The sequence below is a fragment of the Camellia sinensis genome, chromosome 1 (assembly GCF_055761805.1).
Source record: "Camellia sinensis isolate YWXY chromosome 1, ASM5576180v1, whole genome shotgun sequence".
Lineage (NCBI taxonomy): Eukaryota > Viridiplantae > Streptophyta > Magnoliopsida > Ericales > Theaceae > Camellia > Camellia sinensis.
Genome location: NC_138961.1, coordinates 244,736,076 through 244,797,023, shown reverse-complemented (window position 1 = coordinate 244,797,023; position 60,948 = coordinate 244,736,076). Strand labels below are relative to the sequence as shown.

General features: G+C 34.9%; 2 pseudogenes across 1 annotated transcript; both read right to left on the bottom strand.

Annotated features, from left to right (window-relative positions):
- Positions 1 to 5,049: 5,049 nt before the first annotated feature.
- Positions 5,050 to 5,451, bottom strand: LOC145823023 (secreted RxLR effector protein 161 pseudogene; annotated as a pseudogene).
- Positions 5,452 to 16,307: 10,856 nt separating this feature from the next.
- LOC114282701 (uncharacterized) lies at positions 16,308 to 38,480 on the bottom strand (annotated as a pseudogene). The gene is made up of 15 exons (XR_014365072.1): positions 38,383 to 38,480; positions 36,875 to 37,058; positions 36,689 to 36,756; positions 36,521 to 36,575; positions 36,324 to 36,407; positions 36,140 to 36,225; positions 29,924 to 30,004; positions 29,079 to 29,209; positions 28,561 to 28,603; positions 23,408 to 23,412; positions 17,703 to 17,773; positions 17,552 to 17,628; positions 17,391 to 17,472; positions 16,810 to 16,882; positions 16,308 to 16,575 (listed from the first exon to the last, which is right to left on the bottom strand). The product of XR_014365072.1 is annotated as an uncharacterized LOC114282701 (transcript).
- Between the last annotated feature and the right edge of the window lie 22,468 nt (positions 38,481 to 60,948).

The following is a 60,948-nucleotide window of genomic DNA, read 5'->3' as shown; positions in this document are numbered from 1 at the left end:
AGCACTAATTCTTGAGGGGATCTACTAGGCCTACAATGCATAAACTTTTTGGTTTAATGGCTGCAATATGGTAATGTTGTTCTCCTTTATTGGTGAAGTTGTAGTATATAATTTTTCTATGTAGTTCAAAGTCATAGATTCATCCCTAGTGTATAAAAGGCAAGACAAAATCATATGAAGGAAAGGCTTCCTAGCCACCAAAATGTGGTGGAATTGAACTAAATTACCATCACAGCATGTCATCTTTGTGATGCAGTCCACAAGGAGCTTGGTACAGCACAAGAAATAAACAGGAAACTTTGTCCAATCATTATTCTAGCAGGACTTCTAATATTTTCTTGTCACACTTGCCTACTGGGAAAAAAATAAAATAAAAAAAAGAAACGCAATACCAAAGAATCAACAAGAGGAAACAAGTTATACTAAATCCAAAAGCCTTATCCCAACCAAAGTAAATAATATATAATAAAATAGAGGATAACATACCAAGAAGAAGACAATTCTTCCAGGAAGATAGCCACTGATATTGTTTACCTGAAGAAAAAGGGACCATAAAAAATAAAGAAAGATCAAACTTCACTTTATAAACCTATGGATGGCGTCTAAAATTGGAGCTATAACAAGATATAGAAACATCTAGGAAAATGTTTTAGTAAAGAACAAAATTGTGTGAAACTGAAGTATTTCATTCAATTTACATAAAAATCCATGGGAAAAGGGCCACTTTTCTCTACCCAAATATACCCAAGTGCACCATCCAACATGTGCCAAGAGAAGCTAATCAAAGTGCTGATACATCGGCCAAAAGATTTCTGCACTACTAAAAGATTTCTGCACTACTTAAAGAGTGATCTTAGCTAAAAGATTTCTGCACTACTAACACCGTCAATCAAAAACTAACTCAAACTACAAGAAGTCACTCACCCATCACACTAGCTTGCACTAGTAATTAGTATTACCTTGATGATATTTCCAATCAAGTGGTCCACAAATCAAAAAAAAAAAAAATTGCTTCAAGAATGTAAGTTAAGGAAAAATAATCTATTTGGAATATCAATTTTATGCATATGTTCTTGACAACAACCATACAATCTACAATTACAAACTAAATCTTCACAAAATAGAGAGAGGATCATACTCCTACTTATAACAAAAAAAATAAAAAGTGATCAGGGTACTTCCAAATCAAAAGGTGTTCCATTTCTCACAATTGACATGTTCAGGGTGTCCATTGTAATTTATTTTTGCAATTCCCCTGAAATTGTGTACAGAAACAGAAGATAGCATTTGACATCTTTCAAGTAATAAAGATTCAAAATCAAAAGGAGAACAATAATAAAAAATAAAAATAAAAAATGAGCTCAACTTACTTGTATTTGTCCACCTTGACCACTGACCATATCAATCATTTTGATGTATGATCCTTCTTCTACCAGCTCATAAACCTATAACATGCATAGAATTTGTTATCTTGTAATCATATACTCCATTTCTCAATGCTATATTTCAAAAGAATAAGTATCAAAAACACAAGTTCAAAAAACTACCCTTTCATAATTTTCTACTCGCTTTTTGAAGTCTTGGTATCCAGCTTCAAAATCTGTCCTGAAGGGAAACAAAATTTACTAAGTATAGAAGTGTAGACTAAGATAATAATTTGCTCATTTTAGTAAGCAACCATACTCCTCTGCATAGTTAGGGCTTTGTAGAATTTTGAGACTTATGTTTCTTTCAATAATGCGCTCATCATTGCATATTGTCTCCAAAAAAATAATCTATATGGCAAAGCATATAGCGTGCATAAGACATTAACGAGTTTAAGATGAGATCGACAACATATCAATAAAATTTCCAACTATGCTAATTTAGCCACAAACAACCATATTTGTTTAGCTTGTTACTGTGAAATGTAGATGAGATATGATCTTAAGTTTTAAAGATGAAACATTTCACATAGGAAAGCTCAAGAAATAATTGGTCTTCTTGGCCTGCTATGCAGCAACATGATACTCTTCACTTTTGTATCAATTTCGTCTTTGAAGAATTCTTAGTTATCCTGCCGCAAACATGCAATGAGCATGCGCCTTGCATTTTCCTTCAGCCATTTTCATAAGCATATTCATTTTTTTCCTCATATTGTTTGTGGCATCAAATATTCCCACCTACAACAAAAAACAATAGCCAATTGTAACTTGCAAAACATAATGGAAATACCTAAAAATAAAAATAAAAAAAAACAACGATAAGCAAAGTTAAAAAATGAGCAATATAAGTCAAACCTATTGTCCATGTAAACATATTATTCACTCTATCAAAATTTCAGTTGCTTTTAGATGGGCTTCAAGCCATGGCCTTTCTTTTGTTCAATTGAAGGGGTTGGATTTTATTGTAGCTGATGACAATAGGTATGGAATTAAGTTTGTGTTGAGTTTAGTGAGTAACAATGATAGGTTTGGAGTAAAGAAACAATAGGTGAACTGCTAAGAAATCAAGGTTAGTACCTAACACGTGATAACACGTGCCTACAAGTTTGCAAATCTTCATTCTCTTTTGGCACTTTTGATCTGCCAATTAGAACCATCAAATTGTAAGTTATATTGATTTTATTCATGCTAAAATGAAGATTTTTTTTTAAACTGAACATATTTTTTTTTTAGAAAAAACATTTAAATTGTTATTAAAATATTAAAAAATATATTCACTGAAAAATAAAAATGATATATAACGGTTAAGTGTTTCTGAACTTGAGTGTACATGGTTAAATGGGGGGTGTAAAGAATTGTTTTTCGGGTATAAATAGAGCACCCCACACATAATAAAAATAGAGAAGATAATAAAAACTCCAAAGTGATGAGAATAGTGAGGTCCGGTCTCAGTGTACCTGCACAATTTTGTTTGACTTGGCCTAGGCATTTAAAGCAGGCCCATCTCTACAAGAAACACTAAACGTAGTCATTGTATTGATTAGATTAAGTAATTAATAAAGGTTTTTTTTGAACCAAAAGGGAAAATCTAATGAAATCATATTGTTGATTAAGAGTGGTACGAAATATTGCAGGAAAGGAAAACAAACTAATAAAAAATAAGTTGTTTTTCCTAATCAATAACAGTAAGTGATCAATGAAAGTATGTTATTATTGGTTTTGGCATATTATCAAACACATGGTGAGCAAAAGATAAAATTGTAGCAAAACAACAAAACAAAGACAATACATAGGCTGAACCAAATATTAAATAGAATTGGGGCAATAACAAGCATCAATCTAATACAGAAGCATAGAAATCAAGTAATGACATCTCCATAGAAGACAAAGAAACAGGAAACCAAACAATTACATACCAGATTGTTTGGATTTGCAGTTGGTTTGTGAAAGAAAAATGCGTATAGAGTTCAGCCCAATGCAAATTGTAGAATAAAGAAAGATACAACACTCAAACGAACATTCATTGTAAGAAATTTAACAATTTCTTTGATAAACTAGAGAGTAATTTGCAGCAAAGAAATTGAACAATTTACACCTCTTAATATCTCACGACTTGAGGAACAAGCTTGGGTGAAAAGCATACTGCCTAATCTGTTGCAGCACACTGCCTAATTTGTTGTTTAAGCTCATTTAAAGTTCAATCAAACTAGACCCTCCAAAACCAATAAACAAAACCCATCTAGTCAATGATAACTGATGCATTAACAGTTCCCAATTTGGCAAAGCAAATGCACAAAGATCACAATTTTCACATCTTAAATTTATCCCTCCTAAGCACCATCTTCTTAATCTTTAAGAGCACAACAACAACTTAAGCAACTAAATACATACTTTAGCATAGGCTTTATTGTAAGATTTAACAATACATGTAACCATAATAATAATGCGGAATTAAACTTTACAGGATCTTGAATTCAATACAACTCAAGAATAAAACGAATATACCTTTGTCAGCCATTGAATTAGAGAAGTTGAGAAAATACCCCTTAGAGTTGAACCTTTAATTCTTGGCTCACCTTCTTCTCTCTGTCTCTCACTTTATTAGGATGACTATAAAACTTAAAGTGATGGAAAAATACTCATGATATGAAAGAGGAGTCACCCATCCTTATATAGAGGAGAGAAGAGGGCCAGATAAACTCTATCAGAAGAATTCCTAATCCATCAAGGTTTCCTTCTTATCTTAGAAGAGTGATTATATTAAAATTCTATTTACTGAACTTGATCTCAAATATTGGCTTTATCTATTTGTGGAGTCCAAATAAATTAAAACATGTGGAAAATATGTAGGCTATTGGGCCACACTAGAAAAATAAATCCAACATTCTCCCACTTGGCCCATTAAGCCGATTATGATGCAATTATGAGTTTTTTCAAAAATATGCAACTTTAAAAATTTTGACTCATTGGATTCCACACTAAAAACTTTGACACGTGATCACGAATTTTTTAAAAATAGCCAATAAGTTCAAATATATTAGAAACTATAATACTGTGATTACTTCAGATCACCAATGTGAGTCATAGCGGTTATATAACATTTATGTCATATTTCCTTCTATGTACTACACCATCGATAACCTTCACCAACCCAGTCCTTTATTGGGATATATAATTATTTTCCTGAAAGGCCCCTGTAATTTGTCTTGTTAAGACATTTCCTGTTTATCAATATTCAAAATAATGTGTACACACACTTTTAGAAACAGGAAAAACAGAAAAAAAATTATTATTGCGCAAATAGTGTCAAAAAATAAGCACTCATGATTAACCATACACATCAAGGGTTGCTTAAAAGACCCATCCTGATAACATGCTCTTTGTATGTCTTTGGTGGCAATCCCTTTGTGAATGGATCAGCAATCATAAGAGAGGTGCTTAAGTTTTCAATTAACACTTGTTGTTTCTAGACTCTCTCTCTAACAACCAAGTACTTTACTTCCATGTGTTTGGAACCACTGGAGTACTTTCCATTCTTAGAGAAGAAAACTGCTGCGGTATTGTCACAATACATCTTCAGCGGCCTGGCAATTGAGTCAACAACACCAAGTCCTGAGATGAAATTTCACAACCACAAAGCATGATTTGTAGCCTCAAAGCATGCCACAAACTCAGCCACCATAGTAGATGAAGCAATAGTGGACTGCTTCACACTCTTCCATAAAATTGCTCCACTAGCTAGTAGAAAAACAAAACCCGATGTAGATTTTCTACTATCAAGGCAACCAGCAAAATCTGAGTCTGAGTATCCGATAACTTCCAACTGTTCTGATCTCCTATAGGTGAGCATATAATCCTTTGTTCCCTGAAGATATCTCATAACTTTCTTTACTGCTTTCCAATGTTCCATTCCAGGATTACTTTGGAATCTTCCCAACATTCCAACTGCAAAACTAATATCTGGCCTGGTACATGTATGGGCATACATCAAGCTCCCTACAGCTGATGCATATGGAATGTCCTTCATTTGTTTTCTTTCCAAGTCATTCCTTAGACATTGTTTTTCACTTAATTTATCACTCTTCATGATGGGTGCATCACCGGCTGAACAAAACTGCATATTGAATCTCTCCAAAACACGATCAATATATCCTTTTTGAGATAGTCCTAGCAATCCTCGAGATCGATCCCTAAAGATCTCTATGCCAATAACATAGTTTGCCTCACCCATATCGACCATTTTAAAGTTCTTGGAGAGATATTCCTTGGTTTCATGCAATAAGCCAAGGTCATTACTAGCTAACAAAATGTCATCCACATATAGCACCAACATAATGAACTTGCTCCCACTAACCTTCAGATATATGCACTGATCAACTGCATTTTCCTTAAATCCGAAAGAGGTAATGGTATCATTAAACCTTAAATACCATTGCCTAGAAGCTTGTTTAAGGCCATATATGGATTTTTTTAATTTGCAAGCTAAATGTTCTTTACCTTTCTTTGCAAATCCTTCGGGCTGCTCCATATAAATTTCTTCATCCAAATTCCCATTTAAAAAAGCAGTTTTCACATCCATTTGATGCAACTCTAAGTCATAATGAGCTACCAATGCTAGGATGATTCTAAGCGAGTCCTTCTTAGATACTGGAGAGAAGGTCTCTGTATAGTCTATGCCTTCTTTTTGAGTAAAACCTTTGGCAACAAGTCTGGCTTTAAATCGTTCGATATTGCCTTTTGCGTCACGCTTGGTCTTGAAGACCCATTTACACCCGACCTTTTTTGCAGTTATTAGGCAATTCGACGAGATCCCAAACACTATTCTGTTCCATGGATTTTAACTCTTCATTTATAGCATTGACCCATTTAGAAGAATCATCACTATTCATGGCTTGTGAAAATGAGACTGGATCTTTGTTAATCCCAATATCAAAATCAGATTCCTGTAGATACACCATGTAATCATCTGGAATGGCAGGCTTTCTTTTCGTCTGAGATCTTCTCAGAACTGCCGGTTGTGGTGGTTCTACAATATTTTCAATGGTGGTATCTTCATGAAGTGGTGAAACATGAGGTGGTGAAGGATTTTCATCATGTTGTTCGTTTTCCTCAGCCTGTGGAATAGTCTGAGGAACAACAACTTTTCGATAAGGGTCAAATGTTGGCACATCTACCCTAATTTCCTCGAAATTCACCACTCGTGTTTTCTCACTCCCACCGATTTCACCATTCTCTAGGAATCTAGCATTACTAGTTTCCACTATCCTCGTACTGTGATTAGGACAATAAAATTTGTACCCTTTAGACTTGTCTGGATAACCAATGAAATATCCAGATATTGTTCTTGAGTCCAACTTTTTCTCTTGTGGGTTGAAGATTCTTGCCTCTGCCCCAAATGTGTAAGTGTCTCAAACTAGGTTTCCTACCAGTCCACAACTCAAAAGGAGTTGTTGGGACCGCCTTACTAGGAACCCTATTTAAGATATACATTGCAGTTTTTAAAGCTTCACCCCACATTGAAATAGGTACAATTGAGTAAATTAACATACTCCTAACCATATCTTTAAGTATACGATTACGCCTTTCAGCAACTCCATTCTGCTGTGGCGTACCAGGCATTGTATATTGAGCACAAATGCCTTTCTTTTCTAAGAATTTGGCAAATGGGCCAGGATTTTGGCCTGACTCATCATATTTACCATAATATTCACCACCCCTGTTTGATCTAACTATTTTAACCTTTCTATCTAATTGTCTCTCGACTTCAGTTATGTACACCTCAAGGATGTCAACAGCCTGAGACTTTTCATGAATTAGATACACATATCCATAACGTGAGAAGTCATCTATAAATGTGATAAAATATTTTTCACCACTAAGACATGGGATGTTGAGTGGCCCGCAAATATCTGTATGAATTATCTCAAGAAGCTCATTACTTCTTGTGTCACCTTTCTTGGTGTGTTTGGTTTGCTTTCCTTTAATGCAATCCACACATATCTGAAAATCAGTGAAGTCTAGGTTTTCCAAAATCCCATTCTTCACCAATTTTTCAATTCTATTTCTGGAGATATGCCCCAACTGTCTATGCCACAAGATCGATGATTTTTCATTAATTAGACCACGTTTTAAACCAATATTCGAATGCAGAGTTACTAATGATTGTGCAAACTCATGATTTAAGGTAATTTTATATAAACCATCACATAAATTACCAGAACCAATCACTTTTGAATTAAACATTAAATTGAGTTTTCCACAATTAAATAAAACTGAATATCCAACACGATCTAATTTGGATAACGAAACTAAATTCCTAGAAATTGAAGGAACATAAAAAGTGTCTTCTAGATCCATCTGATGACCCGTCTCTAAGATCAGTCGATAGGTTCCTACAGCTACGACTTCAGCTTTGAGACGGTTCCCCATATAGACAAATCTTTCACTTTCCTTCGGTTTCCTGGTTGAGAGGTATCCCTGCATGTCATTTGTAATGTGGGTCGTGGCCCCAGAGTCAATCCACCACGTATTAGAAGGTACTTCAGCAAGATTTGATTCATAACAAACAAAAGAAAATTTCTTACCTTTCTTTTCGAACCAAGCCTTTCGCTTGCTGCCGTCTTTCTTCACATGTCCCTTCTTGCCACAAAAGTAGCACTTGATAGTGAAACCATTCTTAGCCTGATTTTCTTCCCCAGGTTCATTCTTTTTCTTTGGTGGATTTTTCTTTGATTTTACAAGCTTACCCTTCTTTTTCTTTATAGCTCCATGAGTTACAGCCAATGCAGTTTGACGCCCTTCCTCCCTCAACCTCACTTCCTCCTGAACACACATATTAGTCAGCTCATTCAAATTCCACTTATCTTTATTGGTGTTGTAGTGAATTTTGAATGCGCTGTATTGTGATGGAAGTGAGTTGAGAATAAACTGCACGAGGAAAGTTTCATCAACTTGCATTCCTAAAGTTTTAAGCTTTGCAGCTTTGTCAGCCATATTGAGGATGTGATCCTGAACTCCTCGGTTGCCATCATATTTCATTGTTGTCAATTCAGCCATAATAGTGCCAGCAAGTGACTTGTCAGCAGATCTAAATCGATCTTCAACAGCCTTTAAGTATTCCAATGCATTAACAGTTTGAGGTAAGGAGGTCTTGATGTTATTTGCAATGGTCATCTTCATGAACATCAAACTGAGTCTATTGGACTTTTTCCAGGATTCAGGAAGGGCAACTTGTTCTGCAGTACTATATTCATTAATGTCTGCAGGTTTATCTTCAAGCAATGCCATATCGAGGTCCAACACACCCAGTGTAAACTGAACATGTTCATACCATTCCGAAAAATTCGAGCCAGTAAGTAGAGGGACGCCCGATGCAAGAGAGTGCAATGAGGTGGGAACTTTTACTGAAATAAGATAGAACAATATACATATTAAAGCTTTGAGAATTGTGATGAACTATTGATATCACATAAGTTTTTCCTTTGGGCAAAACTTAGGTATATCTATTGTCCATTCGTCAAGAATCATTTATGTAGGTCTAAAGTAATTTATGCAATTTTTCAGCTAGTCATGTTACCTTTGGGTATTCAATTCTAATCTTTCAAATTACATAAGTTACATTATCCTACCCAGTTCATAATTATTTGAAAGTGACTCTCCTTTGGGCTAGTCTCAATCTCCTAATTATAACTGCAATTGAGAATATTATCGACCTTAATGTTACCCTTTTTAACAATTCTTTTATGTAGTTCTATATTCATAAGTTTTACAAATTTAGGCCACTTTGGCAGGTACTAAATTAGTAAACCCTATGAATACGGAACTAACTAACAATATTCTCTATTCATTAATTTTGAGTTATTTAATTCAATCACAATTTTAATGAGATCACTATTTTTATGATTTCTAAAATTTCTTTTATGTGATTGCTATTACCAATATAATAATAATAACTCTGGATGAACAGGAATATTTATATATGTATTATAACAATCATGAATATCTAAAATAATGGTTAATAAGAATTACACCTAATATGAATTAACCACTTTAATTTTTAATATTCAATGTCATAAAATTATATCATGATATCAATTTTAAATCATGAAAATATATAAATATTTAACAATAATAGACAATAAGTGTGCATAATTTAAACAAAGCAAAAACATAATCCTCTAATGTGATACAATCAAATAAATATATTTATTTAATAGTCCAAACGATTCAGCAAAATTCTAAAATTGCTTTTAATCTATGCACTTTATCATAACGGCAAGCAATACACTCAATTCAATAACATATTATGATGATTATAAAAATTATTATCACTAAAATTGATAATAAATCAAAACATGCATATGAACAACATATAGAATTACATAAAAGTTTGCACCTAACATATCACAAAACAAAGTGAGTGAGGGAGTCCATGATGTGCATACTTAGTTACGATTTAGAAATCATGAATGAAATCTTCTTTCACACAACCTTTGACTTTTAACAACACAAAAAGAGTTTCTTTGATGCACAATGAATATGAAAGAGATTAGATGTACCATTCAGATACTGCCTAATAAATATGGCATGCAGCTTACAAGGTTGAACATACAGCGTATATTCAAGATAACCAACATATACCGAGAGTTCAAACCTTATGAACAAAAAATATGTTGTTATGAATAATTATAATTATAATATAATAACAATATTTATAAATATATTATTATTCCAAGGTGTATTGATTCACAAACTAAAGCTCTGATACCACATGTAAGATTTAATAATACATGTAACCATAATAATAATGCGGAATTAAACTTTACAGGATCTTGAATTCAATACAACTCAAGAATAAAATGAATATACCTTTGTCAGCCATTGAATTAGAGAAGTTGAGAAAATACCCCTTAGAGTTGAACCTTTAATTCTTGGCTCACCTTCTTCTCTCTGTCTCTCACTTTATTAGGATGACTATAAAACTTAAAGTGATGGAAAAATACTCATGATATGAAAGGGGAGTCACCCATCCTTATATAGAGGAGAGAAGAGGGCCAGATAAACTCTATCAGAAGAATTCCTAATCCATCAAGGTTTCCTTCTTATCTTAGAAGAGTGATTATATTAAAATTCTATTTACTGAACTTGATCTCAAATATTGGCTTTATCTATTTGTGGAGTCCAAATAAATTAAAACATGTGGAAAATACGTAGGCTATTGGGCCACACTAGAAAAATAAATCCAACATTTATATGCTAGATACACATTTCTATTTCCTTACAATTACCAGACCTCAAACTCAAAGGGCCTGAAACATGGAGGAAAGATTTTTGCACCTAAAGTATACCAACACAAGAACATGGCATAAACTCGGTCAGTGGCCAGCAATCAACCATCTCATTATTATGAAGTCACACAAGGCATCAAGCATATCATCTCACATCAATCATTCTTTCAATAATAAATTGCAAATGGTTGCTAATCAGGGTCATCAAGCATATCATCGCGCATCAATCATTCTTTTCAATAATAAATTGCAAATGGTTGCTAATCAGGGTCCATCAAATGCCATACTTGATAGGAAAATGGCTTTGAGATTTAGCTCTATCAAGTATAATGAGTAGAATGCCCACAAAATTAAGATCCTATCAATCAGTTATTTGACTTGATGGTGTATGCTCAAAAAATTAAGATAAACTCACAAATGTAATGAAGAAACAATCAGTGTGTTTAGTTTCAGTTTTCTGAATTCAGTTTTTTGGAAACTAAGTTTTTTGTTTTTCGTGTTTTTTTGTTTTAGTGAATATTTTTTAAATTTTAAGTAATTTTTTTACTTTTTTAGATGCACTTTACTTAGATGTATCTAAATAGTAAAATATTTATAAAAAAAATATTTTAAAAAATTAATAAATACACAAAAATACGAAAATGTACTAAATTTTCATATTTGTTTTTATATTTTTTGGTATTTAGTGTATTTTTTAAAGATTTTTTCACAAATATTATACTTTTTAAGTGTATTTATGTTAGGTGTGTCTAAAAATTAAAAAAAAAAAATTACTTAAAATATTAAAAAAATTCATTGAAAACATTAAAATACGAAAAATAAAAAAGTAGAATTTTTTGAAAACTGTTTTTTTGAAAACTGGAACTAAACAAGCTGAATATTTCTAACTTTTGATGCATTACTGATTTAGTCCTAAGAATTCTTGCTACTGCTATTTTCATATTCTTCGAAATATAATTCCTAATCCCTAAACATTTCAATCCCAATTAATTTCTAGGTCACAAAAAAATAAAGAATGACACAAAGATGAAGATGAATATGGTCTCACCGATGAAAATAATGAACTCCTCAAATGTACTGAAGCAAACAAGAGAAAATTATTTCACATCTTAACCATCTGAAACAATATAGGAAAAGAAAACCAAGAACAAAAACACAAAAGAGACAAAATAATAACAATTTACATCATATGAAAAGTAAAGCAATTAAAAAAGAACAATGTTTATCAAGCTATTATTTTGACTTGAAAATAAGAAACAAAAAAAAACTTCCCTGTAACTAACAGAGTTTCCAAAAATACAAGTTAAGCGGGAAGAGCCATTTCCTTTATTCAAATAACTACCCATGAAAACTTGACATATATATGCTTTCACCCAATTCTCCTTCACTCCAATTCAACATACTTTTGCTGCATTCCTAAATCTTAAAATTTATAATTAATCAAAATTCTAAAACAAAATTAATATATTAAAATTAAAATCAAAGCATAAAGAATAAATCGTTTATACGAACACATCCATAAATACATAGATATCAAGCATTGGGACAAAGACTTGGATTTTTTGAAGAAGAGAATGAACCTTACCCGGGAGTTGATTGACTGAATCTACAGCAACCTTACCATCTTCAACCAATTTGGTCTCTGAACTACTCGTCTTAGTATGCCTTCACCTCTTGAAATTCTGTTAATTAATTTGGTCCCAGTTTCATTTTGTTAATTGGCATGAAATTCTGTTTGAAAGAGCTTTGATTGATGGGAATTTATCTATGTTTTGTAGGCGGTCTATCTGCCATATTAATTTGTCAAAATAAGGCCCTACACTACACAAGGTATTGGAATCTACCAGTAGAATGAGTGTTTTACATTTTTTCTAATTAAATCCATTTGAGGAAGTGAAATATCTTATGGTAGATGTGGTATTACTTCCAGCTATATAATTAAATAATCCTTTCTTCAATGAACCACATCATGGAATAATACAAAATTTGTTTTCACTTGTCTGTTTTGAACATAAAAATCATTGAATTATGCAACTTGTTCCAAGGAAGATGATTTGCTGTTAATTTTGGTGGCTGGTAGTTAGAATGCCCCTTTTATTCATGGTTGAGACACCAATTGATTTTCTATTTTCTATGTTCGGGGACATATTAGCAAACAGGTGGTGTGCATAATTTACACATAAATTAAATTAAAGAAAAAGAACAACATAGAAACCACACACCGACACAACTTGTAAGGCATGGAAGCAACTATTTACTTACCAGATTGTCCGGCCATCTCAAATTAAAATACGAAGATGAACATAGTAAGGAATTTGGAACACCTGGCTGTCTGGTTGTGCACACATGGTGAGATAGAAAATCATGAGTCTATATATTTTTGTTTGAAACGACTTGCCCATTGCTTCTCAACAACGAAAGGAACTATTGCAGAGGCAGATCAAATAGCAAACATGGAGCACTATTTACAGAAACGATTAGTTGCAGTGGAACACCAATTAGCTTATATTATTTTACTATAAATTTTCTTTACACATTACTCAGTTAAAATAAGTGTTTGTTTTATTTGTCTAGACTTTTAACTTTACATGTATCAAATAAAAAATTAGATATGCCAAACTTTAAAAAATATATATATTAATAAAAACTTAACAAAGTAATTTTGTAACTTACAAGCAAAGAAACTTTTTTTTATATAAAAATTTACAATGTCAAAATAAAAATAAAAACCTCGTTTAGATTTTTTTTGGGTACAAAAATAAGAAAAAAAATAGTGGATATACAATACCAGAGCAAAGTGAAAGCAATTAAAGGAATGTGAATATGACTGAGAACCGATGTTAATTTTGAATGAGAACAAATATCAGATATTCATTATTTACGGTTACGGTTTTGAAATCAAGGCCCCAATGGCATAACTATCTTGGGTGGCTATAGATGTTAATTTTGACTGAGAAAAAAAATTAATAACAGATATTCAATAAGGGTTAGGGTTTTGAAATCAAAGCACCAATGGCACATTTAGATGAAGCTTAGAGTTAGCAGCAAACCTGAACTACAGAAAAGAGTTCTCGGAAAAATTCGATTCGACTAGAAGGGAAGGGAAAAGACGATGACTAGGTCTTTGCTCACAAACCCATGGTGGAGACGTCCAGAGAGTGAGAGCTTGTAAAGAAGATGTCGATATGGCTGAAGCCCGGATCGCCGATGAGGCTAGTGGTCCTCGGAAGCTTCAGCTATGGCGGAAGAGAAGAGGGAGGAGAAGAGCCAACAAGAGGGCCAAACACGACTGATTCAATTTTGTTCCCCGTTGTAATCGGCTACACCGGTTGCCTATTTGAGAGTTAAATTATTTAAATAATTTAGTTATGACCTAGTTATGAGGTAGTATAGTATAAATAAATAACTAAATATAATTAAGTTATGAGGTAATATGATAGTGGTTATGACTAATATGGTATTAGTTATGACATAAAATCATACAAGTTCATAACTAAATGTATGGTACATCTAAATGTACCATAGCATCACCATTTTTTGCGTAGCTATTTCCTTTGTTTTTCATTGAATCTTTTTCTCTATGTGGCTTTTTGGCCTTTACACTTTGTTTTATGGCAGTCAACAGTTTCTATTATTTGTTTTACATTTTGTGCTGATTTTAGCCTCTTATTGTTTATTCATTTTTTGTAGATGGATAATTATGCCACTAAGAAAGGAAGAAAGGACCTGATAGAGGAATTTGTAGCCCTGCAACATGTTGTTTCATCCATTAATTATGCATGTGCTATGTATATAGTGATTTTACATGCTGCATTCAAGAAGAAAGAAATTAGGTTGCAACCACCTAGATCACCTCGCCCCTATGGAAAACAAATTGACCATTTGAATAGATTGGCCAACGATAGTGACATAAATTGTTATGACCAACTTCGGATGATTAGACGTACTTTTATGCTTTTATGTGGGTTGGTGCCAAGTGTCGGATTGTCTGATTCAAAGTATGTCATCTTAGAGGAGCAAGTAGCAATGTTTTTAATGTGCTTGCACATCAGACTAAGAACCGTAAAATTAAATTTAATTTCATGAGGAGTGGTCAAACAATTAGTAAGCACTTCAATAATGTTTTCAAGGTTGTATTGCGCCTCCATGGTCTCCTCCTTAAGAAGCTTGAAACACTAACTGCTAATTGTATAGATGATAGGTGGAGTTGTTTTCAGATACAATATATTTACAACTTCGTTTAATTAACATATTATATTTTTGTATTGCCTATATTAATTTTATAATATTATTTTATTTTTGGAATTGTCTTGGTGTTTTAGCTTTGAGTTGAAGCTTTCAGATAAAGGACCCAATCTAACAATGGACAACTAAAACTGTATTATCATTTACCTGTCATTTTATGTATGAGACTATTACACTTCATATTGACATATCTCATGTGATTGCTGGTGGTGACACTCTTTCAAAGTTGTCATCATACACAATTGTCTGTTGAATCTTTGAGGTTTGACCTTGTCATTGAACAATTCAATGTCCACAACTTCTATTATCTGCATTGGGCTTTGAACTTCTTGGAGAAATGTTTATTGAGTTTGCATGTGCCTACCACTTTAGGCTAGGAGTTGTTAAGGGACCTTTTCAGGAATTATACTCAAGCATACAGTTTAGTGGACATTTGAACTACATGTCTTGCCCATTTAAGTTTTCTCTAAATAAATTATATTGATATTTTTTTGAAATAGGTAGGCATGTGTGTGCTTTTTTGTGTGCGTGGTGGTAAGATTTAAACTTATGCTGCAGGGTAACAGGAGGGAGACACGATTGTTGGGCATTTTGTCTTTCGTACTCAGCACAGTATGGAAGGTGTTGTTTGAGTACAAGTTTATTAATAGTTGGATTATTTAATATTTATAAAAAATAATAAAAAAATAAAAAAAGAAGAGAGAATAACATTGACTACAAATTTATTGATAGTTGGATTCATTAATATTAATAAATAAATAAATAACATTGACTAAATTTTTTTTGACAATTAGATTCTTTAATAATTAAAAAAAAAAGAAGAGAATAACATTGAGTAAAAATTTATTTATTCTTTAGTTGGTATAAGTCTAAATTTGATAATAATGCAAAAAGGGTATTTGTGGAATTTCACATGGTTAATCCTATCCCTATCTCTCAAAACAAACATGAACTATTACTAGTCCATTGGTTATCAAACAAACACAATTTTCTTAATCCCCTTATTAGTAGTCCCTTCACTAACAGTCCTTTCCGTTCTACCTCTGAAAATAAACTGGGCCTTAAATTCAAGAAACATTAGTGAGAATTGAATCCCAATTTTTTTTTTTATACCAACTTGTCCCCACTTCAGTTCCTTAATCACAGGGCTACGGTTACCTTTGTGGCTTAGAGCATTTTCATGTCGATTTTTTCTTTCCCTGTGCATCTACTAGTGAAAAAAAAAGAAAAAGAAAAAAAAAAAGAGTGAATAAAATTTTCTGATCATGGGTCATGGTCAAACATTTATCAACACAACAACTCAGATTAGGCAATACAGACAGTCTCATCTAAATTTATGAAATTAGAGGATTTAGTTAAGCTGTAGTACTAGCCTACTGGCTACTTCACAAAAGACAAAACAAAATATATAAAAATAAATAAAATAAAGAAAGAAATTATAACAATAGAGCTACAAAATTCTTCCCAAGGGTCTCAATTCCCTAGGTATGCCGTCAAAATTCCCAGAATTTATATCTAATTGAAGGACGGGTCTATTCCCAATTTTCCACTGAATTCCATCAGCTAAATGCTCCTTGTTTGGTGTCAGCATTACAAAATTTGGATCGGCTCTCTGATAACTGCATTATATAGTAGAAAAAAACAATCATATAAGCAATCAGTTAAAGAAAAGCTGGCAATTAATCCTATGATCCTGTGAACTTGAGAACAGGGCAGGATAGGATGGGTTTGAATCAGAAGCACCAATTATCAGGCTCTGAACCAACAAAGTTAACCTCCATTCTCAAACTTGATAAGCTTGCACTCCAATGGGAATGCCATTTTTGAATGAACAAAATGAAAATAAAACTAACCTTGCTTCTCTAACATTGTCAACACTGATGCCAAATCCAAAAGCTGTCTTCCCAACTGTATGACCACTTGTAGCTGTGGCCCAGTGGAAATATTTGCTCAGACCATGTTTTATCTATTGTCCATCTACAAAGAGATGTTACGTCTTTTGTTTCATCTGAAGTTGTGAAACAAGGACTCAATTGTTGAATAGTACAATTATGTTTTTTAAACAAATTTCAAAACCGATCAATCCAGAAGCATGGGCTTAACAGATTTTCCAAAAGTCTTTGGACACGAAACAAAGGCAAGTTGACAGTGTCACGACAGAGAGAAAGAGAGAGATGGCAGACCATCAATTCTACAATTTAGCTTGCAATTTATCTTGTCAAGGAAACGGGCCATAAGAAGACTCTAGATATAATATGACACAATGGCTGTATGAATTTCTAGAAATAGATAACTTATCGAAAATAAGAAGAATGTAAACTCACATCAAATTCTCAAAATAAGATAAAATTACATTGATAGAGGTTTCTTAAATCATATAGAGAAAAAAAAATTCCAGTATCAATGGATCAAAAAATCTATCAGAGAGAAATACCTGAAATACTGAAAGTGAAAGCAGGTTTCCACCATGCCTTGAGTGCGAAAGCTACAGATGAGCTGAAAGGCCCCACCTTTCCCTGATAAGATGGTACATGGATAGTTATTCAACTTGTAGTGTGATCCATAGATTCAATTAAGGAAAGCATCAAACTCTACCTTCAACAAGAAATTTTTATTGGCTTGCCAAGATGCAGCAAATTGGAAAGTTCACATTTGATGGTTTGTCATCAACCCTTTGCCACAAGATTAGACTGAATTTAGATCCCATTCCAAACAGCATTAATGGAATTCTACAGTAATCACTTACCTTGCCTGTAACTCAATACCAAAGTCGATGTAGTTTGTAATTCCAACCACTTCATTTTCTTCAAGTGGGTTCTTCACCCATGTAATAGCAAGAGGCAGTATGAGGAAAATCTAGCTGTTTAAATACCTAAACAAGCCGCTACAAGTAGTCATCAAAAACTTTTCCCAGAACAAATCCAGCTTCTATCTTTCCCCTTAAGTAACAAAGGAGAGACCTTACGTAAACCTTTTAGGAAAGCAGCTTCAGGGAGTAATATTATGTAAGTCAGGCTCAAAAGCAAGATGCAATGAATTATTATATGGCTTTTGGAAATCCCGATTCGAAGTACCACGACCTAGAGCTATGGACTCTTTGAAGTGAAAATGTCAAGGTTTATTCCACATTTTTTAATTCTGCCAAGGTCTAGGTGTTTTGCATAGTTATTCAAATTATCTCTTGAATTAAACAATTTCCCGTGTGTTTCCCATATTTATTCGAAGCCATTTTATCAGCTTTTGTTCACATCCTGCCTCCTATACTCATTTCTCACACCACTTGCATAAGTGCAATTCAACATCTACTAAGACTCTATTCGCATGGACTTCACTAGAATCTAACATATTATCGAACTTCAACACTAAGAAAGTTCATGAAACAATGAAGAAATATCACAGATAGTTCCTACTCTGAAGCACCATGTTGCACTTGTTAGAAATGGTGGGAAAATTCGAGGTAAAAACAGAATTTTTTTCCTAACTTTGGTCTAATTTTTAGGTGGGACCCGAGAGTCGATTTTTGCGGGTCAAAGTGGTAACGCGTTCTATGCCGCATTGTGATTCACGTGGTATATTTGGTTGCTCAAAACCATTATCGAGTGAATGGGAAATTGAAGCCAAAGTGTGCTCCATGGAAATGGAGTTTTTGGTGGAAAATCCTTGAAAGTTTGAATAAGGCTTGTCCGACATTGGTTTGGTGGGAAGTTTTGGATGGGTTTATATAGCTTGAAATTATAACTTGGGGAGGGCCCCAAGGGGCACCCCAAGTTTGTAGAAGGGAGAGGTTATGGGCTAGACCCATTGAACCCAAAAATCACCACACGTGGCTTGGGCTTGAGCGCTGGTGTATGGTTGGGTTGGGCTTGTTCGGCCCAATACTAATCTTTTTGGGCAAAAAATATTTGAATTTTATTTTTTCTAAAATTAAATTATAATTTGTCCAATTTGATTTTCGGAATTTAAATTCAAAATTGGGTCCGATTTTCTCCCACCCTACAGCAATCCCGGTTTTCCCTCCATTGTTTATTGTATTCCAGACTTGGGTTCTGTCATGATTGTTGTTGTTGTCTTTATCGCGTTTCCATCCATTAATTCTTTGTATTTTAGTTTTGGGATGTGTTGGGGCAGGTTTGAAACAGGTTGGTTGTGTTTAGAAACAAAAAGTAAATGCCCAGATTTTGGCCTCCTCGCTCGAGCGGGACTTTTCACGCTCGAGCGGGCCCTTTTGCATTTGCTCCTCCGCTCGAGCGAGTAGTTTGACGCTCGAGCGGGATTCTTCAGCCTTCTGTATTTTTCGCAAGCCTGCAGAAGTTGGAATTGTGCTTTCGACGCTTGAGCGTCCGTTTTCATGCTCGAGCGGGAGTCTGTGTCTGACGCTCGAGCGGGGCGTTCCACGCTCGAGCGGACTGTGTGTATTTCAATCTGAGAAGAAGCTTTTTGAATCACTTTTTTTGGCCCTCTCTCTCTCTAAAGCACTCCAAAACCCTAATTCGAGAGCTTCTCTCTCTATAATACTCTCTCTCTCTTTACATTTTGATCTTGATTTAGTGAGACCCAACCCTTGTGTCTTCATCAAAGCGTTGGAGCTTCTCAAGACCTCCATTTCTATCCGAATAGAAGTTGATTTCGCCACCTTTGGAGTTCACCACTTGCTTGGTTCATCTTCTCCTTTGAGCTCCGAAACTTAAGGTAGGGATAACCTACTCCTTTCCATGAGTTTTAACATAAATGTTATGTATCTTGTATAGATGGTGTTGTTGGGAGTTTTGGAAAAGTTAGGGTTTGGAATTGAAATTATAAAAGAGGGGTTTTCTATTTTTGGGGTTCCAAGTGTATGAGTGGTCCCTAAAATGATGTTATTATGTATGATTGATGAAATTTGGTCTTGGGTGCAATATTTGAGAAAATGGGGAAAAAGTCCTAATTTAATGTGATTGATTAATTTGTATAATTAATTTGGGAAATATGGAAATATGAAAATCATGAAATTGGGAAATTATGAGATTGAGTGGTGGAGTTGGATTGATTAATCACTCACCTTTGAAATTGTAGATAATTTATCAGTTTGATAATTTATTATCTGTTTAGAAATAATTGCTTTGGACTATCGGTGGAAGATAGTCTTGATTGTTGTAGACACTGCATGTTGATTAGGGAAATTGAAACTAATCATCTAGAATATGTCATTGAATATGACGGTTGAATTAACACATTGATTATGTGTCTAGATTGATCATTGCATATGATGAAGTGTTTAAATACATTGCATATGTATCATGTTTGGGAGGAGAAAGGGGATGAACTCCATGGTTTGGGGAGGAGATAGGGGATGTACTCTCAAACTTGTTGCGAGGAGATAGGGGATGGACTTCATTGATAACTAAGTTAGCCGGAGTGTCCAGGGTGAAAGTCCCAAAATCTTGATTACGTTTGCATAATGTAGATAAATTGAAGTATTGAAGTATTAATAATATGAGTTGTAGTCTCATTTTGAATTGAAGTATTAATAATATGAGTTGTAGTCTCATTTTGAATTGAAGTATTGAAGTATTAACGATATGAGTTGTAGTCTCATTTTAAATTGATTATGATTGGAGTGTTGATAGTATGAGTTGTAATCTCATTTGAAACTGTTCGGATAAACAATGAATTGTTTCCATGAATTGATTTGGATAATAAAACGGAAAAGGATTGAAACATGATTGTGAATATGGTTTGGTCATGGAAGAGATGTACGTTGGTTAATAATATGAGTTAAACATTTATCGAATGCTAATGTTTTAGTTATTTCTCATATTTGGTTTAGTATATCTCTACTAGGCTTTGGCTCACCCTATATGGGACACCATTTTCAGGTACAAGTGATATGCCACTTCCAAGGACATAGAATGTTTAGAAGCTGAAGGCTTATTTTTGTGATTATCTTTGTATTACATGTAATTCAGGCCAGTGGCTTAAATATGTTAAGAGTTAGAACTCTCTTTTGTTGTAACCAAGTGTTGACTTGGAAAGTTGTAAGCCCGTAGGGCATTTACTTTTGTTGTCAACATGTAATACTTTTGTAATGAATACTCTGATAAATGAATATATGTTTATTTCTCCTTTGTCTATTGATGTCATGGATGATTGGTTATGTACTTAATTTTGAGGGCATTACACACCTGAACAGATTTGACTCTGTTTAAATTCAAATAACCCGGACAGATTCAAATCTGTGTTATTCGGTTTTTATCTGTTCAAATTTGAACTCAATCAGTACCAATTCAAACCCAACAGGTTTAGTACCTGTTCAATTCAAATTAAAAGGGTGCCACTACATCTATAAATAGACTAGCCCTCATTTGATGATTAATTCACAATTTTCGTCCATCCTTGCTGCAATTTCATCTCTGTATTTTGCTACATTTATTCTATTATTTTTCCTATCTAAAAGAGTGTATACACTAAGTGTGTTCATTGAACAAATAAATTGTAGTACTGCATTTATTTGTTGTTGATCATTTCATCTTGGGAGATAGACGTCCATATTCTAAAAGCACCGTGGAGAGGAAGAATCTGTCTTAAGGATACAGTGTCAAACACTGGACTTGATCAGAATAATATTCAAGATATTAATCAAGTAAGTTATTTATTTATTTTTTGTTTTTATTTATTTAATTCTATTTCTAGTTTACTTTTGTAATCAAACATTCTCTCTCATTTCCTATTTTTCTTTTATATTCTGTTTGTCGTTTAGTACCCAAACAGAATTAATTACAGTGAAGATTGTCCAACAATCTTAAGACAGAACCGTTTTTTGTGTCTTCATTGTATTTAATTTTCTGTGTTTTCAAAGTGATATTCTGATTGGAAAATACAAATAGTATTATAAACTATTTGACAGATTACAGTAATATACTGTCTATTTTCTTTGACAACTAGTAGCAATACACTAGTGTCATTAACAATTGCAGAATATTATTTGGTGTTACAGAAAATTATTGTGGTATTTTATTTTTCTGATTTTAGTAACAAGAAAAATAAAATTATTTTGTGTTATAATTTATTTTCTGGTTTTAGTAATTAGAAAATTAATTTGTGATTTGCTTTTCCTGATTTTTGTAATTAGATTTTATGGTTACTGCAACTGGAAGTGGTACTCCAACTGTTACACCAACACCGGTCTCTATCCAGAACCATGTTCAAGTACCAATAAATCATAGAGAAAAATTGAAAAAATTTAACGGTACTGAGTTTAAGAGATGGCAGTAGAAGATGTTATTCTATCTTACAACTCTAAATTTGACTTGGTTTCTCCGTGAAGAGGCTCCAGCACTTAAAAAGGGTGAAAGTGATCGGCAAGTTGTTGTCGCTGTAGATACTTGGAAACATTCAGATTTCCTATGCAGAAACTACATCCTCAATAGCCTTGATAACATGCTGTATAATGTTTACAACCCTCTGAAAACAGCAAAAGAATTGTAGGATTCTTTGGAGAAGAAATACAAGATAGAGGATGCCGGCACGAAGAAATTTGTTGTCGGTAAATTTCTGGACTTCGTTATGGTAGACTCCCAAACGGTAATTTCTCAAGTTCAAAGTTTTCAATTAATTTTACATAATATTCATTATGAGGGTATGTCTCTGAGCGAGTCTTTCCAAATCGCTACTGTAGTGGAAAAGTTACCACCGACTTGGAAAGATTTCAAAAATTATTTAAAACATAAACGCAAAGAGATGACCATGGATGAATTTATTGTAAGACTGAGAATTGAGGAAGATAACCGTAAGGCCCCGTTTGGGGACTTACCTTTTTAGCCAAAAAGCCAAAAAGTTACCATTTTAGCCAAAAAGCCAACAACTCATACCAAAAAGTCAAAGATTCTCTTTTCTCTCTACTTTTTGCACATCTTTTCGTAATTAGCCAAAAAGTCATCCCAAACATATAAGTTTTTTCTACCTACCTTTTTAGCCAAATAACTAAAAAGTTACTAAATTAGCCTGTTCCCAAACAAAGCCTAAGGCAGAAAAGAGGAATGGGAAAAATTCCATTGAGTCCAAGGCTAATGTGGTTGAACAAGTTCACAAACCACATAACAAAAAGAGGAAGTTTACTGGATATGGTTCTAAATAAGGCAACAACAATGGCAACAAGAAGTTCAAAGGAAAATGCTATAACTGTGGCAAAACTGGACATCAAGCTTCTGACTGCCACCGCCTTAAGAAGGATCACAGAAGTGCAAGCAAGAAGACCACTAATCAAGCCAATGTGACAGAATTAAATTACATCTCTGACGGGGTAAATGACATCAACCTCACTGCTGTGGTGTCTGAGGCTAACTTGGTTGGAAATCCCAAAGAGTGGTGGGTTGACATTGGAGAAACTTGTCACATATGTGCGAACAAGAAAATGTTCACTACCTACAATGAGGCAGCAAATGGTGAACAATTTTTCGTGAGAAATTCTTCTACTTTTACTGTGGCTGGACAAGGAAAGGTAATCTTGAAGATGACATCAGGGAAAGAACTGACCCTTAATAACGTACTACATGTACCTGACATCCGGAAGAATTTGGTTTCTGGCTCTTTGTTAAGTAAAAATGGTTTTAGGCTTGTTTTTGAGTCTGAAAAATTTGTTTTATCAAAGAGTGGTATGTATGTTGGTAAGTGATAGATGAGTGATGATCTCTTCAAATTAAATGTAATGACAGTTGTACCAAAAGTTGCTATGAATAAGAATAACACATCTTTTGCTTATATTCTTGAGTCAGATTTATGACATGATAGATTAGGACATGTGAATTTTGATACTTTGCGTAGATTAATTGGTTTAGATTATATACCAAAGTTTAAAATTAATCCTAATCATAAATGTGAAATTTGTGTAAAAGCGAAACTAACTAAGGCTCCTTTTAAATCAGTTGAAAGGAAAATCGAACCTCTAGAATTAATTCATACAGATGTATGTGATCTTAAATTTGTTCAAACTAGAGGAGGCAAAAAGTATTTCATAACATTTATCGATGATTGCACAAGATATTGTTATGTATACATACTTAGAAGCAAAGATGAAGCCTTAGAAATGTTTGAACTCTACAAAACTGAAGTTGAAAATCAACTTGGTAAAACCATTAAAATGGTTAGAAGTGGTAGGGGTGGTGAATATGATGCACCATTAAATGAATTTTGTGCACAACATGGCATTATTCACCAAACTACAACACCCTATTCTCCACAGCAAAATGGAATTGCTGAAAGAACTAATAGAACCCTTAAAGAAATGATGAATGCCATATTACTAAGTTCAAGCTTACCACGGAACTTGTGGAGGGAAGTAATATTGTCTACTAATTATGTTCTTAACAGAATACCCCACAAGAAAACCAACAGCACTTCTTATGAATTATGGAAAGGTCGACCACCTTCCTACAAATACTTAAAAATGTGGGGGCGTTTGGCAAAAGTTGAAGTTCCTATTCCTAAAAAGACTAAGATTTGACCAAAAATAGTAGATTGTGTGTTTATTGGTTATACTCAAAATATTAGTGCATATCGATTTCTGACTTATAAATCAGAAATACCTGATATAAATGTGAACAATATTATAGAGTCAAGGAATGCTGTGTTTTTTGAACATGTCTTTCCTTATAAGAAATGACAGAAATTAAGTTCACAGAAAAGAACTTATGATTGTACACAAAGTCAAGAGACTAATGACAATCAAACACAAGAGACTAGTAATGGTCTCGACCAACAGAATTTAATTGATGATGAACCAAGACGAAGTAAGAGAGAGAGAACATCAAAATCCTTTGGTCCAGATTTTCTGACATACTTGTTAGAAAATGAACCTCAAAGCTTTAAGGAAGCAATGATAGGTCCTGAAGCACCTTTGTGGAAAGAGGTTATTAATAATGAAATTGAATCCATTATGCAAAATCATGCTTGGGAATTGGTGGATCTTCCACCTGGTTCTAAACCTCTTGGATATAAGTGGATATTCAAGAGAAAAATGAAAGCATATGGTTCAATTGACAAGTATAAAGTAAGACTTGTAGTAAAAGGTTACAGACAAAAGGAATGTCTCGATTAATTTGACACATATTCCCCTGTGACAAGAATAACATCCATTCGCATGCTTATTGCTATAGCAGCGTTGTTTAATTTAGAAATACATCAAATGGATGTTAAAACAGCTTTTTTAAACGGTGATCTAAATGAAGAGATCTATATGGGGCAACCCGAAGGGTTTGTAGTGTCGGGGCAAGAAAAGAAAGTTTGTCGGCTTGTAAAATCTCTTTATGGACTAAAACAAGTACCTAAGCAATGGCATGAAAAAATTGATCATGCAATGCTAACTAATGGGTTTAAGATAAACAAATGTGACAAATGCGTCTATGTTAAAAACACTGACCAAGGATATGTCATAGTTTGTCTTTATGTAGATGACATTCTTATCATTGGAAGCTGTAAAAACATGATCAAATCAACTAAACAAATGCTTAACAAAAGATTTGATATGAAAGATATGGGGGTCACAGATGTTATATTAGGAATGAAAATTACTAAAACATCTGACGGATATGCATTATCTCAATCACATTATATTGAGAAAATTCTTGGTAAATTTATCAAGGATGATATGAATATAGCTAGAACACCTGTAGACATCAGTCTTTATTTATCGAAAAATAAAGGTGATGCGGTGTCTCAGTTAAAATACTCCCAAATCATTGGAAGCGTAATGTACCTAATGAATTGTACTCGTCCTGACATAGCTTATGCAGTCAGTAAATTGAGTAGGTACACTAGTAACCTCGGAGAAGACCATTGGAAAGCGATAATTCGGGTTCTTAGATATCTAAGATTTACCCGTGATCATAGTTTGAACTTTACTCGATATCCAACAGTACTCGAAGGTTATTGTGATGCAAATTGGATTTTAGATACTAAAGATTCAAAATCCACTAGTGGAAATATCTTTATTCTGGGAGGTGCTGCTATTTCTTGGAAATCCACGAAACAAACGTGCATTGCACGATCCACAATAGAATCTGAGTTCATTGCTTTAGACAAAGCAGGAGAAGAAACAGAATGGCTTTGTCACTTCTTAGAAGACATTCCAATGTGGCCAAAACCTGTGCCAACTATTTGCATTCATTGTGATAGTCAATTTGCAATAGGCAGAGCACAGAATCATATGTATATCGGTAAGTCACGACATATTCATCGTCGACATAATACCGTAAGGAAATTGTTTTCAAATGGAATAATCTCAATAGATTATATAAAATCTAAAGAAAATATTGCGGATCCGTTAACAAAAGGTTTGACAAAAGAGCTTGTGTATAGTTCATCAAAGGGGATTAGATTAAAGCCTATTACAGAAGAGTCATCATAATGGTAACCCTACTTATATGACTGGAGATCCCAAGAACTGAGTTCAAAGGGACAACTAAGTTATGCGTGGCTCGCCAAAAATCACCAAGGGATTAAAATTTCCCTACCCATTCCTATGGTGAGAGTGATATCTGCAACATATGTTGTATGCAGGGGTATAAGGATAAGCTTTGCTTTTAATGATTACTTATATCTTGATTAAGGCATAAAATCAAGATGAGTATAAGCAGATACTCACAATAAGAATCACCTATACAAGTGTCGAACTGGGGCCGGTTCTATGAGAATGAAAGAGGCTAAATTCTCTAGAAACACTCATGAAAACCAAGAGCATTCAAGGCCAAAATGAACACAACAGTGAGAACCACGATGTGTTAGAAGATATTTTGTGTGAAATCTATTGTCTTGGCTTACACAAACGGCTGAACAATTCAAGGCATCGCGTCTATTGGTTAGCTAGTAAGTTCGATAGGTTATCACTAGGGAAGGTTCAAGGCTGAAAGCTACCTATCCTGATACAAGATATTTTTGACTTATACTCTTTCGATAAATTCTGCATATTTTGCATTTCCGTTGTCATCAAATTCCATTCATGTGGGGGATTGTTAGAAATGGTTGGAAAATTCAAGGTAAAAACAGAATTTTTTCCTAACTTTGGTCTAATTTTTAGGTGGGACCCAAGCGTCGATTTTCAAGGGTCAAAGTGGTACGCGTTCTATGCCGCGTTGTGATTCACGTGGTATATTTGGTTGCTCAAAACCATTATCGAGTAAATGAGAAATTGAAGCCAAAGTGTGCTCCATGGAATGAAGTTTTTGGTGGAAAATCCTTAAAGGTTTGAATAAGGCTTGTCCCACATTGGTTTGGTGGGAAGTTTTGAATGGGTTTATATAGCTTGGAATTATAACTTGGGGAGGGCCCTAAGGGGCACCCCAAGTTTGTAGAAGGAAGAGGTTATGGACAAAATGGGCTAAACCCATTGGATCCAAAAATCACTACAAACGCGCGCGCGCCGCCGCTGCCACCGCCCGTCCGATCAGGAGGGCTGGGGTGGGCCTGGGCCTGGGCTTGGGCGCGGGTGCGTGGTGTGTGGTTGGGTTGGGCTTGTTCGGCCCAATACTAATCTTTTTGGGCCAAAAACAATTGAATTTTATTTTTTCTAAAATTAAATTCTAATTTGTCCAATTTGATTTTCGGAATTTAAATTCAAAATTGGGTCCGGTTTTCTCCCACCCGAACAGATTTGACTCTGTTTAAATTCAAATAACCCAGACAGATTCAAATCTGTGTTATTCGGTTTTTATCTGTTCAAATTTAAACTCAATCAGTACTAATTCAAACCCAACAGGTTCAGTACCTGTTCAATTCAAATTAAAAGGGTGCTACTACATCTATAAATAGACTAGCCCTCATTTGATGATTAATTCACAATTTTCGTCCATCCTTGTTGCAATTTCATCTCTGCCTTTTGCTACATTTATTTTATTATTTTTCCTGTCTAAAAGAGTGTATACACTAAGTGTGTTCGTTGAACAAATAAATTGTAGTGCTGCATTTATTTGTTGTTGATCATTTCATCTTGGGAGATAGACGTCTATATTCTGAAAGCATCGTGGAGAGGACGAATCTGTCTTAAGGACATAGTGTCAAACACTGGACTTGATCAGAATAATATTCAAGATATTAATCAAGTAAATTATTTATTTATTTTCTGTTTTTATTATTTATTTAAATCAAATTTTAATTTTATTTTTGTTACAAAATAAAATCTGTTTTTATTTATTTAATTCTATTTCTAGTTTATTTTTGTAATCAAACATTCTCTCTTCTTTCCTATTTTTCTTTTATATTATGTTTGTCGATTAGTACCCAAACAGAATTAGTTAATTTAATTACAGTGAAGATTGTCCAAGAGCACTTTAAGATATCATAGGCAAACATATTAACCAGTGTCATATGATAAATGGTAATCACAAAAAATAGACCACTACCCCATGTAGATAATATGCATCTCCATTTATCTGTGTTTAGGATGAATAACATGATGCGTCCACTACACTTATAAAGCACACACTAGAAGAACTCTTCTGAGCAGATTTTCAAATTTGATTCTATTTTTTTTCCTAACAGATCACTGTATTATTGCGTCTTCACCACTTTTGAATTTTTATCCTTTTTAGGCACCTGAGGGAGGGAGGGAGGAAGGGAGTGAGGGAGAAGTATACCCCGCCTTTGGACCACCACATGTTGATAGAATGAGGCAATGAACTGCAGTGCAAGTTCCATGCACAAAATATCAGTAGAAAAGTACATAATGAAATAAGAATCATGATTTGCACTAAAAAAAATTGCACATATTCATGCATTAATGCTTTAATTGCCAACAAATGCGGGAGTTACACACTATGCTATAGACTGTAGTACAATCATCAGTACATACAAAGATGTGGTAGTAAGTCGTAGGGATAGGTGGTTGCGTTGTAACAATATAGATCCTCACCATTAGCATGGTACACTGGCATCTTCGTTGCACAACTAGAAAGTCATACAATAAACAGAATTGACCATGCACACATGAATATGCAACCTAGATCCAGTCACTGGTGACCTACTCCTCTATTTAAATCATCAACTCTGTCTTTTGAATTTTTCAAAGAATACCATCGATTCTATGCTGGAGTAAATGTTCCCATATAAAGGGGGAAAATAAAAGAAAGTCAAGAAGATAAATAATAAAACAAACCTGTAAACGTTTAGCAAGTTCAAGACCAAAATTGAAGGATGGGCTCAAAGGACTGCCTGATCCTAGTCCACAGCCAAGAGCACAACTCCAATTCGCTAAATTTTTGTATTTTGCTCCATCTTTGCTTCCAACTATGCAGAATAGCATCCATGAAGAGAACAAAAAATCAATTTTCTAAAAATCATGTTACAATCCCAAGAATGCAATAAGCAGAGAGGAACATGGCACAAACTCCAAAAATGAAACACAAATGGTCTGAGATAATTTGATGTAACCAAGCCAGCATTAGTAGTAAGGCAATTTTTGGGATGAAACAAGTATGAAATAATCATAAGAGTTAAATAGGCTGGGATATGCATTAATTTTATATTAGCAGAGGAAAGAACTTTGGCCCCACTGGATATCTAATCTAATAATTTAAGTACAACTTAACAAATACTTCTTTTCATTCTCTTCAAATTCTCCTATTGTATTTGTTGTTTTTACAACGGAATTGTAAGTTCAATTGTTCACTATAAAAATAAAAGATAATACATCCTGTTAGCATGTGCTACAAACATCATTCACCAAACGACAGCTAAATAATAAGGAGAAATTAAGAGTTAAAAACCAAAACCTCTGAGACAGTTTAGTATTTAACACTAGTAGAACCATCATTCACCAAGAGACAATTAAATGATAAAGAGAAATAAAGAGCTGAAAACCGAAACCTGAGAAAATTTGCCAAACTTAAAAGTAAACAGAAGAGAAGTTCTAAACCAAGCAAAGAGTATAGAATGTTAAGTAAGACTGCAGGAACTTAACTTTCAAATTCGTAGTTCAGACATGAAGTGCAAAATGCTTACATTGTGGTTTCTATTGCACCCCAGCAGTTAACCTTCCCATCTTGCTTACCAGCCATGCACTTTTGGGGAATTCATCTCCCACTACATAGAACAAAGCAATACTATAAAAAAATTTCAGTGAATCACTATTTCCAATGTTTCAAAGTAGACAGATAGAGGCCAAAAGAAGTTAGCTCTGTTGTGCCTAGGAAGCAGAAAACAATTTCACACAAGCACACAAGCAAGAACACACAAAGATTTACGTGGTTTGGCAAATCGCCTACGTCCACGGGCAGGGGATTTCACTATATTTGGAACAAAGAATTACACACTCTGTAATTCTCTCTCTCTGCTATGTATTCTCTCTTCAACTCACTACACTGAGCCACTCCCATTCACTAACCATTTATAGATGAAATGGAGGGCCAAAGTCTTCAACGAGCCACCGACAACATTTATGGAAACCACCAACAACCAACAAGATTAGCCACCCTACCGTGAGTAGCTCGGCTAAAAATGTCTAGCTTCTTCAATTTTTTCTTCAATCCATAATCATTATTGACAAAGCAAACAAAGCAAATCTGAGCCAACCTTCAACAAATCTCCACCTTGGCGAGGATTCTCTATCCAACATAGTGATCGATCAACACTGCTATGCACCCGAAGGTGCTCAGTTCCAAGAGATGTTGACCAAGTCCAAACAGTGTTGGAACTTGATCCCAGAAACCACTTTTGTGAGCATATTGGCCAGATTATCTGCAGTGCTATTCTTTTGAAGCAGAATATCCCATTCTTTCACAATTTCTCGAACGAAATGGAAACGGACATCAATGTGCTTGGTGCAAGAATGATGAACTTGGTTCTTTGCCAAACAAATGGCACTCTGACTATCGCAGTACACCTCAATGTGCTTCTAAACAATACCCAAGTCCTCAATCAACCCATGTAGCCAAATAGCTTCCTTAAAGGCTTCTATCACTGCCACGTACTCTGCCTCTGTAGTAAATAAGGCCACCGTTGGCTGAAGCATTGACCTCCAACTCACTGGCCCTTTAGTAAGTGTAAATATATACCCTATTGTTGACCGGCGTTTGTCTAAGTCACCAGCATAATCTGATTCCACATATCTAACCAAATTTTGTCCGAGTTTATGATCTCTCTCAAACTTTAAACCCATATTAATTGTGCCATGTAAGTACCTCAAGATCCACTTCACTGCTTGCCAATGACTTTTTCCTAGATCATACATATATCTGCTTACCATATTCACAGCATGTGAGATGTCAGGCCTTGTACAAACCATAGCATACATTAATGCACCAACTGCATTTGCATATGGAACCTGTGCCATATGCTTTTGTTCTTCTTCTGTGCGTGGAGACATCGAAGCACTAAGCTTGAAATGAGGGGCCAATGGTGTACTCACAACTTTTGTTTTTCCATTTATGCCAAATCTGTTTAATACCTTTTTCAGATACTGGCTTTGTGTCAAACAAACCATGCCCTTCTTCCTGTTTTTTTTTTTATATCTCCATGCCAAGAATTTTCTTTGCTTCACCCAGATCCTTCATTTCGAACTCTCCTGCCAACTGTGCCTTAAGTTTATCAATCTCCACCTTGCTCTTAGATGCAATCAGCATATCATCTACATATAAGAGCAAATAGATGAAGGAACCATCGGAAAGCTTACGGAAATATACATAATGATCATACTGGCTTCTTGTGTATTTCTTTTCCGTCATGAACCGATCAAATCGCTTGTACCACTATCTCGGAGACTGCTTCAACCCGTATAACAATTTCTTTAATTTGCAAGCCCAATCCTCTTTTCCAACAACTTTGAAACCATCTGGCTGGGACATGTATATCTCATCTTTAAGATCTCCATGTAAGAAGATAGTTTTGACATCGAGTTGGATGAGCTCGAGATCAAACTGTGTAACCAAAGCTAGCAAGATACGAATAGACATGTGCTTCACAACATGTGAGAATACCTCATTGTAGTCTATTCATTCCTTCTGGGCATAGCTTTTAGCTACCAATCTAACTTTGAATCTGATGTTGTCTCTGCTTGGGATGCCTTCTTTCTTGGTGTAAACCCACTTACACCCAATTGCTTTCTTGCATTTTGAAAGTTGCACCAACTCCCAAGTCTGGTTCTTGTGAAGTGACGCTCTTCATCCATAACCTCCTTCCATTTGACATTTCTGGATTCTTCACAGCTTCTTTGAAAGTGCAAGGAATATTATCTTCAATGATTGGAAGTGCATAGGCCACCATATCGGTTATGCAACTGGGTTGCTTAGTACCTCTTTTTTCTTTTTTGATTGTAATGGGTTCTGACTGTTGTGGGGCCTCTGGATCTTCATTTTCATCTGAACTCTCTTCAGAATCTTCTTCAGAGTTATCAATTGAAACTTTTTCAAGATTGTTGCCTGTCTGAACAGTCTTCACTAGAGTCTCAAACTCCACCTGCACTGACTTCTTCAATGCTTCATCATTTTCTTGAGGATTTGGTTGCTTCAGCATTATAGACTCATCAAAGGTAACGTCTCTTCTAATGACAACTTTCTTTGATTCAGGGCACCAGAGTCTATATTCCTTGACACCGTCACTGAAGCCCAAAAAGATAGCTTTCTTGGCTCTAGGATCCAACTTAGATTCTGTAACATGAAAATAAGCTAGACATCCAAAGATACATAGTTGATCATAATCAGTAGCTGGCACTCCTAACCATACCTCCATGGGAGTCTTGTCATCTAGTGCTGCAACAGGTAGTCGGTTGACAAGATGACGAGCATAGTTCAATGCCTCGCCCCAAAATGCTTTGCTCAATCCTGAATGTAACAACATACATCGAACTTTCTCCACCAAAGTGCAGTTCATGCATTCTGCAACTCCATTTTGCTGTGGCGTTCCACTAACTGTGAAATGTCTCACTATCCCTTCATTCCAGTAAACCTCAAAGAAGGGATCTAATGTGTATTCACCGCTATTGTCTAATCTGAGCTTCTTGATCTTCCTACCTATCTGGGTCTCAATCATTTTCTTCCACGTAAGAAAGATGTCTAATACTTCATCTTTATGCTTCATAGTGTAAACTCATACTCTTCTTGAGAAATCATCAATGAATGACACAAAGTAGTGTTTACCTCCCAAAGAAGCATTCTTGAAAGGACCCCACATATCGGTGTGGATGTAATCTAGAATCCCTTTGGTACGATGAATAGCAGTACCAAACTTGATTTTTGTTTGCTTGCCCAGTACACAATGCTCGCAGAACTCAAGCTTCCCTGTTTTAGCGCCTTTCAACAATCCTTACGTTACCAACCCTTGAAAAGCCTTTTCTCCAGTATGCCCTAAGTGCATGTGCCAAAGTCTGGAAGTGTCTGATGCATCATCTTCTGAGCTGGCGGAGACAACCACTCTCCCTTTGACTATAAAGCTGTCTAGGAAATATAAATTTCCCTTTCGAGTACCCTTTATTGCAACAAATGCTCCTCTAACAACTTTGAGGACTCCACCTTCCACAGTTACTCTGTAACCTTTGGAATCTAAAACTCCCACTGAGATGAGATTCTTCGTCAAATCTGGTACATACTGAACATCTTTAAGAATTCTGATTGTTCCGTCATGCATCTTCAGTCAAATTATTCCAATCCCCTTTGTTCTGCAAGCTTGGTCATTGCTTATCAACACAACTCCTCCATCGAACTCTCAAAAGCTTGAGAACCACTGTTTGTTAGGACACATGTGGTAGGAACATCCAGAATCTAGAATCCATTCATCAGACTGGCCATGTGATAAAACTGTGAAGGCTGATCCTTCACCATTATCTCCATCTCATGCAACGTTCACCTTTTCCTCTTTCTTGTCTTTATTGGGACAATCTTTTTGGAAGACGTCTTCTATCTGATGATCTCCCTCTGAATTTTTAGCGAGACTTTTCCCGCCCTGTATATCTTCTGTTATTCATCGTGCCTCTGACTGTCAATGCCTCTGATGCTGAATCCCTGTTTACAGACTTATCTTTCCTTCTGAACTCATTGTTTACCTAGGCATTTGAAACATCAACATACTTGATCTTTTCTTTACCATACCGTAAAGTGGTGGTGAGATGATCATATGTGTTAAGCAAGGAATTCAATAATAACAGTGCTTTATTTTCATCATCAATTTGAACATCCAAGTTTTTCAAATCGGCAATAACTTTGTTGAAATTGTTTAGGTGTTCATTCATCGAAATACCTTTCTTGTAGTCGAAACGAAACAATCTCTTCTTCAAGTAGAGCCGGTTCTCACTGCTCTTTGTCATGAATTTGTCTTCCAGCGTCTTCCAAAGCTCTTTTGCAGTATCATATTTTGTGAAGGCGTACTTCTCCTCTTTTGCAAGGCAAAGTCGGATAAAACTGTAGGCCAAGAGATTTACTTTCTTCCATTCTATCTCGTTCATGTCATCTGGTTTGTCTCCCAGAGTGAAGTGCAGGTTCATCTAGACAAGCATATCTTTAACTTCGCATCTCCATATGCTAAAGTTGCTGCTACCATCAAACTTCTCTACCTCGAACTTAGCATGGGACATGGGGGTCCAACGCCGAAAGCTGCTTGTAGCCATGGGGCTACTTGTAGACTCAATTGATCTCCTCTCTGTAGATTCTACCGTTGAAACTTTTCAAAAAAACTCCACCACAACAATAGCGGATGCTTGAAATGTCAGAGATAGACAACTTCTAAGCTTTCGAAAAACTTCACTAAAATTTCGGGTCTGAATCTCAAAAAAAAAGAATCTGCGGTTGTGTCCGGAATGGTTGATTTAGCTAGGAAAGCACTTTCTCCACTTCTTCAGGGACCTCAATGAAATTTCTCCAAATCTATGAGCCAAATTATAATTTTCCAAAAAATCTAAGGACCTTACTGTAATTTACAAAAGTTTTAGGGGCTAAATTACAATTTCAGCAGATCAGGGACTGAAATGTAATTTACCAAACTTTCAAGGGCCTCCCTACAATTTCAAAAAATTTGGCTGACTGGGACGTTGACGTGGCAGATGTGCTGATGTGGGGATGATGTGGCAGTTGAGCTGGCGGTGACATATCTCGACACATGGCAATGACTTGGCAGGGTTGTGTGGGATGATGACGTGGCATGTGTGCTAATGTGGCAATGACGTAGTAGTTGAGCTGGCAGTGACGTGTCTCGACACGTGGTTCAGACGTGGCAACTTTCAAAAATAATTTGGAAATTTGTTTGTGATGAGTCTTGAACCCTTGACCTGAAAGTGTTGATCCAAGGCTCTAACCACTCTAGTTAAGTGTTAACTTGTGCTATATTAATGCACAAGTGAATCCTTAATGCCTTTAGGACAGGTTGACTTTTCAACCTTTGCTTCTTTGCCGAACTGAACTTTCCGGCCAGTCTCCGGCAGAACTTCGGTAAGCGCGTGAGGGCGTGTGGAATGTCCTCGTGGGATGGTCTTTCTGGGTCTGAACTCCACTCGTCGAGGCGGTCGTCGTGGTATGCTAAAAACTCGATTTCGACAACTTTGAAATTTTCAGTTTACGGAAAAAAACACTCTGTTTTTTGCACAACAATGCTCTGATACCAATTTGTTGTGCCTAGGAAGCAGAAAACAATCACACACAAGCAAGAACACACAAAGATTTATGTGGTTCGGCAAATCACCTACGTCCACGTGCAGCGGATTTCATTATATTTGGAACAAAGAATTATAAACTCTGTAATTCTCTCTCTCTGCTCTGTATTCTCTCTTCAACTCACCACACTGACCCCCTCTCATTCACTAACCATTTATAGATGAAATTGAGGGCCAAAGTCTTCAACAAGTCACCGACAACATTTATGGCAACCACCAACAACCAACAAGATTGGCCACCCTAACATAAGTAGCTCAGCCAAAAATGTCTAGCTTCGTCAATTTTTTCTTTAATCAGTAGCCATTGTTGACAAAGCAAACAAAGAAAATCTGAGCCAATCTTCAACAAGCTCAACAAAGATTTAATGAAAATGTGCACATTATTGCATTCCAAATAAACTTTTTTTAAAAAATGTGCAGTAGTGAACTATTTTATTTTTATTTTTATCAGCAATGTACAGAAACAAATTGATTAATCAAGTTCACAAGCCAACAAAGAATGTTAGCATAAGAACTAAAATATAAAGAACCATAACTCGTGAAAATAGGAGAAAAATCAATTACTTGCAATACAGGTCACATACAACAGAACGGCATTAATGTAGCTCCAATTGATAGATTTGACGAGCCATATCTCAACCCCGCAACACCATAATCTTCAGAAAATACTCTGCATGATAAGTAAGCCTTTTGAATATAACACTGCCAATAGTAAGGCATCCCAACAAGCTAGAGAATCCATAAGATAGTTTTAGGATCGGAGCATACCTTTTCTTCAAAAGCATCGGGAAAAATCCAAATGCTCCAAAACCATATTTAGGGTAGTAGGCACATGACCTCATTAGTAAATTCCTAAGGTAAAGCACGAAGACAAACATTAGAGAATGATGATAAATGGTTGCAGAATACCACCCCCCCCCCCCCAAAAAAAAAAAAAAAAATCGTATCAAGAAAGTGCTGCTTACGGATTAGTATTTGATAAAAAATAAGTCTATGAATGTGTAAGGGTCATCAACATCACTGTTAGAAAAATTGTTAGATTGTTACTCAATGATTATTTAATCACATCAATATCTTAACTTAATGGCACGACAAAGGAAGATGATGCATAGTACAAACAAACACTACACTACCTTTGCCAGCGGGATAGTGCATTTTCCATGATTTTCTCCTTGGGCTTGTGATTAAGTGGGCCCAAAACCTGAACATGCCAAGGGAGACAACATACTCCTTGATATCAATGTCGAATCAGTGTTGAATTATAATCCAGCAGAAGATATTTTTTTAGAAAGAAGAAAAAATTATATATTTCATTTAACTGATATCTTTACAGGAGTAACTGTAACCCAGAAGGATACAGTTGCGATCAAATCTACATGAAGGTCATCAATGGGTTTTAGCATGATTCTTGTGCTAAAATGCCTAGCTTCTTCAAAGTAATCCTCAAAGAGGCATCTCAAAGCAAGCTTCCCAAATAACAAGTCATATGATGACTCCAACATCCTGCATCACCTCACCATGAGTCAACAAAATCAACTACTAAACATTTCTCCATGCTGAGAAACAGTAACATGTTCAGACAAGCAAACATATAGGAAATCAAGGCAAAGCCTGCTTCTAGAAACAACAAGGAACTGAAAAATGTAAATTGATTAATAATAAAACCATAAAACTTGCCCTGCATCCATTGAAATGCTTAATTTATTTTGAGCAGCAAATTCATTTATATGCAAAATTGCCTAATAAATGTGATCGATAAGACATTGCCAGTTTAAAGGGCTCTATAGACCATTCCTCGTTGTTGAACCCAGATAACCGAGGGTACTTGTGACAGATAGACAGGGCAATGACCTAACTTTTTTTTCTACGACTGCCCTCATACTTAAATATGCATTCGCATGCCTGGAAGCCTCAGCTTTTACAACTGCACCAAGCAATTGTCCTTTCATTCTCAATGATATACTTGAAAAGGTTTGATTAAAAATTAAAAAAGGCCCACAAACAATTGTTGTAAATTCCAACTTCCCTAATCACCAAGCGCTAGAAAATATTGAGTAAAACAAACATTAATGTGATCCTGACAAAAGAAGACATCACTCAAACAAACCATAATCATCGATTAAAAAATAAAATAAAAATATGTAGTACCAAAAAAAGTTACGTATACTGGTCAATTCTGAATCTCATGTTTGAATCACAGGACAGTCCCTATATCCCCCATATGGGGTACTATTGAATTGGGAGGGAAGTTGGGCACAAAAATGTAAATTAAGGGCATTTGGATTAGGGAGTTAAATATTAAGGGTAAATTACACTCACCTCCTTGAAGGCTTGAGAAAAATATAGTTAGCCCCACAAGTTTAAAATAATTACACAGACCTCCCCTTTTAGAAAAGTTAGAGTGATCAAAACTAATGCTACTGATAGGTAGACAATGAAATAAACAGTGGTATATATATATATATATTAGTAGAGGAAAAATCCATGCGATTTACCAATTATTGATAAAAAAAAAATGACTAAGTATTATATGAATTAAAAGCTGATGTAATTATATATTTTCTTCAAACTTGTAATTTACCCAAAAATTAAAAAAACCATTATACCATCTAGTGATGTATAATAATTCTACACAAATATGGGATATGATAACTAAACTATTCTCACATTCCATAAAGAGGCTATGGAATTATCATTCCATTACAATTGTGAACCAAACACTACCTTTGTCCAAACGTTAATAGTCACATCTAATCCAATAAACAAACATGGCATTTTTATGTATGTATGTATGTGTGTGTAATTAGAGGAAGGAGTTGGGGAAAACTTGGTGCGGGCAGCGAGAGAGGGGAAATCAAACAGTAGTAGAACCAACGCTATTGGCGACAGTGGAGCTTCTTTGTTCGCCGTTAACCAGTTCCCCATCTCTCTCTCTCTCTCTCTCTCGCTCTCTATCTAAAGACTTCTGTGAAATCGTCTCCAAAGAATTAATCAAATGGAAGAGCGAGAGAACAAGAATGAGAGAGAGAGAGAGAGAGAGAGAGAGAGGGGGAAGAGAAGAAAGGAGATTAGGATTTGAGAACAATAAGATATTATAGAAACAAGGGGAAAACAAAGATATTATAGAAAGGATATCAAGCAAGTTATCTGGATGGAAATCAAAGAGTTTATCCCTTGTAGGTAGAATCACCCTTATTAAATCTGTCACATCTGTCATTCTCAACCACTTGATGCAGACTATGGAACTTTCTAGGAATATATGTGACAAAATTGATAGGCTTAACCGAAATTTTCTCTGGGGTAGTACTGAAAATGCTAAGAAAGTCCACCTTATCAACTGGCAAACTGTCTACAAAAGCAAGAAACAAGGGGGCCTCGGCATCAGGAAGGCAAGAGAACAAAATTCTGCCCTTATTACTAAACTGGGGTGGAAAGTTGCTAGCAATTCTGAAGATCTTTAGTGTTCAATCCTTAAATCAAAGTACCTCAAAAAGCACTCCCTATCCAATTGGCCCAACAAAAGAAAAGCATCTCACACATGGAAAATAATCATAAGAAACAGAGATGTGTTGGATAAGAATATCAAATGGAATGTTGGTAATGGTGAAAACATCTCACTCTGGATTGATTGGTGGTATGGCTCACAGCCCCTTTGCCACAGCAGTCCTGGACCTCACATTAATGTTACAACCCAGGTCAGTTCCATCATTGATGACGAAGGAGGCTGGGACCTCACACCAATACAAGACCTAATCTCCCAACAGAACAAGGACAATATTCTACAGATACACAGACCCAGGTTTGTAATCTTTATGGACACTCCAATATGGTAGGGCTCTTCTAATGGTAACCACTCAACTTCAACAGCTTACAAGGCTATTTCTGAACAAGATGATAATGAGCAGGATTGGAATTGGCTCTGGAACATTAAAGCTCCTCAAAGACTGAAAAGTTTCCTCTGGTTAGTAATGCATGACAGATTGTTAACAAACCAAATGAGGCTCATTAGGAACCTGTCTGATTCTGCTACTTGTCCCAGATGTAAGATAGCAATAGAAGACATGCACCACCTATTAAGAGGATGCTCTAAAGCAAAAGCCATTTGGATCAAGCTTAAAGACACTAATTGGTGGCACCATGGAAACAACCGAACTCTTGCAGAATGGATCAAAACCAACATGAAAATGAAAAACCAATTGGCAGAAATCAAATGGCCTATCATATTCTTGACAGCATTATGGACTATTTGGAAAGAAAAGAATAAAGAAGTGTTTGATAACCTTACTCTCCCCCCTCACATCACCATTTGCTCAATCCTGAAACAGGCCCAAGAAACTCAAGCTACCTTCAACGGCATACTCCATCCTAACTACTTAGAACCTAAACTAACTACTTGGTTTCTTCCTCTTACAAGTAAACTTAAGCTTAATACTGATGGATTTTCCAAGGGAGATCCTGGACAATCAGGATATGGAGGCCTGTTTAGGAATGAAGTTGGTAGCTGGATATGGGGATATTGTGGCTACCTGGGTAACTGCACTAGCTTAGAAGCAGAACTATGGGGACTATATAGAAGCCTCACCATTATCATGCAAAAAGGGCTTAATGGAATTCAGATAGAAATTGACTCCCAAACTACAATGCAACTAATCAGCAATAGAGCAGAAGGAACGCATCCCTACAGAGCACTGATTAAAGACGAAAATTTTATACTGAACCGATGTAAATGCACCATTCAGTATGTGCCCAGAGAAGCCAATCAAAGTGCTGATGCACTAGCCAACACGAGTGTCAACCAAAAAGAGCATCCCATCTTTCTTGAAGAACCTCCCAGCAATGTAACCTCCTTTCTTGTAACAGATTTGATATCTGCAAATTCCATGAGGGCTTAAGCATCTGCCCCTCTATTTTTTATATTTAACTCTACACTTGTTGGTTTATTTCATTTGAATCAAAAAAAAGAACAAGAAGTTCGGAGACCCCGCGCGCACATCTCTCTATGCTCTCACTGACTCTTTCAGCTTTCCAAAACAAATATGATATGACACTTCCAGGTGGAACAGAGACGAGACAATCACACTACTCTCTTGGTTTGTCTTGGTTTGTTTGTGACGTGGGTTAGCTTTTTAATATTTTGGTTTTGTGATTATTTTAATTAATGGTTAAAATGCTTAATTTGAGATATATTTTTGGTACGTTTATTTAAACATTATATTTTGTCTCAAGGCATATTATTATTTAGAGATGATGTGTTCATATATAAAATTACAAAAATATCTTTGGGCATAACCTTTTTTCTTTTTCGATTTTCTTTTCATCAATTTCTGTCGATATGCCATACTATGCAGCCACACCAGCTTATTATTTTTGTAATATCTCGATTTTTTTAATTATTATTATTTGTTTTTTAATAATTACGAATAAAATGGCCAATTTTACCCTATTTAAAAGAAGAAAAAAATTCTCTTTTGTAATTTATTTTTAGGCACATCGCCTCTAAACTTGTTTTACAATTTGTTAATCGTATTGCAACCTTTTACCCAACTTGTCAAACGCCTCCAATATTTTAATTTTTGAGAAGTTTGGTTCTACATATTACATGGCTATTTTATTTTATTTTTTATATTTTTTTTCTTTCACAATCATCAAATCATAATCATGTGGTTTGCCATGGTTTTACCATGCTTAAACTTATTAAGTACATAACAAATTTTCATTTTGTCTTTCTGGCTGAATTAAATTGGGATAATTTGGTAATTTTAACACTGGCTGAAGCCTTCGTTTGAGAAAAATATTATATATAAAAATCTTAACGCGGTGTTTAGTCTGAGAATTTGAAAAAATATGTAAAATTTGAATAAAATATACATTTTATATAATTTCACATACTTGTATTTTTTTTTAAAATTTCATCATAAATCTACTAATCAAACACAACATAACGAAATTGATGGGCCCAATAGAACCAACAAAGGTTTTATTTTGCAACTGATCAGTTGAGTCTGGCCCATACACAAGTTATAGGACCTTTCAAAGAAATCCGAAGACATTGACTTTTTTTTTTTATTAATTCTTTTTAGTGACTTTAAAAAAAAAAAAAATTTGCGTGTACCGAAATAGCTTAATGAGTTACTTTTTGTAGATTTTTCAGTTTTTTTTTTTTTGAAAAATGCTTGGGAGCACTAATTAGTGCTCCCACTAATTAGGTGGCAGTAGGTCCCGCCATTAATGATGTGATGTTTTGGTCTTGGAGTTGTATTTATTTTTTTTTTTTTACTTTTTTAATGCATTAGTGCTATTAGTGATGATGTTTTTAGTGGGATGAATCATTGTTGTTTTTTTTTTCCCCAAATATACTTTCGTTTTTTGGCTTTATTTAGTCAAAAATGTTTTTTTTTTTTGAAAATTTTTAAAACAAATCTCAGAACTTGTTTATAACAAAATAGGTTTTGAATTTTATTAATTCAAATTTTAATATTTTAATTTATTTTCAATGTAAACTATTTATCTATTTTTGTTATTATTCTCAATATATATGTAATTAAAATGTCTAAATGCCATTTTGAGTTTAATTGTAACTAAAATATCATTTTTCTATTACAAAATAAACAGATTGTTTAGATTGAAAATAAATAAAAAAAATTAGAGTTTAGATTGACAAAATTAAAAATTCATGATGTATTTTGTTATAATGATCAAATTCTAAGGGGAATTTTTTTTTTTTTAAACAAATCCCTAATATGTGAATTTAGATTTTATTTATAAAAAAAAAAAAAGAAGAAGTAATGTTCCAATCTAATGAGGAGAAGTTGTGGCAAACTATATATATTAACATCGACAAACACGTTAAAAAACATATGGACACAGAGAATCTTAAAAGACTAATACCAAAGGTAAAAAAACACGTTTGGAAGACTTTAATGAATATAATCAGTATGCTTGATTTCAGTTTTCTGAATTTAAGTTTTTTGAAAATTAAATTTTTTATTTTTCGTATTTTTTTTTTATTTTTAGTGAATATTTTATAAATTTAAGGATTTTTTTATTTTTTAGATATACCTTAGATGTATTCTATAGTAAAATATTTTTAAAAATTAATAAATACACAAAAATATGAAAAATGTACTGAATTTTCATATTTTTTTTGTATTTTTTGATATTTAGTGTATTTTTTAAAGATTTTTTTCACAAATATTATACTTTTTAAGTGTATTTATGTTAAGTGTGTTTAAAAATTAACAAAAACTGCTTAAAATATTTTAAAAAATCATTGAAAATATTAAAATAGGAAAAGTAAAAAGGTAAAATTTTCTAAAAACTATTTTCTCAAAACCATAACCATAACCAATTTTAATATTATTAGTGCATCTCCAATGCTGAATCAAAATTTTCACCAAATCTAAGTACGAAAATGACTTTTTCCTCAATCTGATACCGAGTGCTCCAACGGTGCATCAAATCCTGTGGGTCAACCGGTTGGTCGACCGGTAAGGGTAAATTTTTTTTTTTTTAAAAAAAAACCCTTTTGAATTGTTTGAACCCACCGTTGTGAACCCATCGTTGTGGACTGGGAAAGGGGCGACTGGTTGGTCGACCGGCGGGTCGACCGGTCAACCAAATTTTTTTTTTCCCTTCATTTCTGTTTCCAATTCTTTTTTCTATTTCTTTTTCCCTCCATTTTTCCTTCCATTACATATATATGTCTGGCGTATGAATTATGCTCTCACATAAATCCATTATCTATATGCCAGACAACTCCACAAAACTGATACGATCATAACTTTAACAAAATAGAGCATCATGAATACCTTCAAATCCATGATATCGACTTCATTTTCATCCTCTTCTTCTTCTTCCTCTTCCTTTGATGATGAATCTGTCCATCCAACAGTAAATTTTTAGCCCACTTTCAACGGTAAATTTTTTAAATAGTCTGTCCATCCAACGGTAATTTATTATTATAACGGCTAGTTCTGTAATATATATGTAAAAGGTAACAATTTTATTTATATTTTGAAGAAAATCAAAATTTATATCACCCTCTAAATTATTCATAATCCACAAAGTAAACTATGTCAAAATAACTCAGCTCAAACAACATGAAATGAAACCAACCAGTTCATATGCTACCCTCAAAATTGTAGCAGATGCTAGCCGAAGGACTCAATCCGGTGGACTGGTGGGTCAACTGGCCGGTTGACCGGTTTCTCTTAAACGACCACGGTTCAAACCAAGCAGTTATCAAGCAGTTCAAAGAGGTCAAACCAACCTTGATGCAGAGGGCGACCAATTGGTCAACCGGTCGGGCAACCGGCTGGTTGACCGGTTCCTCCCTCCAACGATCGCGCACAGTGTTTTGGTTAAATCTGTATACGGTTCTCACTTTAATGATTTGTTTGCTGAATTCTGAATTTGATACCGATTTGGTGAAAGCGTTGGAGCATGAAAAAGTGATTTTTTCACCAAATTTTAAATTTGATAACAGGTTTGGTTCAGGGTTGGAGATGGTCTTAGGTATCCAGTCCCTTGATCCTTTTAAGGACATAAAGAACACAATCAATAGTGCCAATTTTAGTGTCTGTTTGGTTTTATTTTTAAAAAAAAAAAATTAGTGAAACAACCCTTTTCAACTTTGTATAGCAAGAGAGGTCCAAGATATTTTTTTTTATTAGTTAAGATCCTTTGATGAAATTTCTCTGTGATTATACTAGAGAAATTTTAAAATTTCTCTATAAAATCGGAGAAATTTCTCTATGAAAATTAAAATTTCTCTGTGTCGGGACTAAAAGTTTCCAGAGTCAGGCAAAATTTCTCTGAGTCAAATTTTCTATGTAAAAATGTTGAGGGATCTTAACTACTATGAAAATATTACATATCTTTAATCTTGTAAAATATTAATGTTAGGGACTTTAAAAAAAATTCTTCTTTATTTTTTTGGGTATTTTAATTTTCTTTTTACTTTTTAGATGTACCTAATCAAGATATACTTAAAAAGTAAAATAAATTGTCAAAAAATATTTTTAAAAAATTATTAAAAATAAATAAAAATTTGAACAAAATATGTGTGCATTTTTGTTTGGATTTTCATTTGTTTAAAAAAAATCAATAAAGATAAACAAAAATTCATCTAAAAATAATTTTTGATAACTGTAATTAAGCAAAGTCAATTCTCCATTTAAAAAAATATAATGATTAAAGTCCTTTTCATTCACAAGCATCTAGAGGTTTCGAAGAAAATCTACACTACTATAGTTCATGAGATAAAGCACTTGAAACAAGTCTTTTGGGAAGTAAAATAATAATAATAATAATAATAATAATAATAATAATTTTTACCTTTTTATCTATTTTAAGTCACATCATCTCTTATATTTTTTATCCACAAAAAGATAAAATAGATTAAAAAAAGTTTAAAAGTCAACTTTTTACTAACTTCTCAAAACACCACAAAGTCTGAGAGAATTGTAAGTTTAGATTCCTCATATTTCAATTATCTATTACTAGTGAAAATCCGTGATATACACAGGATATGAAAAAATTAATAAAATATATTTATATAAAATAATAGAAATAGTTAGATTTTTATATGTAAATTATAAAAATGAAAATATATGTAAATTTTATAATTTTATCACAATTTATGTATCAATTTTTAATTTGTTACACTTTCGATAATAAAACTTTCAACTCCCTTATTAAAGTTATAAATTTGGGCATGTTGAACTCAAGCAACTTGATTCAAGCCTGTAAATTTTTAAAAATTATGCCCCATCATTTTTAATTTGGTGAGAAACTATGTAAAATTCTAAATTTCAAATAAATTTGAATGAACTTGGATATAGACACCAAATAACATGGATAATCGAAACAAAATAGTATAAATAAATACATAAAATTATTTGCTTATTAATTTTTTTAATAATAAATAAGATTAATTAAAAAATTAATATTAATGAACAAAAGCAAATACACATTTTAGAAAGGGATCATCGAATAAATTGATATTAAAAAATATATATTTTATAATGGCATAAAATAATATAATTATGATTTTTCAAAAAATATTTTTAATTTTAAAATTACAATAAAATATTTAAATATAATAAAATTAAATTTCTACAATATAAAAGTATCTACATAAATAAAAAAAAAAGTATGAAGAAAATTTAGAATACTATTATCATTTGATCGAAAAATAATTATAGATGACCAATAAATTATTACTTATAATTCTCATTTTTTTAAATAAAAATATATTTCACAAACCATAACTTTTATTTGAAAAATGACATCTATTTCTATTTGTTTTAGCAAAACTCACTTTTTAGCAATTTTAGCAAAAAAAAAAATCATTTTTTATTTTAGTTTGTTTAATTGGCAACTGAGATTAAAAAATAAATAAATTAACAGGACTACCATATTTCGCAAGTGCTAAAAAAGTCAAGATAAATAATAAGATAAATGATTGAGATCCACAAAAAAACATCCAAAATTGTGTTCACAATAATGTGGTATCATATGCGTCAACTCTTAAATTACTATACACTCAATGACGTAGGACTCAACTGTCTTGTCACATCATTGTGGGTGAAAGTGTGGGGCTGTAGCATTGTTACAACAATAAATTATCACATGTAACTACCATTTTCAGTTTTATTATATATATAAAGTTTCACCAACTATCACTTTTAATAAATAAAAAAAATGTTTTTATTTTTATTTGATTTTAGCAAAAGTCAATTCTTAACTATTTAAGTCAATTTTATTGTTTTTTTTTTGTTTAATTGACCATTGAGATAAAAAAAAAATTAATAATAATAGAATCCATTATGTTTGACAATTGTTAAAAACGTCATTCATTTTCTTAATATTTTTGTATTTTGTTAAAAAAAATATTTGTTTTAAAAAAAATTATTGTTTAAGTCCTTGTAGTTTAGAAGGACATAAATTTTCTTTTTATAAAATTTAAAACCAAAAATAAAAGTATAAACTTTTAATAGTGATTAATAATTTGAATATGTGTATTTAATAACATATTATGTTTAGACCAATAATTTATGATACATCATTATGACATGTGAATATTGATTTAATTATAATTTTAGTAATATAATTTAAAAAATATTTTAAATTTTAAATTTTATTTTATAATTTAATAAAAGATGCATAAATTAATGAATGAATATTGATCTTATTTTGGTAACATAATTTAAGGAAGAATCTATATTTAAAATTTTATTTTAAGAATGTAAAATTAATTGATGAACCAATCATGACACATATTAACAAAAATTAAAAAAAAAAAAAAAATTGCAACTTTAAACTTTAAAGGGATGATAACGTTTTCCAATTGTAGTAGTATATAGATTTTATATGAGATTTTGAATCTCTCATAATTTTTCTTCTTAAAAGTATTCTCTTGTAAAATATATAAATAATCTCAGTGTCAGTCTTATTACTTCTAAATACAAAATTTATGAGCTAATTATGATAATTTTGAATTTGTATTTAAAACTTACAAATCATGGAATAAATCATTATAATTTTAAATTTATATTGTGCCAATTTTAAATTTAAATTAATAGATTGTTTTCCATATTTAGTGACCATCAAATTTGAATTTTGAAATGGATTAATATACTTTTTATTTTATTTTTTAGATTTGATATATTTTACATTTGAAAGTCATAAATTAAGGGTTATTAATTGTTTTTTATTTTTTTATTTTTTCTTGAATAAGAGCTAGCCAATAGAAAATTTTATAATTTTGAAAAATCACAAAATTATGAAATTTAGATCGACAACTTGGAATTCCACAAGGCTTGTGTGTTAGAAACTCCATTTTCCTTATATAATATATAGATAGATTAGGTTTCAATGGTCGGGCTTCTAATATTTGTTAACTATTAAATCTGAATTATTTGGTTTCATCTATATTCACTTGATAATTTAAGAGTGGACACATGTCAAACTTTTACACAAATATTTGGCACATTTTTTGAGCATTATTAATGAAATGCCAAGTGTATTTTTTTTTCTCGCAATTGCAACATGTTTTTTTAATAAAAATTTATATTTATTTTATATATTTTTTTAATATACAAATTATTTTTTACAGTGTAATTTCTTTCTCTTTTTTTTTTAATTACAACCTCTTATTTTTTAATAAGAATTTATATTTATTTTAGATTTTTTTTAATATAGAAATTATTTTTTCAAAATTTAATGAAATGCACAGTGTAATTTTTTTTCACAATTGCAACCTGTTATTTTTTAATAAGAATTCATATTTGTTTTAAAAAAAAAATTAATACACAATTTTTATTTTTTTTAGATTTTAATGAAATGCACAATGTAATTTTTTTCTTTTTTTCTTTTTTCAATTGCAACATGTTGTTTTTTAATAAAAATTTACATTTATTTTAGATATTTTTTTAATATACAAATTATTTTTTTACTGTGTATTTTTTTTTTGGCAATTGCAACTTGTTATTTTTTAGTAAAAATTTATATTTATGTCAGATATTTTTTTAATATCCAATTAATTTTTTATATATTTTTTATAAAAATAATTTAAAAATCTCATCATTAACCATAGTGTATGAGAAAAGTTAAAAATGCATGAGAGAAGTAAAAAATGCTTGTGGGTTGGGAGAATTCAATAAATGTTGAAAAAAAATTTAAATCAAAAAATTTCAAAATTAAGATTGGGATATTGGAACTCCCACAAGGCTTGTGGGTTAGAAGATTCATTTTTCTTATATAATATGTAGATGTATGTTATAGGGGTGTTTTGAGAAGATGGTTAAAAATAAATTTTTTTTTAAACTTTTTTTTTACTATTTTATATGAGAAATAATATAATTCAAAATAAATTAAAATACAAGTTTTGAATTTTATTTTATTTTTGGTGCTCTTCCAAGAGTCCATAGTCACATCTTCAAAAGTGATTTCTAATACTTCATTTTGGGGTGTTTTGAGAAGTTAGTAAAAAGTTAATTTTTGACTTTTTATCAAGTTTTTTGATTTTTTTGAAAAGTGATTTGGAAAGTTGATAAAAAGTTGACTTTTTACTTTTTGATTTAATATATTTTTAAAGTGTCAAATCACTTTAAAATGACCAAAACACCCTTAGCCAATTTATAAAATTTACGATTTTGCCCTTGTATATTTGAACACTTTTTGAATGTAATATTACAATTTTTCAATGTTATGCTGTAACAACCCGAAAATTTAAGTTGTCCCTTAAATTTTATACTAATATTATAGTTGTATGTGATAATATATTATTAAATAAATAATAATAATAAATACATAATCTAATTTGGCATTATATTATCAAATATGGGATTAATTAGATATTATTATGTGGGGCCAAATTAACAGAAATATGAAATTATAATACTAATTGGGCCATATTTAAGGTAAAGATAGTAAATAAATAAATATAAAAGTAAGAGTAAATAAAATAAAATAAAAATAATAATAATAATAATAATGGGTGTGATAGTAAAATAAATAATTAATTTTCTATTGGTATATGATGGAGTGTAATTTAATTAGGAATTAATTTATTTATATAGTTATATTAGAAAATTGAGTTAAAATGTAATTATCTTAAATATTTATTAAAGATAAGTATAAATCTATATAATTTATTAATCAAATCTTTTAAAGATACGCGGACCACCTATGCTCTCTCCTTATAGGAAGGAGGTGATTCACCTGGAAAGAAAAAGAAAGAGACGGAAGAGAAAGAAAGAAATAAAAGGAAGGAAAAAGAGAGGAATGAGAAGGGAAAGAAAGGAAGAAAAAGAAAGAAAATAACATGGAAGTTGAGAGGGCCTTTGGTAGTGGAAAGAAAGAGTGAAGTATCAAAGTTAAGGCGAGTTATATTATACCTTCAGTTACCATAATATATTTTACGTATGTTTTGACTTACCATATTTATTTTATCAAGTTATATTTTATAAATTATATTAAGTTATATTAATATTTTCCTGACCCTTATTTGCTTAACTAAAACCCATGGATATGTTTGTTTAACTTTTAATGATTATTTGACTATGACTTTATAAAAATTATGTTTTGTAAGTACCACCATGGGAGTCACATGCCTTGGAGGACTTAAATAAACATTGGTCTCTGTTTGACCACTTTATGGCCCTCTGTTGTCATGGATCTAGTGACCCTCTGATTTCTGGTGTGGAGCAAAGTGTTATACAGAGTTAAGTGCCACACTATTGTGGGAGCCACCTCTAAAGTTTGTACGAGCTATCTCTTGAGTCCATGCATCTGTTCTGTTCTGTGCTATGCAGAGATAAGTGCTACACTATTGTGGGAGCGACCTCTATAATCCATACGAGCCACCTCTTGGATCCGTACCTCTATTTTGACTGTCACTCCTGTGACCTCTGTTCCGTTCTGGTTGGTACCATGATTATGGTTATTTATTTATATAATCCTAGTTTTGCTACTTAAATGATTATTTATTCAGATTAAGTTATCTTAAATATTTTAGTTACATAACTATCCATGATTATTTTGTGTCCCTTATACTCTTGGCATAATATTTCTCACGATGTCATGTGCTTATAGTTATTTACCAATTTTCAGGAAACAGTGCAATTCAGAAATAGCTTTTGAAAAGTCAGGTTGCGGAATAGACACACACACAACATTTTTATGATATTTTTATATGTAAATATCGACCTTTTTGGTCAATAAATTTTGTAATAAAATAGAAGCTCCGATGATTATTTTGGTACCCTCACTTAAATATTACTTCCGCTCGCGTTTATTAATTTGTTCAAGAATTGGCCGGAGGAAACTTCAGTTACTGGCCATCATGATGCTTAACCCTTGGGTACGGGGAGCGAATCGTGACATATGCAGTGCAAATTAATTAATTATGAATTTTTTTATGAATTTTGTTAATGTAGTATTACAATTTTTTTTTTGCTTATCAATGTCACGCAGTGCAAATTTTTTTCTATTATTATTACAATTTTGTTATTTATTTTTATTATTATAATTGAATGGCATATTTATTTTCTTAATTTTTTCCAACAAATTGCGCTCTTATATTAATTCATTTCCACATTACAAACTGGTAAGCGCCCTTTACAACCTGCAACTTACAAACACAACCGTACATTTTTTTGACACTTTCAACAGTTTCACACATTCATTTCATTTGCCATCAACTCGTATAGACCGAACAGGATTACAACCCAAGCTCACGCCGATGTCGCACTAATTCATTCCGTATTGATTTCCTCATTTCGCTCATATGTACGTCATCGTCGCCCTCTGGTTCACCATCATCATCGTCACCAACACCGTCAACATTTGGCATGTCGTTGAAAATAAAATTCTCTGCATTCGCAACCTTGTTGAATGCTTCATCGTCGTTCAAGTTGCGGCGTATAAAATTATGTATTGCCATTGAAGCCCCGACCAATGGCACCTGCACTTTCCTGAAATCATATCGCGGCATGTTATGTAGGAATCCCCATTGCGCTTTCCATACTTTGAACGTACGTTCAATTGCACTCTGTAAGGAGGAGTGCACCGTGTTGAAAATTTCGTTTGCATTTTTTGGCCGTCCAGTTGCGCGAAACTCTTCATGGTGGTAGCGGCATCCCTTAAACGGCGCCAAAAAGCCTTTTTGGTTTTTGTACCTTGCATCAACAAAGTAATATTTTCCTGCTTGTATTTTGATAATTTTGCATTAGTAAGTGTGTGAGTGATTTCCTGATCACACTGCCCAACTCAGTATTCAACAGGAAAACACTGGTAGAATAGATGACACTTGGCTGACCTGCAACAGAAAGAGAAGATTCCGGCGGTGGTTCGTCCACCTGGGGGCACTCCGACGATCAAGTCAGTATATCTCTCAAAGATAATCAATAGTGCTAAACTCACTGTTCAGAATATAAATTGCGTACCTTAGACCCATCGGGGGTGCCTCTTTTTTATAGTTAACTCAATCTTTGTCCCACTAGAAGCCTAGCTTCAATGAACTCTTGTTCAGTGCTTATCCTGGACTCTCAAATAGATAAGATAAACTCCCTAAAAGATTTATCCTTATCCATGCTAAAGTCTTTCCTTATTCTTGTACTCTCGTTCCTTATTCGTTTATTTCGGATTTCGATATCTTCGGAGATAATCTCGACCTTGCCGAGATCACCTCGGCGTCATAACTTGGACACGTGGCACCTCGGCTGACACGTCGGCGTCGCCTTGGCCACGTGTTGGGACTCAGAAAATATTTCTCACAACTGCCCCCTAGGTTTTATTACCTCGGCATTCTGAGGTGATGGAACCTATATCGATACTTTTTGCCAGTACATCGGCTTAAACCGAGCTTGTTGTCTTCTTAAAGATCAAGAATTCCAAGAGCTCTTCTCACGCATATGAGCTGTTGTGCACAACAACTCAACCATTCCTAGCCACGTACTTTCCTCTTACTGGATCGTGCTTGTGATGCGCTTCTAAATCGTCTCGCGCATGCGTGCGCCGTCTGAAGCTCACGTTGTTTTAGGCGCATTAATTTCGTTTGCTGCCGTTTCAAGTTTTAACAAAAAAAATTTTCCCTCTTTTCGTCGTTTCACTTTTTTGTTCAATCCTTTAACTTTTTCTCTCTCTAGCTCTTTTCCTCAAATCCACCGTTGCTCAAGCTTTCTGAGTTCTGCAACTTGCTTCGTTTACCACCTCTAGCGTGATTTCCACCGATCTTCCGCCTTTGCAACCGTCGCCAGACTTCGGCAAATCCCATTCCGGCTTCCCTCTTTCTAGTAAGCCACTGTTCCTCTTGGTTCTTATTTCTTGTTGCTTTTCAAGAAATTCTGCTTCATCATTAGTTGCCATTGCTATTTTACTTAAGCAATTGATTTATGAATCATGTATCTGAGTGTGTTTATTCCACGATTTTGCTCTTGCTCACGTCTTGAATACACACACTGTTCACAACTTTTCTACACTTTTGCCACTATTCTTGATAGTCCATCTTTTTTCTTGATTCTGAAGCACATTCTTGCTTTTATGTTTTCCAGATTTTTGAGCCTTTAACCTTTGTTTCCATAGATCTAGGTTTGGGATTTGCTTATAGAACCCACGATTGTTAAGAAAAACTGAAACTATTTCCGCAAATCCTTACCCAGCACATATTTTAGGTTTTTTGCCGAGGTCCCAATAACCCTTTTAAAATACATTTATTCTGAAATCCAGTTCCTCCTAGCTAGGCCGATATCATGGGTATGTGGAAGCATAGAGTAGACACCCCGACAAAATTAGAATACTTTAGGCGAGAGTTTTCCATCCCTGTCGACATCCATCTGAGGTTGGCTGGGGATGACGACTCCATTATGCCCACCACTGATTCTATGCCCTTTCCTATAGTGGCCTTTATCGAGTGCGGACTTCGGTTCCCACTAAACACCCTTTTTCGTGAAAATACTTCATTACTATAAGTTGAACCCTATGCAACTTGCCATCAATTCCTATTGAGTTATTAACGGTATAATTGCCTTAGCAAAACAAGAAAATGCTAAGATCACCTTAGCCGACATCCAATATTACTACACCATGTGTGGCCTCAAAAAAAATACGGGCTATACTTACTACCTTAAGCCGAGGTTCACAGAATACAAAATCGTAGCCGACCTCCCAGACTCCAACAAGGGAGCTGGAGATTATTACTTCATTACCTTGGGGAACTGGGAATTTGCTCCAGACGAGGACCTCCATCTCTACCTTCTTCCTCGATCAATTTTTGTATAGGGCAATGGTAAGAGCCCTGTGTTCATATTACTTGTTTGTTTCAAAGTCTTCGATACTCTATTTGTTTCTAATGTCTGTTTTTTCTTGCAGCTCTTCCTCAGCCTCCAAAGGGTTTCCGTCAGTCTTTCTTTCCCAGCAAAGACTTGAGAAAAGTACTGAATTTGCCAGTCCATAAGCGGAAGACCCCTCTGCTTCTCAACTTCATCCCCACGTATAAGTCAGCTCTTCCCGACGTCCCAAAAAAGAAGAAGAAAAGCCTTTCTCCACCTTCTGCCACAACTTCACAAGTCGCGTCCACATCTCGGACAGACCAAGGATCAACCTCTGATCCGGCTGAGTAGCCGTCAACCTCGGCTCCATACCTGATCTCGATATCCCAACGACAACGCCGGCGACAAACCGTTTTTTCTGCTGAAATGGGCCGTCAAAAAGCTGTTGCGAAAGATCTCCTAGCCAGCATTCCATCAACCGTTGACACTCCACCAGTGCAATCCCAGCCTCCACCAAAACAAAAAAGAATTAAAAAGGCTCAACCAAAGGCCAAGGTGACTCAGGTTGACACTGAGGACACTTTGCCGATCTCCAAACTGGCTGAAAGTGACAAGTCCCAGCCTACCGCGGAGAAGAGGCGTACCTAGGCCCAACTATCCGATTCTCCGAAATCAAAGAGGCCGAGGTCATCCGCGGCAACTACCTTGGGGTCTCAAAGACATGGTGCCCCCTGAGCCCCCAAAATTACTCTGGAAGATAAGCCAGTTATGGCTAATGATAGTGTTGATGACATTAACGTCGGCATAGCCCTCAGTACCGCTCTGCTTCTTCCCGGCGATCTCGACCGAAACGCCGAGTTGAGCGAGTATGAAAACTACGCTCTGATGCTTCAATGCTCCGTTCAAGTAAGTGTCTTTGTCCGGCAACTTTTTCTTTCTTTCTGTTCATTGCATACTTGTAATTTTTTCTAACAACTTCTGTTCTGTTATTTTTTAGGCCATCCAACATGCCCATTCGTTCTCAGTACAATCTTTTGAGAATGGAAAGAGGCTGGCCGAGATGAAGAGGGAGGTCTCCAGTCTTCAAAAGGCCAACAAAAGTTTACAATCAAAAATGAAAAAACTAGAAGACCGGGCCAAGGCTGCCATCAAGGCCCAAAATGATGCCGAAGAAAAGGCAGAATCTGTTGAGGCCATCAAGAAGGTGCTTGAGGCCGAAAAGAAGGATGGCGAGGAAAAAACGGCTCAGGCTCAAAAAGAACTGCAAGATGCTTTGGCCACAAAAGAGGCCGAAGTCAAGGCAGCGGATGAAAAGGGCTACAATGAAGGGGTGGTCGATGTTACGGCGGATTATGAAAAACAAGTAAAGCAAGCATGCAATAAGGGTTTTACCTTTGGTTGGATGTCTCTTCTCAAAAAACTTGAAGTCCCCGAGGACTCGCCCCTTCGAAACGCCGACGCCATTCCTCTTCCATTCCCTCCGACTCCAACTCAATCCGATGACGACTCTGAATCTGAGGAGGAGGTTTTGGTGAGGAAGTCGAAAGATGCTGCTGGGGCCAAGTCCCCTTCTCTGAATGATCAAGTCCTGGACTTGACTCAAGATGAGGAGGGTGAGGAGGTGCCCAAGGAAGCTACCCCTGAGCAGGCATCATTGGACGTGCCTCTCGCCGATAAGAGCCTTGATCAGACCCTTCAAGAGATTGATGCTGAGCTTGCGGCTGAGAAGGTAGCCGAGATGTCCTCCCAGCAGTCTTCTGAGATCCAGACTCAGCATGCCAATGATGCTTAGGAATCTTAGTTTTGATGTCTTTTTCCTTTCCTTTCTTGTACTTTGTTTCTCCTTTCAAAGTAATGTAAACTCTTTAAGTTGCCGATGTGCCTTTTAATGAATACAACTTTTTTCTTTCTTGAATGTTTGCATTGTTTGTCTTCCCTTTATAGCTCTTGTATGACTTTCATACTTAGAATAATTTTATGTCTTCAAAAATGCTCTTTAGTCTTGTGCAACCTTCTCGGGGTGAAACACCTCGGTAATACAAACTGATGATTTATCTCGGCAAGTACCCAAGTACCTTTCTAAATATAACCTTGGTTTCATAAAATTTCAACAAGTGTTTTACCTTAGTCTAACTTTAACTTGTAAACTTTTCATAAGTTTCAATAAGTGTTAAACATTATCTTGGTTTAACTTCAACTTGTAAACTTTTTAAGTTTCAACAAGTGTTAAACATTATCTCGGTTTAACTTCAGCTTGTAAACTTTTTAAGTTTCAACAAGTGTTAAACATCATTTCGGCTTAACTTCAACTTTTAAACTTTTCTCAAGTTTCAACAAGTGTTAAACATTATCTCGGTTTAACTTTAGCTTGTAAACTTTTTAAGTTTCAACAAGTGTTAAACATTATCTCGGTTTAACTTCAACTTGTAAACTTTTTAAGTTTCAACAAATGTTAAACATCATTTCGGCTTAACTTCAACTTGTAAACTTTTCTCAAGTTTCAACAAGTGTTAAACATCATTTCGGTTTAACTTCAACTTGTAAACTTTTCTTAAGTTTCAACAAGTGTTAAACATTATCTCGGTTTAACTTCAACTTGTAAACTTTTTAAGTTTCAACAAGTGTTAAACATTATCTCAGTTTAACTTCAACTTGTAAACTTTTTAAGTTTCAACAAGTGTTAAACATCATTTCGGCTTAACTTCAACTTGTAAACTTTTCTCAAGTTTCAACAAGTGTTAAACATCATTTCGGTTTAATTTCAACTTGTAAACTTTTCTCAAGTTTCAACAAGTGTTAAACATCATCTTGGTTTAACTTCAACTTGTAAACTTTTTATAAGTTTCAACAAGTGTTAAACATCATTTCGGTTTAACTTCAACTTGTAAACTCTTCTTAAGTTTCAACAAGTGTTAAACATCATTTCGGTTTAACTTCAACATGTAAACACTTCTCAAGTTTCAACAAGTGTTAAATATCACTTCTTCTCTCTGCCCCCTAATGTGAACCTAAGTTCCATTTGGGGTCTCATTATGCATGTATTCCGAAACAATTGTTATGTATCTTCATCAGTCACAAATATAGAAGAATTCTGCTAAAATTTTATTCATGATGTCGGCAAATAACAAGGAAAATCTAATGTAGAAATACTTCAGATTACAAGTATTCCAGGGTCTTGGCAACTCTTTGCCCTCATTATCTGCAAGCCGATATGCCCCGTTGCCCAATATCGAAGTGATTCTGTAGGGTCCTTCCCAGTTTAGGCCAAGCTTGCCCTCCCTGGCATCCTTCTTGTTGCCGTCGACTTTTCTCGAGACTAGGTCGCTGACTTGGAACTCCCTTGGGTTGACTCTTTTATTATAAGCTCTGGCAAGCTGCTGCTGGTAGGCTGCGAGCTGAATTGCAGCTCTCTCTCTCTTCTTTCTTCTAGTAGGTCCAGATCTCGGGCTAAGAGTACATCATTAGTCTCATTCTCTACTCCCTGGGGTTCTGATCCCAGGGATGCCGACTTCAAGCGGAATGATAGCTTATGTGCCATAGGCCATGGAAAAAGGGGATTCCCCCGTTGATATTCTCGGCGTAGTCCGATATGCCCAGAGTACACTTGGAAGTTTATCCGCCCACTTTCCTTTTGCTGCTTGCAGCCTCTTCTTTATCCTATCTAGGATAACTTTGTTGGATGCTTCTGCTTGACCATTGCTTTGAGGAAAGCTTAGGGTTGAAAAGTAGTTCTTGATCTTGAACTTTGCACAAAAGTTCTTGATTAGCTTGCTATCAAATTGTGTTCCATTGTCAGCAACTATTGCTCTCGGAATCCCAAATCTGGTGATGATGTTTTTCCATAAGAAGTTCATCACATCTACATCTCGGATCTTGGCTAAGGGCTCAGCTTCTATCCACTTGGTGAAGTAATCTGTTGCTACCAGCAGGTACTTTTTTTTGTCCAATTGCTTGGGGCAGTTGCCCAACGAGATCCATGCCCTATTGGGCAAACGGCCAAGGACTGGATACTGGGTTAAGGTCTGCTGCTAGCTGGTGTATTAGTGGTGCAAACCTTTGGCATTTTTCACACTTCTTGACATAAGCTTCTGCGTCTTTTTGCATGTAGGGCCACCAATACCCCTGGGTAATGGCCTTATGGGCTAGTGATCTGCCCCCGGTGTGGCTTCCACAGATTTCTTCACGTATTTCATATAAAAAATCTTCAACTTGTGATGGGTGTACACACCTTAAAAGGGGTCTAATAAAAGATCTTCTGCAGAGATGTCCTTCTGCTGTTAGACTGAATCTTTCCGATTTCAATCTGATCTTGTGTGCCTCCTTATGGTCATCTGGCAGCTTTTCTTCTTTCAGAAATGCAACAATTGCATCCATCCAGCTTGGTCCCATGTCCACACACATTGTTTCATGCTCTGTGGTCAGTGGTTCGATACTCCGACCCGACAAGTATTCAACCATTATCATCCTTGCTTTTCTAGCTTGTATTGCACTAGCCAGATTGGCTAGTGCATCAGCGGGACTGTTATCATCTCGGCTAACCTGATGTAGTCGGCAATTTTGAAACAAAGCTACTAACCTGTTGACTTTGCGTAGGCTACATCCTTTTATCTCGGGCTACAAATTCGCCCATTGTTTGGTTGGCTATGAGCTGGGAGTCACAGAAGACTATCACCTCATCTGCTTCTGCTGCTACCGCCAGCTTTAGTCCTGCAATCAATGCTTCATATTCTGCTTCATTGTTTGAGGCCTTGAACCCCAATCGAATGGACTGTTCCAATACTTCTCCATCTAGAGATACCAGTACTACTCCTGCCCCTGCTCCTTGCTGGTTTGAGCTCCCATCGACAAATAGTCGAAAGGAGTCGCTGATGTAAATGATGCAGGGTCTGAGTTTTTCCTTTTTCCTTTATTCTGTTGCATTTGGCTGGGCTTCTCCTTCCTTGCTTGGACATCGTTCACCTCGGCTCAACGGAGCCCGATGTGTGATGGATTCTGGTGTGAACTCGGCCACGAAGTCGGCCAAAACTTGGCCTTTGATTGTTGTTCTGGGTTTGTACTCCAAGTCATATTGTCCCAAGGCCACTGCCCATTTGGCTATTCTTCCTGTCAAGTCTCCTTGTTGTAGCAAAGACTTCAAGGGGTGTTCTGTTAGCACTACAATTTTATGGGCCTGGAAGTAATGATTCAGTTTCTTTGAAGCCATTACTAAAGCCAGTGCCAATTTTTCTAAGGGTAGACACCTTGTTTCTGCATCGGCCAGGGTTTTGCTTACATAGTAAACAGCCCTTTGCTCCTATTTTTCTTCTCGGATTACCACTGCGCTTACTGCGTGTTCTGAGACTGCTAAGTACAAAAAACACTCCTCCCCAGGTTCTGGATTTGAAAGAACTGGAGTTATGGTCAAATACTTCTTCAGGTCGGCCAGGACGGCCTCGTATTCTTCTGTCCATAAAAAATCTGTGGCTTTCTTCACTAAGTTGAAGAAAGGTTTGCACTTGTCTGAGCTTCTGCTTATAAACCTATTCAGGGCTGCGGCCCTTCCATTCAACATTTGTACCTATTTTGCCGACATCGGCTCTTCAATTCTAGGATAGCCTTAATCTGATCTGGGCTGGCCTCAATGCCCTTTCTAGTCATCAGGTATCCTAAAAACTTACAAGATCCTACTCCAAATGCACACTTCGCTGCATTGAGTCGGAGCCAATATGTTTTAAGGATGTCAAAGACTGCTTTCAGGTCGGCCAGATGACCTTTAGGTTCCTTGGTCTTCACGACCATGTCATCAATGTAAACTTCCACCGTTCTGCTAATCAGGTATTTGAACATCTTGGTTACCAGTCTTTGGTAAGTTGCTCCTGTGTTTTTCAACCCAGAAGGCATCACTCTGTAACAGTACAAACCTTTTGGGGTGATAAATGCAGTCTTCTCCTCATCTGGGGGATACATGGCTATCTGATGGTATCCCCTATAGGTATCCAGGAAGCTCATCTTTCCATGCCCCGAAGTGGCGTCTACTAGCTGGTCAATCTTGGGTAAAGGAAAATTGTCTTTGGGACAGACTTTGTTCAGGCTGGTAAAGTCCACGCAAACCCTCCATTTACCATTCTTCTTCTTCACTACTACTGTGTTTGATAGCCATGTCGGGTAATCTACCTCTCAAATGGCCTTGGCCTCGAGAAGTCTATCTACTTCCTCCTCCATTACTTCGACGTGTATCAATGTCGGTTTTCTTGCTCATTGGATTATCGGTTTTGCCGACCTATCAATATTCAGTTTATGGCAAGTGACCTCGGGGTCAATGCCAGGCATCTCATAAGGTGTCCAAGCAAACACCTCAATATTTGCTCTCAAGAAAGCTTCCAACTCTCTTTTTTCTTCTTCGGCTAGGCCTGAGTTGAGAAGAAAGAAGCGTTCTTCATCCCCCTCTTGGATGAGGATTTTCTTCAGTGTTTCCTCACTCTTTTCAGCCGGCTCCTTGCCGACATCATCTAGGACCTCCGCGTCATCGTCTTCAATCTCTGCCTTCTCTGGTTTTTGAATGCTGCAGGTGGATGTCATTGTTACCATGGAGCAATTCTTTGCCTGCAGCTGATCTCCTCTGACCTCCTCAATCCCATACTCTGTTGGGAACTGCAATAGTTGATGCAAAGTTGAGGGAACAACCCTCATTGCATGCAACCATGGCCTTCCCAAAATGATGTTGTAAGGAGAGGGTGTGTCAATTACGGTGAACTCTGTTGTTATCTTTCTGGTGCCTGCCAGCACTTCCAAACTGGTTGTTCCCAGTGGCCATGTCGGCGTTCCATTGAACCCGACCATTGGGCTATTGGACTGCTCCATGTCGTCTGGGTGAAGGCCAAGCTCCTTGTAACATCGGACGTACATGATGTCACAAGAGCTGCCTTGGTCAATCAGGATACGCTTTACTTGACATTCTCCAACCTGAAGGGATACTACCAAGGCATCGTTATGCGGATGCTGCACCATCTCAAGGTCGGCTTCAAAAAAGGACACTACTGGTCCTTGGTACTCCTCTGCCCGATGTCTCTTCTCCCCGACTTGGTAGACATGCTGCAGATGTTTTACTTTCTGGGTCTCTCCCCGAATCTCGTTTTCGTTGACCTTCGAGTGAATTACATTAATTACCCGAGGTCCTCCTGTTTGTGGTTGTTGTGCTGGGAAAGGTGGTGCTGCTGTCGCCTGAGGCAATCTTGCCTGTTCTTCCCTTGTTCTGGCCTCATCGACAAGGTCTCTCAGATGGCCTTGCCTCACCAGGTCTTCCAAGTGTGTTTTCAGGGCTCTGCAGCCCTGAGTCATATGCCCGTTTTCATTGTGGTAAGCACAATGCCTGCCAAGATTTCTTCCCATGAATTCTCCTGGTGTCTTTGCTGGTGTTCTGAAATAGGGTTGATTTCGAATTTGATCCAGGACTTTGTGAATTGGGATTCGGAACACAGTTGCCACTACCTATGTTGCCCTCAGTTCTATCTCCTGCTTGTTGGATCCGTTGTTACCTCGGCCTCGCTTTGGCGAGCCATTTCCCTTTTCTTAATTTGTCTCCTTGGTCCCTGATGTATCTTCTTTGGCTCTGGCGTACTTCTCGATCCTCGCCATGAGCT